Source organism: Phoca vitulina, unplaced genomic scaffold (genome assembly GCF_004348235.1).
Source record: "Phoca vitulina isolate PV1807 unplaced genomic scaffold, GSC_HSeal_1.0 scaffold10, whole genome shotgun sequence".
NCBI lineage: Eukaryota > Metazoa > Chordata > Mammalia > Carnivora > Phocidae > Phoca > Phoca vitulina.
In genome coordinates, this window is record NW_022589713.1 from 7,617,648 (window position 1) to 7,680,768 (window position 63,121).

The 63,121-nt window shown below is 44.0% G+C and overlaps 1 protein-coding gene across 1 annotated transcript; it reads left to right on the forward strand.

The window, feature by feature from the left end:
- The first annotated feature begins 13,297 nt into the window (after positions 1-13,297).
- Positions 13,298-48,624, forward strand: CLRN1 (clarin 1). Its single transcript, XM_032408335.1, has 3 exons — positions 13,298-13,550; positions 35,585-35,764; positions 48,359-48,624. The coding sequence occupies exons 1-3, from the start codon at positions 13,298-13,300 to the stop codon at positions 48,622-48,624; spliced, it is 699 nt and encodes a 232-aa protein (XP_032264226.1).
- The last annotated feature ends 14,497 nt before the right edge of the window (positions 48,625-63,121 follow it).

Sequence of the window (63,121 nt, forward strand, 5' to 3'; positions counted from 1 at the left end):
GGGGAGTCCAAACTTAGCAATGTTACCCTTTTGCATCTAGGACTGGTGGTTGCCAGGACAGGGTGTCCAATAAGGAGGCAGAGGAGAACTGCTTCTAGATCTGGGATTAGGGAGAGAATGTGTACATCCTGGGAAGGTGTAGGTGGCTGTGGCTATGTGCGTGGATAGGGCTTTTATCATTTAATTTTATAAACTATTCGTATGTTTTACTATTTCAGATAGGATAGATGGTAGATGGATGGATAGATAAATATTGATAGTCATCAGGATTTCTTACATTTGCTCTTTACATCCATTTTCCACTCTTTTCCACCCTGCCCTATGCCCTGAGAGGCTAGCCTTTGGTTTCTAGTTGGTTTTAGCCAATGGGAGCATCAGGAGCAGATCAGAGGAGAGTCAGGTCAAGGTAATTATTGTCTCATCTTTTTTCCTGTGGGATCATGGCAGATTCCAGAAGTCAGCAAAAGAGCACAGGTGCTGTCAGGTGGCCCTCTGCACATGGCCTTCCCTAGCTGTAGATTCTGAAAACTGTGCCCTCCCCAGTCCCTTTCAGTTCTCATAGAGGATGGCATCATCCCATGTAATTGCCCTAAACCCTGCCCATAATAAATTGCCCCTTTATTAAATTCTCCTGCTCAGATGACTATATTTGAGTGAGCCAAAGATTCCTTCTGGGACCCTAAGAAACAGAGAGATGATGATGATTAGATAGATAGATAGATGATAGATAGATAGATTAGATAGATAGATAGATAGATAGATAGATAGATAGATGATAGGAAGAAAGGGTAGGGAGGGAGCAGGGGAGGGAGAAAGAGTCATATCATGAAGAAAATAAATGTGAAAGGCGGTAGTCCAGAGCTGTTACTTCACCAGGGCACTACATTCCAGAGTCGGACCCTCAGCACTGCAGATACATTAGCTGGATTTTGCTAGGGCTTTGAGGATGGAAGTAGACTCCCACTAAGGTCACACAAGACTGAAGAATAAAATCAGCACAACAGTTTCCTTATTTAAAGCAAAAAGACTAGAACTTCCAAAGGGACCAGCCAATCACTTGTGCTGGTCAGCACCTTCGACTCAACAGAAAAATCCACACAGAAACTCGATTACAACTGGGAGCAAACTGTGGTCAGAGCAATGGGGTTCACTTAGTCTCTTGTTTAAGGGATGTAGCCATCCATAAAGCCAGACATCGCTGAGTCAGGTTTAAAAGGTTTAAAGACCAAAAGCTACCTCTCCCAGGAGCTGAAGGTACATTGCTATTTTCTCTCTGACAGCCTCTTAAATTTTCTTTGCTGATTCTTCTGATTGATACATATTCTCTTTAGACATGTTAATGCCATTTATTCTACAAAGGCTTTAGACAGACTATTTCAGCCAGACTTTGCTTGCTCTTCCCACTTCTGATCTGGAGAAACATTTTGTCTTTAGGGCTCAGTTTGCATACACACATTCATTTATTCTGGCAGTTAATGGAATTTATTGATATTGAGGGTCCACCCCATGTCAGGAGGTATCTGTTCCCTGCCAGGCAGCTATACCGGGGAATAAGAAAAGTTCCCTGTTGTCACAGAACTCACATTTTAGTGGGAAAAACAGACAATAGTCAAGTTGACCAACAAATAAATCATATAATACAACTTTAGGTGGCAACATGAAGAAAATAAAACAGAGCAATGGGATAGAGAGTGGCTGGTCAAGGTGTGCTGTTTAGGCAGGGTGGTCCAGGAAGGACCCCTAAGAAGGTCATATTTGAGTTGAATTCTGCACAGAGAGGAGGGACCAACTATTGGAAGGTCTGGGTGGTAATCATTCCTAACAGAGGGAAGGGCAAGGACAAAGTCCCTGAGGCTGACACAAGCACTGAGTGTCCCAAAACAGAAAGCAGGCTTGTGTGCTGAGCCTAAGGAGAGAGTGATAAGAGGAGATGTCTTGGGTAGATAGGCTGGGCCATACAGGGGTTTGTAGGCCACAGTAGAGTCCCGATTGTACTACGAGGGCAATGGGAAGTCACCGGAATGCATCCACCAGGAGTGTGGTGAGATCTGATTTACACTTACATTTATAAAGGATCACTGTGTCTCTTGAGTTGAGAATGAATTGCACGAGAGAGAGAAGTTAAGAGGCAACTGCAAGAGGCCAGGCCAGAGACAATAGCGACCAACACGAGTGTGATAGCAGGGGAGACAGTAACACATTGTCAGCATCAGGATACATTTTGGAGGTGGCACTGAAAGAAGGTATTGATAGATTGAATATGGCAGAGGAGGGGGTGGTAGCAAAAATCAAGAACAACTCTTTGAGTTTTGGCCTAATCTGAGGGGAGACAGGGGTGCCATAAATGAGAAGGGAAAGGCTCAGGATTGAGCAGATGAAAGCTCTTTCCAATGACAGTGTTCCTTATTTGCTCCCATACAGACAGAGAAAAGGTTAAGAAGTATGAATCATGTTGGAGTGCTTGGGTGGCTCAGTCAGTTAAGGGTCTGCCTTGGGTGCAGGTCATGAGCCCAGGGTACTGGGATCGAGCCCCACGTCAGGTTCCCTGCTCAGTGGGGAGTCTGCTTCTCCCTCTCCTTCTGTCCTCCCCCCCTGCTCATTCTTTCTCTCCCAAATAAATAAATAAAATCTTTAAAAAAAAAAAGAAGAAGAAGAATGAATCACATCAAATCTACTTGTGGGAAGTAGAAAAAAAATAAACACCCAGGAGGAAAGCTACTTGCCCATGGTCACTGGGTGAGTTAGTCACAGGACATACATAGTCCAACCCAGGTCTTCTGACTGGGCCAGGTCTGCCAAAACACACTGAATATTTATAGTAGAACAAAGAAAGATTTCTTGAATTATAATTCTTTTGGAAGCAGTGATTCCTGTACGTAGTAGTATATACAATAACTCTGTTAAGCAAAATATGAAGTTGACTAGTATATCTTGTTTTTCTATTCTAAGAAAGAGGTTAATTCATGTTTAACTTCTTGCATGAGAAAATATCTGGAGAGCTATATGCTGAGTGTTGGCATTCTAAGATATTCAAATTGTGTTCCCTTTTTAGGGTTTAATTTACATGTAGTGGAATTCTCCCTTTTGAGGTATACAGTTCCAGAAATTTTAACAGAAGTTTTCAGGCATGTTACCCCACCATGATCATCATCCCACAAAGTTCCCTCCTGCCCCTTAAGAGTCAACATCTTCCCCTCTTTTCCAGCCCGTGATTTTATTATTTTTTTTAAGATTTTATTTATTTATTTGAGAAAGAGAAAGAGAGCACAAGCGGGGGGAGGGCGGAGGAGCAGAGGCAGAGGGAGAGGGAGAGGGGGAAGAAGGCTCCCCACTGAGCAAGGAGCCCAATGCAGGGCTTGATCCCAGAACCCCGGGATCATGACCTGAACCGAAGGCAGATGCTAATGGACTGAACCACCCAGGCGCCTGCAGCCCCTGATAATTATTGATAAAATTTTTGTCCCAATAGTTTTGCTTTTCCAGATGTCATATAAATGAAGTCATACAGTTGAGTCTCTCTTCTTTCACTTGGCAAAAAACATCTGATATTCACCCATTTTGGTGCATGTGTCAGTAGTTTGTTCCTTTTGATTCCTGAGTAGTATTCTGTGGTACGGATGTACCGCAGCTTGTTGATCCATTCACACTTGGTGCACATTTGTGTTATTTCCATTTGGGGGCAATTATAAATACAACCACTATAAACATTTGTGTGTAAGTTTTTACGCAGCCATATGCTTTCAGTTCTCTTTGGTAAATATCTGGAGTAGGATTATTGGGTTATATTACAAGTATATGTTTACATTTTTAAGGAACTGCTAAAACTCTTTCCCAAAGCGGCCGTGCCATTTTGCAATCCCATCAACACACATAAGAGTTCCAGTTGTTTTGCATTCTTGTCAGGACTTGGTGTTGTCAGGTTGTTATTGTTTTCTAATTTAAATCATCTTAATAAGTGGGTTGTGATATTCTATTGTGGTTTTATTTTGACTAATGATATTGAGCATCTTTTCATGGGATTGTCACCTATATGTCTTCTTTGATGAAGTGTCTATTAAAATATTTTGTTCACTTTTTAAACATTGGAGTGTTTGTTTTCTGAGTTTTGAGGTTCTTTTTTGTATATATTCTGTACACAAATATTTTATTAGATATGTATCTTTTATGTATTTTATCCCAGTCTATGGCTTACTTTTTCATTTTTTTTAGTGCTTTTCAAAGAGCAGAAAATTTTATCAATTTGTTCTTAACTTTATTGTTCATACTCTTTTTGTCTAAGAACTCTTCACCTAACTGAAGGTCACAAAGATTTTCTCTTATGTTTTTATCTAGAAGTTTTATATTTTAGGCTTTACGTTTAGATCTATACTAAATTTCTAATTTTTCAACATAGTGTGGTTGTTCTTTTTCTTTTCTTTTAATTTTTTTTTTTGAGATTTATTTATTTGAGAGAGAGAGAGAAAGAGTGAAGGAGAGCCAGGGGCGGGACAGAGGGAGTGGGAGAGAGAGAATCCTTAAGCAGACTCCCCGATGAGCGTGGAGCCTGACCTGGGGCTCAATCCCAGGACACTGAGATCATGACCTGAGCCAAAATCAAGAGCGCAGTTTAACAAAGGAAGCCACCCAGGCTCCCCTACAGTGTGGTTTTTCTTTTTTAAATATCTTTGTTAAAATAATCTTTTACATAACAATAAAACATCTCTGTGCCATTAATATAAAGCAGTCACTGGCTAGCCTAGGTTTCATTCCAATAGAAGTGAAGGCGAGGAGGGCAGCTTGGTTTTTCTTCCTAAAGATCCCAGACTCATTCAATGTTCCTCTATCCTTAGTAGTGCCCATGGCTCAGAACCCAGGCATTTTCCATCATTTAAAGACACAGTGTCATGTCTGATTTGGCTTACTGGTGATTTTCAGCACATGACAAGTCAAAGAGTTTTGGCTCCCAAGTATGGTAATTCCTCAGGGTATTCCCAGTCCACCTTGGGTTTCCCAGCACTCACCACCCCTTAACCCATCTGTGGTTGCCATCTTGGAAAGACACTTTTTAATTAATTAATTAATTAATTAATGAGAGAGCGAGGGGGGAGGGGCAGAGGGAGAGAGAATCTTAAGCAGCTTCCATGCTCAGTGAAGAGCCTGTCGTGGGGCTCATCTCACAACCCTGAGATCATGACCTGAGCTGAAATCAAGAGTTGGATGCTTAACAGACTGAGCCACCCAGGCACCCCTGGAAAGAGACTTTAAAGATAAGGCATTCATAGCCCTCTAGGTTGCTTTGTCTACAGTCTGCCTTTATTATTTTTTCAAATAAGGACCATGCACAGAGAATATACAGAGGAATCAGCAAATTAATAAAGATCTTACATTCATTTCAATCTGAATTTCCTAGAAAGGAAATTTTAATCTTGAAATTTTGCCTTGCTTTATAAGCACTTAATGAAATGTCTTGACCACCAGGTTTAAAATGTTTTGTTTTAACACTTCATGCCCTAGTGACTAGCCTAAAAAACAGTATTGTTTTTCTAAGGTGCATAAATACGCACTTCATTCAGAGTCTTCTCATGGATGGATGAAATATTTACTTTTGCTAATTAAACCGAAGAAGAAAGAGAGAAAGAGAGAGAGGGAGAATATGAGTAGCTGTGGTAGAAGGAAAGATATTTGGAGGATCAATTCATGTGCGCTCTTCCCTGAGTGGGGGCAGAAAGAGTCAGATCTGAGTAGGGCACGCATACCCCTTGCAGATTTGCTAAGGGACACTGTAGTCTGGGAAAGCGAAGAAGAAGGAGGGACACGATACTCAGGAGAGGCTGTACTGGGAGCATCAGCTGGAGCTAGAGCCCAGACGGAAGTCAAGTCCCATAATCACACTGTTCCGCAGTGCTTCTCATGGCACGCTGCCAGAAGTAGATCCACAGGATCTCGCCAGTCTGTGCTCCAGAACTCTGCTCCTCTCCTTGAAGTCAATCCCAGGAAGTTCAGCGATCCAGATTCTTGTGATTCCTCTAGGGCTGGAGGGTGAGGCCCTGGGCGCCTGTGAGGTAGTGACTGCAAGAAAGGGCAGTGCCCATCCCTGACAGAGGAGGGGCTGGACAAGACCAGCCTGCATGGAGGCTCCCCACAGAGCAGGGGCAGTGGTAGACACAGAGGCCCCGAGCCTGGCGACGGGGGGCGCTAACACGCATGTGCTCACACACCACATGTGGGGTCCGAGGCAGCTACCACACGTCCTTCACTCAGGTGACTGGCCAGCCAGTCTCACCTGGGCACCACACCCACAACCGGTCAGTACTTCAGAAAACAGACAGGTAAGAGAGTAAGAACGCTTTGAAAGCAGAGCCCTACATTTGACTTCTAGGAAGGAGAAGGGTGACAGCTGGTAAAAAAAGCAAGCAGGCAGCTTGGGAAGAGACAGCAATTCAAGGCCTTCTTTATAGGAAGAGACGCTGCCTCCTTCTCTCTGCAGACTGGCCTCCCATGCTTTGACCTTGTGTCTCTCAGGACCACTTCTCAGCCTTCAGGAGATGGATTCTGACATCTATTCCTAACCAAAGTAGGCTGGAAAGCATGAGCTACAGTGCAAAGGTGGCTGCCAGAGAGTTTTTATCCGAGGGTATGGAAGGAATTTCACCAAGAAAGGATCCAGGGCTGGGCAATCACCCCAAAGGCAGATGTCTCCCTGTAGTAACACTTGGCAATTGTCACCTCACACTGTTGGCTCCTGTCGAGCTCATTGTCTAGCTAATTGTCTTCTCACAGGAAGGCCTGCCAACCCAGATTCCCCCAGGCAATTACAATTTTAAAAATCTGAAGATATCTTGTTGCTTTGATCCTTAGGAATATTAAGATAATCTTGGATCTCCTTTTGATCATCAATTACTTTTAGCTGTCTCTGCCCATAGTAAGGGCTCAAAGAAAGGTTTGATAGGAAGCTAAATTTTTGGATGAGATACAGTCTCTGTTTTATGTGAGTCATGGATAATAATGTATGGGTGAATCAGTCTAAAGATCTCTCTAGCTAGCATAGCTCCGTAAGTCAACACTCCTCGTTTCCAGAGATTTGATAAGATATAAATCTGCCTAATTGTGCTATTATTCAGTTCTTCATCACGAGAATATATCTGGAGATTCTGTAATCTCTCTGACTAAAAATTAAGCTATCCTACTGCCTGGAACATCTTAACAGAGGAGGGGCAGGAAACCTAATAATTGCCCCAGTGTGTCTGAAAAGAAATGAGTTGGTACATGGAAACCACACAGATAGAGTAAACCCCGATAGGTATTAATGTTTTTGTTACTATTAATATTGCTACTATTATTTTGATGTAAATCATCAGAGAAATTATCAGTGTTTTAAGTGTCACACACCCACACAAAAGAAAACATTTATACAATGATAGTAACGACAGAACCAAACTGCTCCAAAGTTTACCATTGCAACACATCTCCCCCACGTTATATCACTGAGGAAAATTATTGTCGATTTCCCTCTACAAGGAATCTGGTCCATCGATTATTGTTCAAGGAGGCGTCTCAAATTGTGCCTTCTTTCTCTGCTTCTTTAGGTAACTTTTCCCTCCTTCCTGTAATAGGTCAGGATTCTGGTAAATTGAAGTTTAGGTATCAGATAGCCTCTGAGATACCAACAAGAAACTTAGACAAATCAGAGGGTGTCACATGTCTTCTTTGACAGGGATGACGACTTTCTTCCACCTCAGTTCTCTCTGTAGCTGCTCTGTCACGGAAGCCCAGCTCTTGCACTTACTTTAAATGTCCTCACAATCATCACCAACCCTGAAAATCCCTGCACTGAATTCACCCTCTCACTGTGGCTTCATCTGTATTCCAAAAGAATTTTGTTTTCTTTTTCTTCTTCCCTCAACCCTTTTAATCCTGTAGTTCAAGCAATTAGCTCTACAAATATTAGCTGCAATCAAGGTCTAGCACATGTGGTAATTTTCCCCCTAATAAATCAATCAATTCTTTCTGTGGAGTGTTTTTTTTTTACCCCTTACAGTCATTAGAGAATTACAATGCTACTTGAGGATCACCAGCAACTTGAATTAGTCAAGAAACGTCAATCAAATTTGCCAGATTTTGCTTTAAAGATGAGAAAAATGGGATAGATTCACAAAGGCCCCTTGTCTTAGAATAGGAAGCCTGATAAACCCTTGTTGAATCCCTCTTAGGAGGCCTTGGGAGTATAATGATCCATTTGGAAGAAAATCAAAATCAGTATTACCGGTGACAAATTGGACAAAAACCCAGAAACTCTCATTAAAAAATCTAAAAATTAATAATTGGAATAATCAACCATCTAGTGTCTCTAAGCACTACAATATTCTATAATAGCTCATAGGTTAGTATAGCAAAGAAAAAAAGAGAAATAATCTAGCAAATGGACGAATTTGAATCCTATAACTTGCAAAAAAAATTTTAGTTAAAGGATCATGGGGCCCATGCTTATCATTGTGCATCTCAGAGCTGACTTTTGGGCTGCAAGTGGGGGCTCTTAGGGAAAAAGGGTTAGGGTTAGGGGATCCCATGGCAGAGCTCCTTAATCCCCACTCCTTCCAGTATAGAGCTCAATTTTTATCTCTTATTCCACCCAAAAGTTCAGTTGAGCAAATGGTTTCTCTGGTTAAAAATAATTTAAGAATCACCTATGTAGCCAAGACCTCTCTTTTCATAAATGAGTAAAATGAATGCCAGAGAAATTAGGGAATTCTTAATTTAGTGTTGGATCTGGAACCAGACCCTGGATCACATCTTTCTCCCCAGTGCTCTTCCCTCATGGCGCCATGCTCTTACTCTCAGGGAGCGAATCAGGTGAGAATTCCCATACTTTTGGATTTGGGCTGTTTTTTTTGTTTTTTGTTTTTGTTTTTTGCTTTTGTTTTTGAACAACCATAAGGGAAAAAACTAAGGAAGCCAAATTAGTATGAGAAGAGGCATAAAAGCTACATTGAAAGTAAAAGCATAGTCTGCAATTGTATTCCTTTGTCTATATTGTTTCCAGTCACACTGAAGAATTATATCATCAGCCAGCACCTGAAAGGGGTCATGAGGGAGGGTAGAAAGGCCTAGTTCCATTTTCTTATGTCACCAAATGTATTCCTATTAAGATTGAGAGAAGTAAAGATTTCAGTAGGATACTTGGTGAAAACTTGCTGACATTAATGACTCAAATTCTCAGAGAGACTGCAAGGAAAATGGTGTCATCACTGTCATTCAAGACATTTAAGATGAAATTTCAAAAGGAGGCTGTCAAGCATAATGACTGCCAGGTTCTATTATATCATTCTCAGAGGGTGGATCACACACACTACTATGCAGGCTGTGGGTGGTTGATACTGAAGTTTGAAAGGAAGCTGCAGAGAGGAGGTGGGGTGGGCGTAGGACCCAAGAGGCGCTGCTTCACAAGCAGGACACATCACCGTTGACATTCTCATGGTGACTTGGGGTAAATCTATGATCCAGGGCCTAGTCTTTAGTCTTGGATATGCTGAAACCTGACCCATCAGGATATTGTGACAAGATTGTGCTCTTGGTGCTGAACAAAATTCAGGAAATTTGAGCTATAAATGGTGGTACCCGTTTATTAATTTACAATAGGAATATTCCTCTCTAGTGACTGGATGTTCATGTTTGCATGCACAAAGCCTAGTTAGTAATTAGAAGGCAGCTGTATGAGAAGAGCCCCCGTTTTCAACTGTCCATTGAAATCACCTAAGGTGCTTTAACACTAAGGCCGTACTCTAAAATCAAATAAATCTGAATCTCAAGGATTAGGATGCAGACATTTGTATTTTTAAAATCTCCTCAAGTGATTCCGATGAGCACCCAAGGCTGAGAACCACTGGATTAGAGTAGAGGCCTTCCACCCAGTTGCTGTGAGCCCGAGGACTCATTCTTTCCACCCAGAGGTCCATGCTTTTGCATATCCTAGACCAGTGAGTTGGTTGGTCATTCAAACTTGGAACAGATAGAGGTTTGCCAATTTTTTAATTTGCCAAGTAAGGATATTAAAAATCCAACTATCATTATTTCATTAAAGAAGGGAAATTTTAAGAACACAAAAATTAAGGACACAATTTTACAATAAAAGAACTCACTCTCTTCTATTTTTTTTTCTCATGTTTCTCCAGATCAGGGAAAACTTCACTATAGACTAATACACACGTAAGAACCAGTGTGATCTAACCACTCTCTATGTCCAGAGTCAGGACTTTAATTCTTGGACCACTTTCCATACACGTGGCTGGGTTTGGTTCATTAAACCACTGTCCAACGCCAACTACTCCTCCTTACCATATCCTTCCTGTAGATGTATTAATAGTATTGATTAAGGTAGGTAATTTCTACTCCCAGGCTTGGAAATGTTCTGTCTCTTCCAATTACAGAATATATTGATTTAATTAGCATAGCTCTTCTTAGACATCTTTTTTTTTTTTTTATGCAAAAAGGTGGTTTTATTAAAGCACGGGGACAGGCCCTGTGGGCAGAAAGAGTGGCCAGCTCTTAGACATCTTAAACTAGGGTTTCTGGAGTGGGCGCAGCACATGTGCCCCCAGATAACCACTTATTGGGGCCATTGCTGCACCCTTGTTTTGCTAGTGGACAATGATGGCAATTATTCTAAATCCAATGGAGAATTCATTGGGAGGGCAAATAACCTATGGCGAGTTGCTTATTGTGTGTGTCAAGTTACATGAAATAAAAAAAACCTTACCTATATTGTAAACCTAATTTTGAGTGCCTCTGAGGAATCTAGGGTGTGTCCCGTTCTTCTGTGGGCATGGTTTATGTTGCCCCCTTCCTCCCTTGAAGGGATATTGGCATTTTGGGATCAGTTCTATACTTAGTTGTCTATCTTTAACAAGACAGCCTCTAGCAGCTACTAAGAGAGGGTAGCTGTGCCAGGAAGTCCAAGACTGTACCTCAAAGTCTCCCTCAAAGTGCATATAACCTAGAGACTCATTTATGCTGACAAAGGCATAAAATACATCTTCCTTTATTAATTTCTCTTAAGCTAACAGGCTTAAAGGTAGATCAAGAGAACAGAAACTAGCATAAATATGTGCTTTTGACCAGCTGGGAAAGTTCTGTTTGCAGATGTCTGTGTTCTCCAAGCACCCAAGATATGCAATGAATAATGAGCTACTCTGCCCTTATTACTCCCAGCCCAACACAATCCAAAATGAAGAGCTTGTCTTCTCTTCAAGGCCAAGGGCTTTGCTTAGGATAGCGTATAAACCTCAAAATTAGAAAACCAGATTTGAGGGGCTCCCGGGTCACTCAGTCAGTTAAGCCTCCAACTCTTATTTTCAGGTCAGGTCCTGATCTCAGGGTTGTGAGATCAAGCCCCACATCAGGCTCCAGGCTCAGCTCAGCACAGAGTCTGCCTGAGAGTCTTTCCCCTCCCTCTCCCTCCTCCTCTCCCTCCCTTTCTGCTCCTCCCTCCACTTTTGCTCTTTCTCTCTCACTCTCTCTCTAAAATAAATAAATCTTAAAAAAAAAAAAAAGGAGATCCGGATTTGAATCCCAGCTCCACTACTCTTGGGCAAGTTGCTTGATCTCTCTGAGCCTCAGTTTCCTTATCTATAAAATGGAGAGATCATTTCTATCACCTTCTTCATCATCACTTTATATGGTAATTATGAGGACTAAATAAGATAATTTAGGTAAAATACTTAACAATGTACCATATATACTAAGTTCTCACTAAAAGTTAACTTTGTAGGTCAGAGCCTAGCACAAAATGTGGCATACGATAGATATTCAGCAAAACTTAACACACACACACACACACACACACTCATGACCTGTATCTTGTTTGCAGGAACAGGAAAAATCTCTTTGGGAATGCTGAGTTAAAAAGCTGTTACAGGACACCTGGGTGACTCAGTTGGTTGAGCATTGACTCCTGATTTCACTCAGGTCATGATCTCAGGGTTGTGAGATTGAGCCACATGTAGGGCTCCATGCTCAGGGGGGAGTCTCCTTGAGACCCTCCCCCCACCTCTCTCTAAATAAGTAAATAAAATCTTAAAAAAAAAAAAAAAGCTGTTACTAAATTCTGAACTTTAGTTTTCAGATCTTGACAATGTAACTGGACTCATTTTGCTATTTAATCTTGCTCATGACTTTGTCTCTTGTCTCCCTAACTGATGACTTCTGCTGGACCCTTGCTTTTCTATGGTGAATTCATAGAGCCGGCTATCTGAGCACAATCTCTTCTTTCCATGACAATGCTCTTGTCTTCTTTATAGATTCTGATACTTCTCAGACCCAGAACCTCATTTCCTTGCTATAGTCCTGAAGCAGCCAAGCGTTTTGAACGAAAACTTTTAGAAATCTAGATATTTGTACCTGTGTGCCAGTAAAAACTGGAATCCACTTCTCTATTGACACACTGATTCTAAATCATGGATCTGGGGGAAGAGAAGTTAGGATGACAAGCCCTGATGGTTGGTCTAGGGCACCCAACTCCGTTCAATATTTTATCCTGTTATGATTAACATTTTTTTAAAAAGATTATTTATTTATTTATTTATTTATGAGAGAAAGAGAGCATGAGAGAGAGCGAGAGCATAAGCAGGGGATAGGGGTAGAGGGAGAAGCAGACTCCCGGCTGAGCAGGGAACCTGACCTGAGACTCGATCCCAGGACCCCAGGATCATGACCTGAGCCAAAGGCAGACACTTAACCAACTGAGCCACCAAGGCTCCCCCAATTAACATTTTCCAAAATCAGTTAATTACCACTAAATATACACGTGTTCTTCCTCTGTCCAAACTCCTCTTCAACTCCCACCAAAAACAAAAACACAACAATACATGAGCTTCTCCAGTTGCTGAAAATTTACATAGGAGCCAAGCCTGTTTCTGAAAGTTTCAACTCACCCAATCAGATGAAAGACTGGGGGAAAGGGAAGGCATTTATCAAGTTACACGGAGGGCTCCATCTGTTATCTTAGACCTTTGTTACCCAAGGGACACGAGAGGAGATACTCGAAGGCAGTGTGAAAGAGTTTTATTTTACAGATTCTTAGTCCAAAGATTTCAAATTTGAGAGAAGCAGCAGCAGAAAAGGAGAAAAGTCAAGTAGGTGTGATGAAGAAGCTTCCATCCTGGCATTCTACCGACAAGAACCAGCGTCGAGAGTGAAGGTGCCTCTTCGGCCGGGATCTGTCCGTTCAGCCACTATAATAAATGCAGCCAAAGGGGCAGTCACTTCTCGTCAGTCGCAAAGGTCTCGTTTTTGAACCTCACCCTCACAAAAGCCATTTCTCATCATGCCAAACCAACAAAAGAAAGTCATTTTTTGCATGGCTGGGGTGTTAAGCTTCGTGTGCGCCCTCGGAGTGGTGACAGCCCTGGGAACACCGTTGTGGATCAAAGCCACCTTCCTCTGCAAAACGGGGGCTCTGCTCGTCAATGCCTCTGGGCAGGAACTGGACAAGTTCATGGGCGAAATGCAGTACGGGCTTTTCCACGGAGAGGGCGTGAGGCAGTGCGGGCTGGGAGCGAGGCCCTTTCGGTTCTCACGTAAGTAACAATTGCATTTCAATTATTTAATACTTTAGGCATACTCTTTCAACTGTTGCAAGGGATTATTTTTAAGAGCCTTGCCCTATTACAGGCCTTTTAAAACAGATGTGAACCCTTTGAAATAAGTCGGTCTTTTCCGAGAGACTTCTTCTTCCTAGTTTTTATTATTTTGTTTTTATTAATTATTTCATTCTGTTTTTATTATGACAACATATAGTTAATGAGCTGCGATGGAATTAAACTTTGAAAGGATGAGCAATTAAATTCTTAAATATTAATATTTATGCTAGAAATTTCGGTATCTTTTTAAAAGGGGAGGGGCGACCTGGAGAAATAGAAAGCTGTAAGAGAGGATCTTCATTGTGTTCTTTAAAAAACAACAACAACAAAAAGGGATCAGTGTCATGGGTTCCTTAACCAACTCTAGCTGCTTTTCCACCTTGCTCCTGACTTTGTACACTGTCTACCCCTGTATTATCCCTGCTAGGACCTTTCCTGCTGCTAATATTCTTTTTTTTTTTTTTTTTTTTTTTTTCCTTTTTTAACCAATTTGAATCACTTGGCTAGAGAAATTTAAAATGATCTGCTATGCTAACTGGGAAAGAAATAGATGCCTATTTAGTATAGAAAATCTGCAACTGATTCACCTTCAAATCATGTAGAGAATATGAGACAGATTTTCCTGTTCGATTTTTGTGAAATGGAAATGTTACCCGCAGTATTTATAACCTGTTTATCTTAAGAAGGGAATTTTTAAAAAATTACCATGTGAATAGGCAACTCATTAAATGAAAATTAATAAGAAGTCATTTGTTATATCTCTCACAACACACATTCAGAAATTATTATTATTTCAAAAGGGCTGGTTTGGAACAATCTTATGAAGAAACCACCAGTAAATTACTGCATAAATCACTCTTCAGGAAAGGAGGTTACCAATTGAGGCATTTAAAATGAATTATTATTTTGCCTGGGTATTTTTTTTCTCTAGCATAGGTAGAAAGCTAAATTAATTGAATTTATTATTAACCTATGCAGTGTCTAATTAAATTTCAGTGTTGGCCTATTTATATTTCTGCAACATTCCTTATATCTTCTTAGCAGTCATTGGACACCAGCCTTCACTCACATAGGTTATTAGGTGATATGAATTGTCACAGGGCTCCAAAAAATCCCCACGAATTAGTCTTTAGCTTTTCAAAAAATTATCATCACTAGATTTGATGAAGTGAATACCAACTCTTTTCACTGAATGGCTTTAGTTCATTAAGGTAATGGGGCTGTTAGAGTTGCTTAGCTTTCCTTAGGGGGGAAAGAGAACAAAGCAGAATATCACATGATTTGCAACTGTATTAAAAAATAAAAAAGGAAAAAAGATGAGTGAAATGATTTAACCATGAGTCATTGGCAGCTAAAGCGTGAGTAAAGCTTCTCACAAACGAATTTAGACAAAAGCAGGGAACATACAGTGAATTTTCTGGAGCCTTTGCATTTTGTACAGTGAAATAAACTTTACTCATACCACAAGACAGGTTTCAAAATAATATGTTCTCTGAATACTTACTAGACACTAAGCATATTTTGTCTTATTTAATCCTCACACAACTACATTCCTCGGTGGTTTGATGCACGGTTTTTTTATGGCTGTGTTCTCTGCCGGCCCCGTCTGTGATGCGGTTGTTCTAATCACCTGTCCCTCCCTCCTTTGGCTTTTATGAGGACTCAGAGTCAGTGGGGTTTAAACCATACCTTCATCTGTCACAGAATTGCATTCGTCCCCATGATACTCTGAACAATTCCCCCAGCCTTGTGAAGAAAATCTGACATTTGTTTGTTCTGTGGTGACAGCCTCTCTACAGAACCTCTCTAGATGCTAGACCTGTTAAAACCTCATTTATTTCCATGAGACTCAGCAAAGTAGACTTACAGTATCACTTTTTCTGCCTAAGCATATAAATATCTCTTTCAGTGGAAGCTGAAAGAAAGTTGGGAAAACTGAATACCTCCAATGGATTCCCTAAAAAGCATAATTCTCATTTAAATGAACAGCTCTCTTGGTGATAAAATCTTCCTAACCAATGTGCCTTTAGAACACACTGCACCCTCTAAGTTTACACTCCTGTTGCAAGATAGCTTCATGGTCCATATCACCCTGCCAGTGATGTTCTAACCACGTATTCTGGAAGGAAGAGAGCCCTCTGATATTCTTCCTAAGAGAAAAGTATAGCCCCATTAATGTAAGAGAATGAGAGGCCTAAACCTGTCTTCTCAATAATGGCAAACTTCGAGCAAAATCCAGAACCCCCAAAGAGCTCGGGGTAGATGATTTTCTGTTTCTTCCAGAGCCCAACTTATGATTAGGGCACAATTCCTTTCCCAGAACTTCCACCTTTCTCATTTTCCCTTTAGAAAGTTATTAAGCAAACATATGGATTTTAAGAAACTTTCCAGTGTAGAAGGAATGGAAAAGGCAACTCATCGAAGTATCAGTCACTTCTTGACCAGTTTTCTTCACGTTGTTGTGTTATCATCAGTTAATATGAATTTACATTTCAAATCTGTGGGATTGCTAAATGCTTCTTTGCTTAGCAAACTTTTTCATTTAGATCAGTATTGGTCAACGGAAATACAATGCGGACCATAAACGCAAGCCACATTTGAAACTTTAAATGTTCTAGGAGCCATATTGGAAAAAAGAGTAAAGGAACCACACGAAATTAATTTTAAGGATAATTTTCTTTAACCCAAGATATCCAGAATACTGTCATTTTAACATGTAGTCAATATAAGATAGGAGATATTTTACTTTTTTTTTCCAGTGCTTAGTCTTTGAAATCCAGGGTGCATTTTACACTTATAGCCCATCTCAACCCAAACTAGCCACATTTCAAATGCTCACTCGCCATTTCAGTGTGGCTAATAGCTATCACAACGGGACAGTGCTAATTTAGCTAGAGATTTACTCTGAGTAAACTCAGCATTGACAGTGTCCATATCCATATTCTAAATGACTTTTTGCTTGGTTCTGCTGTACAAGTTGATGTGTTATTTTTATGGGCAATGCACGTGTCACTTTTAAAACACAGACACATAGTATAACATGAGGATAAAGAATGGACTAGAAAAATATTAGGCACTGTTGTCATGTTTTTTCCTATTAAATGTTCCCTGTTGACCACTCTATCTCTTTTAATTATAACAAGCATCTTCCCTGCCAGCATGCACAGTTATGCTGGGAAAACTTCTGCCTCGTTTACTCTGGCTGATTCTCATCCATTTAGGGGTCAGTGCTTCATTTTCTAGAGGTCACTAGCATTCATACCTAGCACACAATTTCATTCATTATAATGAAGGACTGTTTCCCTTTCAAGGAAACACAACTGGTGGGCTTAATTTTTCCTGATATGTCACCTGTAAAATTTTAATGATGCTGTTTAAATTCTAACTGTAGCCATCAAGAGAAAAACTGCCAGTTTTGAGCTTAGTATGTGTGGGTGGGTTTCTGTTTTGGTGGTTTGAAACACTGCAGAGCATCATCAAATACGATACCCAAGAATCATATGGTATCAATCATTCCTAGATATGCTGATCTATTTATTGCCAAGATAGTTCAATGAGCTGGTAAAAACATATGGAGGGTTTTTTTTTTTTTTTTTTGAAATGTGAAAAATAGTATCTAACCAATCGTGTATCACAGCATGCAACTTCAGTCATACTTTTAAAGCATTTTAATTGAGACCTTATGATTGAAAATTTGTTAAAAATCTTAACAGAGATTTAGCCTACTTCATATTTTTAAAAAGCAGACTTTCTTTACCAAATGAGGTACGTCACCCAGATTACAGAGAGGATGTTGAAGCTATTTGTGTCAGCAAGCAGGTGGCTTCTCAAATAGATTTTGGGGTACAACAGTTGGGACTCGGGGTCTCTGCCACCATTGCCGAGAGTCGTCACTGTACCTCCATGGTCTCCTGCGAGCGTGACTCCCCCACCTGCCCCCGATGCTCTACTACTCACCATCCTGCACATCCTGCTTCTCTCCTATCACCCTGCCTGCCCATGGCAGAGCTGCAAAGGTCTTTATGTACCCCTTCTGAGAACACTGCCTGTCCCTCCTCCCTTCCTTAATGGATGGTCTGGTGGGATAGAAACCTGTGGAGTTCACCAGGGAAGACGCCCTAGTGGGAAGAAAGGGGGAAGACAGTTGTACCATTTCACCTCACTAGTGTGGGTCCTCCTGCCTGTTAGCTCAGGACCCTCTTGTCTGGTCTCACCCATTCCAACAGTCCAGCAAATAGAGATTTTGTTTTCCTTCCATTGGAAAAAAAAAAGTGATTGTGGGATGGAAGATAGTAATGGTTGAGAAGCACTAGTGTAAAAGGAAAATCTTCAACTTTTCTTGGCCAAATAATTGTTTCCTGCTTTGTCCTTCCCAGACCTTGATGTTCACTCTATTATTTCAAATCACCTTGGATTATAAGTCTTTGAGAATGTGTATATCTCTGCAAGGAGATCCTGAGCCATCAGAAGGCAGGGGCTGGGTATTCTTCATCCCCAAACTCCCTCAAGCAGGACCTAGCACAGTGCAGGTCACAGAAAGGTGCTTGATAAATGTTTGGTAAAGAGACACGATTGAGATTAAGTAACCTGAGTTTGAGGCAGGTCTGTGTCACTCACTGGGGATTAGATTGGAGCAAATCACATTTCATTGGTTTTCAGTTCTTGCATCTGTAAAATGGGAGATGAAACTGGGTGATTTCTAACATCTCTTCTAGTTCAGACGCTTTATGATCTATGTAATGAGGGGCTGGCTGTTCTAGACAAGGTCCTTCCAGCTTTAAAATTGCTTGACCCTTCTACTCTGTCACTTAGAGCCTCCGCTGACAGATTCCAGCCACTATCGTCAGAAGTGGGGATTTTGTGTGCCTTTACTCTTTGGTCCTCAGAGCCCATGATTTTTAAAGTATTCTGAAATACCTACCATTTATCAGGACCCAAATGAATTTTGTTATCACAGTGAATGCTTCTCTTCCTCCCCGTCAAAATCTTTTACTATTTGTGTGGGAAATGGCAGGTTAAAGGAGGAGAAAATGAAGAATGGGATGCTAGGGAAAGAGAAAGAGCAGCTATTAACACCCACACGGTCTAATGGCATTATTGAGGAAGCCTAAAGGAAGGTCAAAATACAGTGAGAGGCTGACCTCCCACTTCCTCCAACTTTTCCCGGAAACTTCTCTTCCATCTTCACTGGAAAAACTCCTCTTTCCTGCATTTGATTTCCTCATAATGGCAAGACATTAGGAATGAGCAGTATGTTTAACACTCTCAGGGTTTTCTTCACCCAAAGGACGAACTGAGCAGACATCGTTCTCAAATTCGTAAGAAATATCAGCCAGGAAAAGACAGATCTTCTTCCCTAACAACTGCTTCCAGTACCCTTACCAGGAAGAATCCCTCACAGAATCAGCCTCGTTTGACGATTACAGTTTTGCATACACGTGTGCACACATGCATGTGCACGCACACACATACACACTCAAGCACACACCTTCCTTTCCTTGAAATCACTCTTCACCCTAATGGTCAGTAAAGTCACTGACCTGGGCTCACCAGAGACATGAAGTTTGGGGCTTCTGGAACTTAACCCTGATGTGTATCAACTTCACCTGTTGGAGGAGGACTCCAAATCATTCTTACAATTTGTCGCTGTGCTTTCTCTTCTAATCTCCGAGGATAACTTATCTTCCCCGAGGATGTTCGGACACCTCCGAAGAAAAAATACTTATTTCAGCCGCCCATTTCCTGGGCGCCTCCGAGGCGCCAGGCGCGGGGCATAGGTCATCTCCAGCCCTTATGTGGGAGGTGTTATGATGCTATTCCTCCTGAACTAAAATGGAAAATGTAAACTCAGAGAGGTCACAAATTTCTCAAAGTCACAGATCGAGTAGGTAGCCAGCCTGAGACTGAAATTCAGATGCATAGGATATTGGCCACATCTGTCTCCTTACCACAAGCGAAAAGGACACAAAAAAATGAAGAAAATATAAGAGTGCACTTCAGTTTCACACGCCAGTTAAACAATGATGTCGGTACTTCACAACAACTGGATCTTGTATACCCGTGTGATGGCACTTGGCCTCAGCACTTGAATTCATTCACTGCCTCTTTGTCTCGTATTTCGGTGGCCCTGATGTCTAAGCCCTAATCTTTGACCTTTGGAAGGTAAAATTGTCAAGTCAAAGCCTGTTTAATAATCTAGGCTGAAAAAAAAAGAATCTAGGTTGAGCAGGTCACATGCTTAGGGCTAATCTTTGGGTTATGTCATCATATCACCTTGATGTTGACAATTTATGCCGAAAGAGGAGATAACTGATTGCGCATGCGGCTAGCTGATGTAAGCTCACTGCCAATGAACATCTTCATGGTATGATCTTCAAAGTTAGTGACTTGGACTGCAACCATTATTTCGCCACAGCAATGACCAAAATGGCAGGTTCTTTCCTGTGGTGTCATGAACGGTTTCAAAACAGGCAGGGACAAAAAGAAAAGCAGGTACACAGCATTTGCTTCACTTTAAAATCTGGCGTTTTATGAGGAGCCAATGGGTTAGAATTAGAGTGTAAGTTAAAAATCTCATTTTGTTTGTTTGTTTGTTTATTTATTTATTTATTTTTAGGTTTTATTTATTATTTACTTGACAGAGAAATAGCGAGAGCAGGAACACAAGCAGGGGGAGAGGGAGAAGCAGGCTTCCCGCGGAGCAGGGGGCCCGATGCAGGGCTTGATCCCAGGACCCCGGGATCATGACCTGAGCCGAAGGCAGATGCTTAACGACTGAGCCACCCAGGAGCCCCCCATTTAAAAAAAAACGAAAAGTAAAAGCTAATTTTTATCTCTGAAGTAGATCGGGGTTTCATAAAGACTTTAAAAAAAAAAAACCTTATTTAAATTAAACCATGAGAAATTCGCCTTTCAATCCAGTCATGCACCGAACTACCCAGACTGGCTGTGAGATGATACACTTTTTATTCCAGGTATGATAGAGCTGACTAATAGCGAACGGTACCTGGCAGACTAATTTATGCAGGATTCGTATTTCGCTCCCTCTCAGCATGTTATAACTGTAGCAAAGCCATTCTCGGGAGTTATCACCCCAACCTAATCATACCCTGTGGATTTGGAGCAGTTAAATGGGTTCTGTTATCAGAGACACATATGCGCCAGAGCAGCGTCGTCCCTCAGCCACCATGGGTGATTAAGACTCACCGGTGGGGCTGCCTCTGAATTGGGTTGAGTCAGGTAAATGCACTTCAGCTGAGAGAAATTCAGGCAAGGTACTGAAAAATGGTATTTTAAATGGTTCTATCCTACCGTCAGGTCTCTTCCTCTGAAGTGCTGGGGTCATGGATTTCCTTCTCCCTGACCATGCGGCCATCTGAAAGAAGCCCGGCTCAATACCTGGGTGTTGATGGCGGCTATTAAAGGAGGTGAACTCACTGAGCTTATGTCAGGGAATAGCTTTCCCTGGATTTTCATAATGACTGGCTGCAGATGGGCTGAGGGCAAAGTCAGATCAAGAGCATTTCTGTAAGAAGAAAGAAATTTTCCCTCTTGTTCCCTTTCAAGAAAATGAATCGCTGAGCACCAAGGGGCCAAATGTAACTTCTCTTTTTACACACCTTTTATGTGGAGAAGGACGAGTTGAGAAGGAAAACAGGACCTCTGCAGCCACCATATGGCTTTAATCTAGTAAGAAGTTGCGGCAGCACTGCTGGCATCATTATCGGAGGCCGTCTTCATTCTGAGGGCTTCACAGATGGTGTTACCTGCATTTTACATCTGGCCAGAGGAAGACGAGAGGGTTGATGAGACCTACACCATCAGGTCAGCGGTCCACAACCCTGGCTGCACCTTAGAATCACTTGGAGAATCTTTAAAACGATGGATGCCAAGGCTGCATCCCAGGCCAGTCGAACCAGACTCTTTGGAGGTGAGGCCTGAGGATTGGAATGGTTTAGAAGCTCCCAGGGAGATTCTAATGTATATCCAAGGCTAAGAACTACGGAGGCGGATGGTGGCCAAGACAGGCGGGAGCAGGTGAGAAGTCCAGAGCCCTCCACATTAGGGAAGAGAAAGACCACCAGAAGGAGGGCAGAGAGGAACAGTGGTATTTAGCACTGTTTCCATGCAGGTGGGAGGTTTGGGGATCCTTAGCTTCTACTCCTTGAGCTGCATATTTCCATGAAGGGTCTCACACTTTCCCTACACCCTCCTGGCCTCAGAGGGAATGAGAGATCGGATTGAGGAATCTGAGTAAGAAACAGCATACTCGGCTCTCAGCCCTAGAGCCTTCCCCTCTTTCCAAGTCTGCCCACCAGGGATAGGAGCCTGCTCTCCACCTGGTCAGGATCAGGGAGCCAGGACTGCCCCGGACTGGGAGGCTTTCAGCTGTCCAGCCCCGCCTGTCACTGGGTGGGTGAGGCTGCCTAATTCAACAGAACTTGGTGGAAGATCTAAGCCACATCCTCCAGCACTTTATCAGAAATAAAACTAACATTTTGACCTTCACCTGCCTGCCTCCTGTGGAAGGGCTCTGCTCCTTCCAAAGAAACTATCAGGGGTCCCTTTAGAGGTGTGCCATCAGCCTAAAAGTCATTTAAGATAAGTCATTATACAGAGAATGTCCAAGAAATTGCACAAGGGAAATAGAAATGAGGATGAGAGCAATATATCAGATGCTGAGGAAAGTGTGTGACAGGTACCAAAGAAGTAATTAGCTATAAATCTAAGGTTCCTGGATTATTTACAGGAATAGTCACCCACCTGGTCAGGGAGGGAAAAAAAGGTAAAAGTTTGAGCTACCAGATAGACAGTTTGCCTGAATTCCATGTATCTAGCGACTCCTATGGGGGGCAGGGAGTCTTTGGTCTCAATGTACAGATAAGTGCTCTGACCACCTGTGAGCCAAAGAGTTCCCTCCCACCCCCAATGACTGATCATGAGATTTGAAAATGCAGACACTCTCACAGCATTGGGTTCTTCTATCTCCCACTCCTCTTGGTGAAAATACAACTGCCCTGCCATTCTCATCATGTTAGAAAAATATTTAAAGTTACTTACAATGTACATAGAGCATCCACATAAATGATTCCACTTGTCTCCCTTGAAAATTCTGTGACTTATTTCTGTCACTACTCACATTTACACATAAGAGACTTGAGGTATACAGAGGCCCACGTGAGCAGTAAATGGCAAAATCAGATTAATCCCCAACTTTCCTAACTCCAAAAGCTATGCTTTTTTCAACCTGCCATGCTGCCTTTCAGTTAATGCCTGGCTATTTGTCTCTCTTCCCACCAGCTCCTCCGTCCTTCTTGCTTTGGTGTTGCATGATATTCTAACTACCTAATACTCTTGGTTAATGCCTCAATACAGGTTTAGATTGGATTTACTAAATTCCTGTTGAAGAGCTGTAGGATAAAAGATAGGATTGTTAGACTGGAATCAGTAATGGCTAAAAAGGAGAACAAAGTTTCAGGATAAAATATATCAGAGGAACCCAGCAGATAGAAATAAATTCTAAGGCAACTGAAATGAAAGCCATACATTTAGAGATCTCAAATAAAACATGGATTAACGGCAAGTAATAAAGGAACATACTTAGTTTGTAAGAACAAATGGTTCTTTATCTTATTCTTATTACTCTCCAATGATCTATTGAAAACAGCATGACTTTACATGTAAGACACAAATTCTTTGTAAGTTAGACTATATGTGCCCTCAACCCCCACACCCCCCGGGACGGGGGGAAAAATCATTGGGGCCTATTATGTGCCTAAGCATTCTAGACTCGGGAGCTATGAAGGGAAAGGAGAGAGGATGCTTGTTCACAATGAAGAATCTGGCCAAAGTGTTTTTAACTGATTGACAATTTGTAAAAGCACACAGGCACATCAGTCAAGACGGACTACATTATGTTTTAGTAACAAGTACGTTCATACCGCTCAGCTGAATCAGCAAAGATTGATCTCTTGCTCACAGTACATGGTCGTCAGAAATCAGCTGGAGGTCTGTTCCAGGACGCAGCCACCATCTGGAATGTCACCAGTTATTAGAACAGAGGGCAAGAATTGTGGAGGCTCTTATTCTAGCAACTAAATCCTCTGACCCGGAACAGACACGTGCCACTTCCATTTATACTTTATTGTTCCACAGCCGTGTCTAACTTCAAAGGGGCCAGGATGTGCAATCCTATCAGGAGCCCAGAATGGGGAAGAACCAGAATTGTAGATGGCTGGAGAGTACTAATTACTATCACAATTATTGTTTTTATCCAGAAAGCTCCAACAAGGAGAATTGCTCTTGGTCAGGGTAAGGCACAGGGGAATTGGAAGAAAGTTCTTAAGAACTAGATTTCACTAGATTGAAGAAGCCATTCTGAACAAAGGAATAGCATGAGCAAAGTTATGAAGAGCCTAATGTGGCCAGAGTACAGAAGACGTTAGAGAAAGGAGCAGAAAGGTCAGGCTAGGGAGGAAGGCAGTGATCAGAATGGGAGAGACTTTGCTGTCACGAGGCAGTGAATTTCATCTTGTAGGCAATGGGAAGCCACTGGAGGGTGTCAAGTGGGTTGGTGACAAGGCAGAAGATGGATTGGAGGACGACCAAAAGAGAGGTGAAGAGGCCAGTCAAGAGGCTCCTCCATCCAGTAGTTGGTGGCCCAAACCAGAGCATTGCCAGAGGGCTGCAAAGGAGGGGAAATATTTCCAAAATAATCAGATGCAAAAAACCAACAGAACTTAGTGACGTGAGGTAAACCCCAGGTTTCTGCAGGACAGAGAGCTGTAGCAATTCACAGAGATAAATACAGACAGAGAAAGTTTAGAGGGAAGATGAAATTCTTTTTGGTCATGTTTAGTGAGGTCCCCTTATAGGCCAGCAACAAGTGACATCCATCAGTTGCACAAACTTGGAGGTCATGGGAGCGGCCTAGAGTCAAGGTAGAGAAGAGAGCTCAGCAGATTAGAGGTGGTACTGGGACCTACAGTGGAAGGAGAGGTTCCACAGGGAGGGGAATCAAATGAGAAGGTGAACAAAGTGGGTTCTAGAAAACACCAATACTTACGGGTTGAGGAAGAGGGACTGGCAAAGCAGGCTGAGAAGGGAGGGTCAGTGAGCTGTAGGGGAACCAGCAGAGGGGAAACCAAGGGAGGAGAAACTTTCAAAAGGAAGTAATGGTCAGCAGTCCCAAACACCACAGAGGTGTCAAATAAGAGAAAGTGAAAATAGTCCTTTGAATTTTAACACCACAAGGTCACGGGGGACATTTTCTAAGGCAGTCCTGATAGAGTGGTGGGGAAGAGAGGTCCTCGTAGGAGCTGAGGAGGGAATGGAAGGCCAGGACTCAGAGCAAGGCTGTGGTCAGGCTCCTAGAGGAGCGCCATGGCCAGGCATATATGTGCACATGCCTCTGTGTGTGTGTGTGTGTGTGTACACGCGTATGTGTGCGTCCGTGGGTATGTTCACAATGGGAGGGTCTGGAGTGTGATTCTCTCCTGAGAGGATAAAGCAGTAGGGAGGAAAATGCTGAGGACAGACCAAAGAGGTAGGTAATGGATTGAGAAGGGACCCTGTGAGGTAGAAAAGGATGAGTGTGACAGCACAGGCAGAAGGCCAGACAGTGGACAGAAAGGAAAAAATTTCACTAAGATTAGAGGGAAGGTTGGGCACGAACCAAAGACAGCATGGCAATGGGGAAGTGCAAGGTGAAGGAATTCCCTTGATGGCCTCTGTTTTCTCTTTGAAATGGAAGAGTTCCATTCACTGGGTGTTTTCAGGCCTTCTGTAAGCTAGGCACACAAACTGAGGGAAATGGAGGCAGGGGTGTGATAGGTGCTTAAGAATGGGGGAGGACTGGAATATCTGACAAGGGACAGAAGAGGGAAAGCCTGGAGAAGACTTGGCAGAATGGCTGGGGGTTGCGGTAGACCACAGATCAGAGGCCCAAGTTGGAATGGGGGCACAGAGGCAAGGGACAGAGCCCAAAGGATAGAACCCCCCCACCAAATGATGGCGGGAGGGTAAATTTCCTACGGAGAGTTCCCCTGGGACTGCATTTGCACTCTGAGCCATTCAGTTATGCCTTACTCAGCTGTGTTTTGTAATAGCCGACTGCAGTAATGAGGGTCTGACCGCCTTTCTCCGTACACTGGGCTAGTTATGCAATGTGGATTTCCTGTCCCCCCGCCCCATCTCCTGTGACAGGTGCCTTCTATTCTGCTATTAGGAGAGTGACCTCAATGACTAGTTTCTTCTAGCTTTCTGTTTCTGATTAGATATCTTGTCAGAAATCTCTGCTTGCAGACTGCAGGGAAGAGAAATTGAGCTTTGAACCAGTAGTTTAATATGTATGTTACAAAATATAACTCACCCTCTTTAGGTTACACTGTATCAACACATGTACAGCATCCTTCTAGAAAGCACTCTGATCCAAGTAACTCTGTTCCTGGAAGTTCATCCAGAAAAGCTAGTCCTGCTCATCATCTACCCCCATAATAAGAAAGAAGGAATGTGCCTGAAGATGTTCGTTACAGCATCAGCCAGAATACTGAAGCCATGAAAGACAACCTGACAGACAGCAGTGCATCAGTTTGATGGAAAATCCATATTGTTACCTACATGAATTAGGAAGGCAACATGGAAAATGCTTATATTCTGAATGAGAAGTACAGAATATGACCTCAAAACCGCATTATTATTATAATATAGGAAATAAATATTAAGATGGACACAGATTTGAAACAAATAAAAATAAAGGAAAATCTTGTTTTTATATTGGTAGGATTGTGGGTGAAATTTTTATCTTAATTTCCATTTCATTGTTATAATGTTCATTTATTTTTAAAAATTCCTCTATGAACAGTTGAACACTTGAACAGAAACACAGTGAGGAGCAAGCCCATCTTCTCCTAATCCTCCTGCCCTGCTAACAAAAAAGAGCTTTGTCATGTTCAGGGTAGAGATGAATTCTTTTACAAATCCCAAACTTTAAACCCAGTTATTAAACAGCCATCAGTTTCCATGTAACAGGTTGACAATCCCCCAAATATGTTGGATTAAAATTTTTCTTTTAATAAAGAGATTTGAAATTCTATTCTGGTTACCAACCAGGTCTTTCAGCTTCTTAAAAAAAAAAGTTTCCTATTATCCCTCTGGTGATCTACTCTATTTTATCTCCATTGCCCCAGATTCTCTCCAAAAACTCTCTCAATCCAGTTTCTATTACCATCAGCAGCTTACATCAAGGTCAACAGCAACTGCTGGACTCTGTGGACAAGTTCAGGTTCTTAACCAAAAAATTCCCATCAGACTTAAAGCTGCCAAGCCCCCTCTTTTTCTCCCCTGGCCCTGGGCTCACCAAATGGACTGTCCACTCCTCTTCCTTCCCTTTTTGCCTTTGTGGTCCTAATTCCCTTAGTATAAACCACTGACTTCTACCAAGAAATCCTAGACCTGCTGACCACATCAGGCTCCCTCCCCGCATCCTACTCCAAGCAAAATGTATCCATCCAACATATATGTATCCCACAGCTACATCATGCATCCTCAATGGCTGCCATAATCCCCCTAAGGGAGTGAAAATTGGTTCTTGGCAGGGGGAGAAAAAAAAACAAAAACCTTATTCTTTAAAAAGTGTGTATGTGTATAAAGCACAGATATAAATACAATACAGAAATCAATACACAATATACCTGTGGTATTAAAATTTCATTGGGAAAGGGTGATTAGAAGTGTCTAAAAAGACTCCTGAGGCAAGGAGCAATAATGAAAAAAAAAGTTGAGAAAGACTGATCCACACTGTGCCAGGCATTCTTAGGTGCTAGGAATACAGCAGTGAATAAAACAGACCAAGAAACAAGTCATGAGAGAGACAAGTAAAAATATAGACTTGGTCAGGTGGTAATAACTGCTAAGGAGAAAAGTAAAAGCAAGGAAAGGGGTTGGAGAGGTGACTGGGCAGGGGGTGACAACTTGAAATAAAGTGGTTAAAGAAGGTCCCCCTGACAAAGTGGCATTTAAGTCAAGCCATGGAGGTGAGGGAGCAAGCCATGAGGATATCAGAGGAACATCCAGGCGAGGGAACACTATGTGCAAAGGCCCTGAGGTAGAAACACTCCAGGCATGATTGAAGTACAGTAAGGAGGCCAGTGGCTAGAGCACACTGTTCAAGGAAATGGGTAGCAGATGAAGTCAGAGGTCTGACAAGGAGTCCAAACACATAGGTCCATTGTAATGAGTTGGCTTATACTCTGAGTGAGAGTAGAATCCACTGGAAGGGTTTAAGCAAGGGATTGACATACACCAATTCATTGATTAAAGATCCCTCTGGCTGCTGGGCTGAGAGTAGATTGTAAGAAGGAGGGGTGGAAGCAGAGAGACCAGTTAGGAAGCCCTTGCTGTCCTCTGAATGAGAGATGACGGTGGCTTAGACTGGGATGGAGCAGAGGAGACGGAGAGAAGTGGTCAGATTCTGAAGGTCATGCCAACAGGTTTTCCTGATGGATTCAACATGAAATAGGAGAGTAAAAATCAAGGATGAGGCCAGGGAAGAATGGAGCTGCCAGCAACTGAGGTGAAGAAGGCTGAAGGAAGCAAGTGTGAGGAAGGGAAGACTATAGGTGCGGTTTGGGACACCATGAGATGCCTATTTCATATCCCAGGCAACATGTTCAGTAGGAAGTTGAGGACTTACAAGTGTGGGATTTAAGGGGAAATCCAGGCTGGAGATAGCGCTTTGTAAGTGTTTCTAGTAAAAGCCATGCTACTGGATAGAGCACCAAGGAAGGGAGTGAAGAGGGAGAAGAGAAGAGGTCCAAGAATGCAGTCATCCCTAGAGAAGTCCAGAGAGGAAGATGAATCAACAAAGCAGATCAAGATCGTAGCCAGTGAGGTAGCAGAAGCCGGAGAGTGTCATGTTGGGGAGCCGGGGGAAGGAAGCGTTTCCAGGAGGAGGCAGTGAGCCATTGTGCCAAATGTAGCCCAGGGAAGATGGGGACAAAGATTGACTGTTGGGTTTGGCAGCTTGAAGCTCTTTGGTGCCTTGGGAAATGTAGTTATCAGTGCAAGTGCGTTCAAGAGAGAAAGTGGAGGGAGGGAGGAGACTCGAGAATACAGCCAACTCCCGGAGGGGTTTTGCTCTAAAGGAAATAGAAAAAAAAGGAATAATAGCTAGAGGGCTTAAGTGAGGTGTTTTTTTTTAATATTTTATTTATTTATGTTTAGAGAGAGTGTGAGAGAGCGCACATGAGCTGGGGGAGGAGCAGAGGGAGAGGGACAAGCAGACTCCGTGCTGAGCAGGGAGCTGGATGCAGGGCTCGATCTCACCACCCTGAGATCATGACCTGAGCCGAAATCAAGAGTCGGACATTTAACCGACTGAGCCACCCAGGCGCCCTGATATATATATATATATAATTATTTTTTTTAAGTTGAGAAAATGACAGCATGTTACTTGTGTGCTGATGGGACTGATCCAAAGAGAGGGGGAAATGGACCTGGCAGAGAGAGAACTCCTCAGCAGTGTCTCTGAGGAGGTGAGAAGGGGTGGCCATGAACAGTGGTGGAAATGGCCCTTGGAAGGGGCACACCATAGAGACTTCTACTGAGCACCTACCCTGTGCTAAGTACTCCATATGCTGAGGTCATGCAGTCCTCACACATTTGAGAGAAAGGTAGAATTTCCTTTTCAGATAAGGAAGTCAAGGTTTAGGGAGTTCGCAGACTTAGAAAAGGAGCTGCAGTGTGAATCTCCTCTGATTTCAGAAGCCCGGTCCCTTCCCAGGCTGCCCCAAGGAAAACCTTCATTTTACAGAGAGAAACAGGGACCCTTTGACCTGCTCCAGGGCACACGGTGGATTAGAGCCTGGCGCTTGATTCTTGGCCCTCTGCTCCATTCTTCTCTCTTACGGAGCTCATCCTCCTCCATGCCAAATGGTCACTTTGGCTGAGGGTCTTGTTCATGTCTGGAAGAGCCTCCTCAGTCCAGACCTTATCCTCCCACTCTTTTTTGGTTTTAGTCAGGTTTATTGCAGTATAATTACATACAGTAAAATTCACCATTTTTAAGTGTACAGGTCTATAAAATTTTGACTAATACATAAAGCATGGAAATACCACCACAATCAAGGTACAGAATACTTCCATCACCCTCAAAATTTCCCCCGTGCCCCTTTTGTGGTCTATCTCCTCCCTCCCTGCCAACCTGGGGCAAAAACTGATCTGTTTTCTGTCATTATTTTCCAGATGCCATGTGGATGGAATCCTACAACATGCAACCTTGTGAGTGTAGTTCACTTCAGTTAGCATAATGCATTTCAGATCCATCCACATTATTGTATGCACCAATGGTCTGTTCCTTTTTATTACTGAGAAGTATGTTATCTTATGGGCGGGCCAAAGCTTGTTTATCCATTCACCAGTTGATGGATACTTAAGATGTCTCCAGTTTTTGGCAAATATGAATAAAGCCACTGTAAACATTTGCATACAGATTTTTGTGGACATATGTTTTTAATTCTCTTAGGTAAATACCTAGAAATGGAGTTGCTGGGTCATATGTTAAGTCTATGTTCAGTTTTTTTAAGCACGGAAACAACTGGATATCCATATGCAAAAACAAAAATTAACCTTGGCCATATAAAAAAAATAAATCAAAATGGATCACGAACTTAAATGTGAACCTAAAACTAAAAAATGCCTAGAAGAAAAACATAGGCAAAAATATCTGTGACCTTGCATGAGGCAAAGACTTCTTAGATTTGACATCCACAACATGATACATAAAAGAAAAACAACTGATAAACTAGAATTCATAAAAATAAGAACTACTCTTCAAAAGGCACTGATAAGAGAATGAACAGACAAGCCACATACTTGGAGAAAATATTTGTGAATTACTTATCTGATAAAGGGCTCATATCCAGCATGCATAAAGAATTCTCAGAACTCAATAAGAAACAATCCAATAAAAAATGCACATAGATATCAACACACTTCACCAAAAAAGATATGTAGAAAGCAAATAAACTCACAAAATGATGCTCAATATCATTAGTCATTTGGAAAATGCCAAGTAAAACATTGTACAATGAGGTAAACTACACACCTATTTAAATGGCTACAATTTTAAAAAGCTGCCAAGTGCAAGAATGCGGAAGGACTGGGACTCTACGCTGCCCGGTGGGAAGGTGAAATGGCACAGACACCCTGGAAAACAGTTTGCAGTTTCTTACAATGTTACCCATGCAGGAGCTGGGGGTTGGGGGCAGGGGGCAGGTGGACAGCAAAGGGGAACCCAGAAGTTTTTGGAACAATGAAATTGTCCTATATATTGATTGAGGTCGTAGTTACATGACTGAGTGTCAAAATTCACAGAAAATAAAAAGGGAGAATTCTTTACGATGTTAATTTTACTTTAATCTTAAAAACGGGGGCGGGGAGGGCATAAAAAGCAAAGACAGCAATACCCCTGTGTGACTAGGCAATTTGACTTCTCTGTGCTTCCGGGTTTTTTGTTTTGTTTTGTTTTTTTAAATCTATACATTGAGGATAAAATAGTCCTGTCTTTATATTGTCGTAAGAATGAAAAGATTTAAATCTCTCATTTATATTTCAATTTATGTTGTAAAGATTAAAACACGTAAGTCTCTCATTTATGCAATATAGGTAAAGACCTGGAACATAGCAAATGCTATATCATTTCTGGCTGTTATTTTTAGTCCTGTTATTATTACTCATGTATTGCTCTTTGAGGAAGTTTGGTGATGAAAGAGCAGAGAAAAGGGCACTCGGGCTGGGGTGGTCTGAAGATGGGGAGAGCGAGGCACATTGACTCACGCAGAGTGGAGGAAATCCATGAGAAGAGAATGAAAGACAAGGAGTCATTCTCAACGCACAGACCAATCCTGTCCTACTAAGGTGGCATCAGCCCTGCTTTAATAAATAACTCCCTTTCACTTGTCAACAGCTAATTAAGTAATTTCTGGAGGCCAGAAGTGACTTGCTGGATTTAATGACAGGCCCTCTGCAGCTCAAAATGTTCAAATCCTTTCTCTGTGTTATAATCCCAAACCTAAAAGAACGGAAAGACCAAACCAACCTACCTCCTCGCTACACCACATCCGATACGGTTAAAGTGACACCTCCCTATATTTATTTGAATGGTCTGCTCTCAGCTTCAGCCAAGCAAAAGTCACGTGAATGTTGGTCGGAAAATGGAGGGCTGTTACCAGAGTTCTGGCCGGTCATGACAGACTCAGGGAATTTTCATCAAAAACAGAAACCAGAGAAAATGTAAGTAACTGTATAACTCTCAGGGATTAGTGCCTTGCTGGGTCACTTTCTCAACAGAGTGGAAATTGTTAGAGACTTCATAAGAATTAGAATGCTCCATGTGACAATTTATTTTAGCTCCTAGCTTTTCTTTCTAGGAGGCAAATCAGTGCAACTTCTTTCTGCCTCGATTTTCAGACAGGCTTCACCTAGCTACCCTATCAGAGACGCTGAGGTTGCCACTTCTTTTAACAGGTGGGGAGATAGATGGAAGTGGGTTTTTGGATAACTGCTAGTAAAAACCAAATCAACAGCTGATAGAGCTAAGAATAGCAGGTTGGGTAGATGGTACGGTCTCAGCAGTTGGAAGCTCAGGAGGCCAGGGCATCGAGGAATAAGATTAGCTGCTTCACTCTGTGCCCCCAGAACACAGGGCGGGGGGCACAGAGGCTTAGCACCCACAACTTGAACGTCCACATTGCCACCCTGCCATTCCTCCAAGCAGCTGAGGAATTTCCTTATTTTATCTTTCAGCCCACCCATCCACATCATTTCTAATTGATAAGGACTTTTAAAAGTACATAACCACAATACCATTAATATAACCAAGGAAATCAATAATAGTCATGTAATATCATATAATACCCAGTCCATGTTCAATTTTCTCTGGTTATCTCAAAAATGACTTTTATAGAGCATTTGTTCAAATCACAAACAGTATCCATACATTTCATCTAGTAATAAATCTCTGAAACCTCTAATCTAGACGAGTCACAGGAGTTTTTGGTCTTCATTTATCCATTTATTATTTTTTTAGGTATTTATGTATTCATTGAATAGAGAATGCTTCCAAGGTGGTAAAAAAAAAAAAAAATCCAAAAGGTACATAATGACATATCTCTCAGTCTCCTTCTCCAGAAGCAATGCTACAAATTTTGTGTGTAGCCTCTAGAAACGGTGTCTGCCCGGATAAGCATGCCTGTCCCTGAGACTGCTCTAGCATGCTGGTTAAGAGCGAGGACAGGAGTTCAAATCTCCATCACTTACTAAGTACAAATCTGGGGTATGTTACCTCACCCCCTGAGCCCCAGTTTTTCCTGTAGTAGGTGGGTTGTTGAGAGAATGAAATCAGGTAAGTACTTAATTATGTGTTATTATATATATTCCCCTCTGGCTTTTTCCAAATGCACATTTCTATTAGTTTGGTTTTTGTTTTTGTTTTTTCACCTCACATATTTTGATGATCATTTCATACCTGTTCTTATAGATTCACATCATTGTTCGGAACGTTTTCTTCCCTTGGCTTCTTTGCTCTCCCACCCGTGGATTTGTTCCTAACTCACAAGCTCCTTGGCTGGTTTCTCTTCTCTCCTGTACAGGTCAATCCCCAGGGCTCTTCTCTCCTCTAGCTCCAGTTTCTCCACAGGTGATAGCCATTCCTCTGGCTTTACATACCAAGATGAGGCCATGGAGGCCCTTAGGTCATAAAATTTAAGGAGACATTCATGCTTGAGCTCGTGCAAGAGGGGGTTGATCCCAGAGAGTGATTGTCCCTGTAAGCTGCATGCCCTAGGCACCTTGCTGGCCTCACCCTAGTTTCCCCTCCCTAAAAACCTCCACCTTCTCCCTGGACCTGTGGACACATAAATCCTATTTGGCACCTCTACTCGCATTTCTTAGGCGCAACTCAAACTTCAAATGTCTAAAACAGAACTCCTGCCTCACTTCCCGTTCCCATGTCCAAACCCACACCTTCTACTTGTCTATGTCAGTTAATAGCATTACCATTTATTCGGTTGCTTATCCTTGATTCCTTTCTTTCAACAAGTCCTATCTTCTATCTCCAGGATAGATTCCAAATCTGATAACCGCTCACGACCTCTACTGCTGCACCTTAGGTCGGGTCTCCGTCTCTTGCCACTGTGAATACTCCCTGCCTCTGGGTCTCCCTGCTTCCACACCTGCCCTCCTCCCTCCCCTCACCCCCTTATTCCTGCTCTTCAGCAGCCAGAGTGATCTTTTCACATCATGAAGGAGACTGTGTCCCTCTCTTACTTAACACTCCCCAGTGGCTTCCCAGGGAATTTAGAATTAAAAGCCAACTCCTTACCATGGTCAGTTGACCAGGACCCAGTGGGTGCAACAGCCTGATCCCAGTCTCGCAATCCCACTTCACCTCCCCTCACTCACCAGGCTCACGGGCTCGCTGCTGCCCCAGCTGTGTTCCTTTTCCCGGGAATGCTCTTCCCCAGATATTTATACAGCCACTTCCTTCCCGGCATTCAGGTACCAGCTTAGGTGTAACTGCTGACCACCCATATCCATTCACTCAATCACTCAAAATTCCATTGCCCTGTTTCGTTTCTCCATAGCAGCGCACTCTGTGAAAGTGCTTTTTGTTACCATTGCATAATAGCCCTCCAAAGGTCAGGGGCTTAACACAAAAATTTATTAGTTCAACTGCCTAGGTCTTGATGGGGTTGCAGTTAAACAGCAGCTGGGGTTGGAGTCACCCAGAGGCTTTTCTGGGCTGTATGTCCAAGACTCTTCCCTCCGGTGCCTGGTGCTCCTCTGGGTGGCCTTTTTCTCCAGCAGAGTAACTTGGACTTCCCGAATGATTGCTCAAGCCTCCAAGAGAAAAGACGTAGGAACGGCTGATCTTCTTAGATCATTCAGGTGGCCAAAGCAGTCACAAACCAGCCCAGGTTCCAGGGGACTGAGGAATAAATTCCTCTAAAGGGGAAGTGCCATGTGTGTAGAAGGAGGGAAGGAATTGATGGCGGCCATCTTTGGAGATAAGCTATGAAATTTACTGGTTTACTTGTTGTCTACTTACTCCCTTTAGGTTATAATCTCCACGAGACAACAGGAGCCTTGTCTATCTTGTATCCAGCACCTAGAACGATGCCTGGCACATACCAGGTGCTCAGTAAATACGTTAAGGAGCACTTGATAAATGTTCAGGAAACTGAAATGGCCTGAATTAAACTTGCCCAGATTGGTCTTGCCAGGTTTGCTGATGCTAAGCCTGCTGATGCCTCACCAGATAAGAGAGACCCTACATTATAAAGGACTTCATTTCCTCTGCAAACAAGAAAAACTTGCCCTGAACACAAAATCTAGAAATAGATTTGGCATGTTTTCTAAGTGGAAAATATTTCTCGTATCACCAGAAATTATTTTCCCACAGCTTGTGCGACATCAAAATATTGAAATTGACTGAAAATACCCCATTTTTTAAATCTTGGTGTGGACTAGAAACAATTTTTTTCTTTTTTGGAGCAAAGGAAACAGAAATAGTTCCTGATGTTTGAACTCCCTCAGATATCCCCAAACTGAAAATGTCATTTCAAGACAGATTAAAAAAAAAAAAATACTACTGAGAAATGTCATTAAAAGTTTGGTCATCAACATGTACAGTTTTTGGTTATGAAGCCAGTACTTGTTTATTTAAGTAATTACATATGACCAAGGGCAGAAAAAATTCCCTCAAATCTCCTCTTTGTTGGTCTTTACTGGTGAGTTCTACAGAATAATCCTGTGTTTAAACCTTTTCCTAAATCCCTTGTAAATTAGTAAGTGAGAATGTATTCACCTGAAGGATTTTAGTGATTTTTGAAGTTAAAAAGGATTTAATTTTTGAAATTACATTCACAGACTACCACTGATGAAATTTCTTCTAATCTTTGTTTTATCTTTAGTTTTCCCAGATTTGCTCCAAGTGATCCCTGTGAGCATCCACGTCAATGTCATCCTCTTCTCCACAATCCTGGTCGTTCTAACCATGGTGGGAACAGCCTTCTTCATGTACAATGCTTTTGGCAAGCCCTTTGAAACCCTGCATGGTCCACTAGGGTTGTATCTTTTGAGCTTCATTTCAGGTGAGTACAAAATTCTACTTCTACTTCAAAGTACTTCTACTCTGACACAAAGACAAATGTGCTTTCCAAGGTGTCAAAAGACAGGTCTACCTAAATATAAAGTGACAGTACATAGACATGGATGTCCATTGTAGCATTATATATGATCGCCGAAGTGGAGAAAAACAGAATTATCCAACAATAAGGAATTCGAGATACACATTGTGATAGTCTATATGGATAAATGCTGGCATTAAATTATATCTTTGAAGATGTAATCAAAAGGATGCATGCTTGTATCAAAAAGTTAAGTGAATAAAACTGTGTATAAGATTTTATAAATATAAGATTTATAATCATAAGATTTTATGAACCAAATTTGATTATATATAAATATAGACAACATATATAAATATTTATATTGTACATATGCTCTTTCTAGCCTCCATATAGATACACACACACACACACACATATATATATATATAGAGAGAGAGAGAGCTCATCTATTCTGTTCGTGGTAGTTACTTCTGAGCAGTGAACTTATAGGTGATTTTCTTTTTCTTATACTTTTTAATATTTCCAAATGTTCAATAATGTGCATGTATTTATTCACAATCAGGAAAATAAATAAAAATTATCCAAAAAAAAATTATCCACTGGCTCCATAAAGAGCCAGTGTTCTGCCCACATGAGTTGTCATATTCAGGCCTATAGGTACTTTGTGTAGCCTAATGATAGGTGTATCTGAGAAAAAATAAACTCTAAACTCAGAAATGGGTTCATCAGTAACATGTCCTACTCAATAACCAAGGCTGATGGAAAAGAATAGAAACTCCAGATAATGCCACAGGGTGCTTAGGATATTTTTACCGGGAGAAAAGAAACATGGGAAAATCAAAACTGTACGTGTAACTTGCATGTAGCCATTCTTGTATTGGAGGTCTCTGATTTCACCCCACTTCAAACTTACAAAACAACTTAGTACTTTGTCATATTCCCAGGAAGCTTCCGCAGCGCTCTTAAGGATTCCATGGGGAGACGAGAGAGATTACAACTCACACCAGCAAACAGTAGATTGAAAATCCCTATTAGTCTGTTTCCTTCCCCGCTGACATTGCCCTTTGGCTGCCCCCGGGGCCCCAGGCCCTTGTGTGTCTGGCCACTGCTCCCTTTCCCCAGCACAACTCAACGCCAGCCACAAGCTTGCCGAGCTCCCTCTCTAGAAAACAGAGCCTTGGGTCAACAGGGGCTCCCTCAGCTCGCAGCGCGAGACAGCCTTCACCCATTCAGCCTTGAGCACACTTCCTCAAGTCTTACCTCTTCCACATCTTGCCAATCAAATAATTCACTTCACCAAAGCAGTTCTCTGTCCAGTGGGAGTTCTGTCTCTCACAAGCAGATAACACAGTTTCCAATCGTGCAGAAATGGTGACTCTGGGAGGGCAGAGTCTGTCTTTCTCATCTTTGTATCTCCAGCATGAGCATCCGGCATGAGGCTCCGCATGCAGTGAGCAATTCAATACGTGTTTGCGCACTTGAGAAAGCAAACCCAGAAGGAGATGTTCACTTGGGCACTCAGTACAGTTTAGAGAAATCAGAATTCCAATGGGATGGGATGAGCAGAGCGGGCCCATGGAGGTGGTAGGACAAGAGCCGGAGAGGGGTGGAATGAAAGCTGTGAAGGAAGGCTGAGGGCTTTGAGATTAGGGCAGAGGAGCTAGAACACAGGTACAGGGTGTGGACAGACAGACTGAGATAGTGATTCAATGTCATGGGTAGGTCCAGGTGAGAAGTGGACATTGGCATTACCTCCCCGCCCCCCCAACATACCAAACCAAACCGGTAGACCTGGGCGGCGTGCTATTTTAGTGAAGGCCATTAAAGCAATCAGAGGCCAGCCAGAAAACAGAATACACGCTATTTTGACCAGGGGAATATAAGGTTCAGCAGTGGTTATTTAAGTGGGGTCCCCCAGACCAGCAGCAGCATTTGCCTCACTGGGGAACTTGATAGAAAAGCAAATTCTCCGGCCCCACCCCAGACCTGCTACTGCCTCAGAAATTTGGGTAGGGTGGGGGGTGGGGGGGGTGGGGCAGCAATGTGTTCAACAAGCCTGATTCCAATGCAAGCTCAGGTTCGAGGACCAGGGCTATCAGGAACTGATGAAACAGGTGTTAGAGGACTGGCGACACGAAATGGAGACCCTAGGCTGACTCAGAGATGATAATCTCAGAAAGCAGCTACCATTCCCAGGGCTGGAGTCAGTAGCCCCCACGTGCTTGAGAGAGGCCAGGGCGCTGGGTGTCAGACCTTTGAGGAGGTGACACTGTCGCGTGACACCAGCGGCGGCTGGGAGGGGGGAAGGAAGGGCTTAGGAAGCCCCCCAGGGCTGTATCCCGCTCGTCCTCCCCCCCCCCCCCCCAGGGCTGTGTATTGACAACAGAACGGGAAGCAGCTGACAAGGCAGAACTAGAGTCGGGGTAGTCTTGACCCAACATCACAAAGCACAGGGAAAAAGCACTGGTTCGAAGCTGAGCTACAAGAGCTTATTAACTGGCACAACCATCTCGCACTCCAGCTTCTGAATGAAATTCAGAAGAGCAGCCCATTTGGAAGACAAATTATTTGACAGTTCTAACGGAGGACCGAAATACCAGTATTTGAAAAGCAAGATGACTCAGAAAATGCAGAATTTAATCCAAGTCCCAGATCTTATCTCAGCCCTTGGCCAGGTCTAATGAAAAGAAAACCTGAGCACAGAAATATATGCGGGAACACACAGACCCTGTGCTTACATTATATCTTATTTATCTTTGAACTTTTTGCAAAAGCAGGTCCTCAATAAAGGTTTGTGGATGAGGAAGGAAGAGAAGGGTCGGAAAAGAAGGAGCCAGGTCCAGATCCATCTTGCAGAAGAAAAAGGCATAGTATTTGTAGCTTATCTGCTTTTTTAAGCCCCAAATCCTTATTTTTAAAAGACCAAAAATTTCAGCAACTTTTAAAAAACTGTGCACAAGAACAAAACATGTTTAAGGGTCAAATGGCCTGATGGTTGGTGACCTTTGGGGGTAAACAGATCACTCTTGAATCACAGACTACCTCCTTCTGCTTCAGTCAACATACAGTAACCAGAAGGCCCTGGCATTTTGGAAGTGTTTATCTGAAGTTGTAAAGTTCACGGAGATCCCAGCTCTACACCCTAATTGTGGACGGATGAGGATTTACAGCCTTATCACAAACACTGTAACTCTGAGCCAGTAGATTCACACACAAAGAAGGGAGGGCTGTATTAGGAAGTCCTTTTGTTCCCGCGTGAGTCACACTCCACTGGAGACCCCCTTACTGGCCCACGGCGGCGGGGGGGGGGGGGGGGAGGTGTGGGGGTGGGCAGCCCTCTTTCACTGAGTCTCCTCCCCTGTTTCTCTGCCCAGGTGGCCTTCCTCACAGTCCGCAGGGAAAACTCCTTCCTCCTTGGACCTCCTTTCTCTTCTTCTCTCACTCACCCCTGGGTTCCCCAAGACTCCCCCTTTCCTTGTGCTGATATCATTCAGGTCTACTGTCTACCCCCTTGCTGGATGGGGACCCAAGGCTTGGCATCCTGAAGCATGAAGATGGGGGAGAAGGAAAGGGAAGGGGTCTTCCTTCCACACGGCCGGAGTCACAGTGCTCTGAGCATCCCCTTCTGTGTTCCAATGTGCACGCCAGACCCTGGAGACAAAGACGGAAAGGGAATAGACCTGCAGATGAGGCCACTAAAGGTTTCATTGCCACAGTGGGCTCATGCTATGGCCTGATAACATGTTGCTCTCCTGGACCAGATGTTGCTGCCGCTTCTCACGGCTTCCAGTTTGGTCCATCACATTCCTCAGCCTTCTTCGTGCTGCATTTCTGTCCAATGTCAATGTTCACAAGACCCATGCAACTCAGTCCATTTGCTCTTTCTCATGTTGCCAATTATAAACTAGATTTGAGGAATTTTTCCCCAAGTTAGGATTTTAGTAATACCTTAATGGTCCCCCTTAGTTCATTTTGGGCAGTGATTCTCTTTCTGGACTACACACTAGGATCCCTTGAAGAACTTTCTAAAAATGCTGACACCAGGCCCCATGCTATGCTAATTAAATTGGAGTCTCTGGGGGTGGAGTCTGGGTACAGGTGTTTTTTTAAGCTCTCTCGGTAATTCTAACGTGTGACCAGTGCTGAGAACTGTTGGCTGAGGTGAATATATTTCCCTTATTCAACAAATCCTGACGAGGGTTTGAGAGGCCACTGTGTGCCCACCATTATGATAGGCGCTGGTGCTAGATACCACACCTGCTTCATGGACTCTACAGTCTGGTGGGAGAGTCAAACAAAAGCATTCATAAGTAATGAAAGATGACAATCATTTCAATAAGGTGATAAACGTGCAGTTAGAATAGAGAATGAAGGGAAAGGGGGATGGGGCTTTGATGCGGTGGTCAGTAAGTAGTTCCAAAGATACAAAGGAGTTGAGGAACCCCAGAGACTTTCCCAAGGAGAGGAGAAAGCACACATGAACAGACTAGGGAAAGAGGTCGGCTTGCCGTAGGAATGGAAAGAAGGCCCATGTGCCTTGGAGTAGGTAATGAGGGAGAAATGGCCAGGAAAAAAAAAAAAAATCATTAGCAAACCTGTTGATGCCAGTTAATGTCATACCCCATGGTAAATCTTTTAGAATTGATTCTAATTGCATTGAGAAGCTTGCAAAAGATTTTTACGAAGATGTCGGAGAGCTGATTTACCTTGTAAGAAATGTCTGGTGAAAAGACTAGGCTATCGCCTTGGACATGGAGAGAGATGAAAGGATTCTAAAAACATTTTGAGAGTAAATCTAAAACCTTTTGCAGGTGGCTTAAGCAAGTAGACAGTGGTGGCATTAACCAAGATGAACAAGACAAGGGGAAGAACAGACTTAGAGTTTCGGGCAAGAAAGAGCTGGAAGGAGGAGCTTAGCACTAGAAATCAATGTTCTCTTCGTGCTGTGTCAAGTTTAAGACCCTAGGAGGTATCCGAGTAGAGATAGCAAGTAGCCAGTGGGATATATGAGTCTGGAGCTCAGAGAAGAGGTCTAGACAAAAGACATAAATTTAGGAGTTGTCAGGATATAGATATTATTTAAAGCAATGGAAATGGATGAGATCATCTAGAGAGAGACTGTAGATAGAGAAAAATTGGCGTGGGACCGATCCCTGAAGAACACCGTCAGTTCATTTTTGGGTTGAGGAGGAAGGAGGGGCCGGCAAAGACACTGACTAGGTGTGTCCAGAGAGGAGGAAGGAAAACGAAGAAGCCATGTTGTTCCTGAGGCTCTAAGACGGGGATGTTTCAAGAGTATGGCTGAATGGCGAGCGTTTCGAAAGCATAAATGGGAGAGGAAATGGGAGGGGAAATGGGAGGGGAAGGCAGAATGGGGCAAACAGGGTGGACAACACTTCCCTCAAGGTTTATAATACAGCAGGAGAGAGAGAGAGAGATGTATACAAATTAAGAAAGTAGAGAAAGAGAGAGGGACCCAGAGAAGAAGCAGCTGAGCATAGAAACAACTGGATCTATAGTTTCACAATGGCACATGGATATATGAGTGTCTGCCTTTCTATATTCCATTCTAGAAGTTTCCCAGTTGATGGTGGAGTCCCAGATTTGCAAGGAAAAGAGAGAAGGCTAGGTAGAAGACTTGCTGTGGATCAATCACAGAACATCCTAGATAGTTCAGTGAATACTCTCTGAAAATGATATGAAAGGTATTGACTCGGGCCTCTTAGAGGTGATGAAAACCTCCAAAATGCAGACTTAATGCAAATTGTATTTATTGTGTCTTCTCTTAAACAGAGGATCGTGTTATGAGTTATACCTAGCAAGGCAAACAAATACAATGACTGCCTTCTTTTAAAAGGGAGATGTTCCTGGGGAGCCTGGGTAGCGCAGTCAGTTAAGCATCTGACTTGATTTCGGCTGAGGTCATCATCTCAGGGTCATGAGACGGAGCCCTCCATTAGGCTCCATCCTGAGCGTGAAGTCTGCTTAAGATTCTCTCTCTCCTTCTCCCTCTGCTCCTCCCCCCTGCTCTCTCTCTCTCTCTCTCAAATAAATAAATAAATCTTTAAAAAATAAATAAGAGGGGGATGTTCTAATACAAGCCTAATTAATTATGATCATTACAACTGTGGCATAGAACATAAATAAGCACAGTCACACATGAAACACATAGACAGGAAAATAAAGAGCAGGACAAAAATAGAAGGAGGCTTACATTATACATCAGGTTTAGTACCCCTAATATCCCGGCCTCTGTACCATGTCTAGGGTATATTATTCTGCAACTGGTGGTCATAGACTATCTGGGTCTCGTTTCCACTTCCGTCCCTATGGAGGAGCTGCTACCCAAAGTCCAAGAAGCCGATACAGGGATGTCCAGGCATCAGCGTCACCAGACCTGAGGAAGGACAGGAGTGGTGCCTTTTCTGAAAGGCAGTTCAAATTAGAGAAAGACTGATTTTTTAGATCATCTCTTCTTTGCACAAACCACCGCTCTCACTGAAATGAAAATATTCTACAAGTTTCTCAATGAAAACATTCTACGAGTTTCTCGGCATAGACTCTAGAAAGGAGGCCCCAGAAGGAGAGAAGTAATACTAGCCAGCCCGTGATGGCAAAGGACCAGGGCTCCTGTTCTGAGGCGGAGGTGGCAGCAGGGTAGGAAGAGGATGGTGCTCCAGGTTACTCACGTTGAGGGGGCCAGAAAAGAACTGTCTGACTCACTGTGCCCCGTACCCGGCCATGACCCTGGGCCAGGAGATGCTCAATCTTGTTCCATAACAATGGCAAACAGACTCCCGTCTGATTCAAAATGTGCACGTGTGTCTTCCTTTCTGTTTGATCTAGAGGCAAAGCCCAAGTCCTTGCTAGGACCTCCAAAGCACCACCTGACGTGCCCACCCCATCACCACCCACCCCCACAGCTCACCTCTTACTCCTCTCTGCCTGGCTCTCTGCCTCTCTCTTGGCCCAGACCACCTACCTGGGGCCTCACACAGGCTTTTCCCTCACCCGGAAAAGCTATTCCCCTCAGATAGCTACTTTCTCATTCCCTGACTTCCTCCAAGAGGTGCTAAAATATCACGTTCTCCCTGAGGCACCCCCGGCCACCCCCTTCCCTGCTTTATTTATTCTCCTTCGTGCATGTCACACTTGATAAACACTAGAACATCCTTGCTTCTCTTGTTATTTATTGCCACTTTTCCACTGTCCCCACCACTGACAGCTCCCCGAGGACAGGGATTTCTGCGGGCGCATCCGGGGCTGTATCCCGGCACCCGCAACAGTGCGGTAGACCCCCGATGAATATTTGTTGAAGAAATGAGTAAAGCAGAAGCAGCTCTGGGCCTTTCCTGGCAACAAAGGGTAGCCTCCTTTTCTGAAAGGCAGTTCAAATTAGAGAAAGACTGATTTTTTAGATCATTTCTTCTTTGCACAAACCACCGCTCTCACTGACGGGACATTTGTAAAACCTAAGTCAGATGTGGGCTTTTCCACTCTGCAGTCCCGAAGACGAAGAGAAAAAGCTGGACCCAGCTGGTGGTGTTCCTTCGTCCACACCTACTCTTCGGAAACGCGTGACCAAATCGCTCCTCTTCACGATCTCAAAATCTACTCTTAGATATTGACTTGCTTTGCTTGTCCCTCTGCCCCTCTTCTAGATGGCAGCCAATGGTCTCCATACCACAGTGGAGCCAGAACTGCTCTCATTTGCGGACAAAATTATTGCTGGAGACCTCACCTTCACTAGCTGGCTCTCTACTGAGATTGCACGATTTCACAGAAAATTAGTACCTACACCTGCAAAGCCCTGGCTTTCCCACCCCCATTTATCATCTTTCAAGACTCCTTAAAGAAGGAAATTATCAATTTATCATTCTGTAGAGGAAATGGAATGCCTCTAATATTTGTCATCTATAAGAGAGTTTAAAGATGACGTGCTAGCTTTCTGGAAATGTTGGCCATCGTTTTAAATGGAATTGAAATTCTAATTTATTATTTCCCCAAAATACAATCTTAGTGATTAGTAGGAGAATGTATCCGAGCTGTTTTTTCACCCTTGAGGACACATTTTCGCTGAAACCCCTGGTCCCTGGACTCCCACGGATCCTGGCAGGATGTTCCCACCCCTGAAGGCATAGTCAGCTTCAGGGTCAGCCAGGGATGAAGAGGCAGCTTTCTTGTTGGCTGTGACCTTTGTTCCCTATATTGTAAGGGCTGGAGGAGAGAGGCATCCACTTCTGCAGCCCCAGACAGCCGCCAGAGGACAGTCATGAGTGCGCAGTGTCTAGCACATTACAAATGTTTGTTAATTGACTGGTAATTCATTGTGTGACAGCCGTATAACTCAGCTATCCTTTTCAGTCGGGGATTAACTCGGTAATCAGTCATTAAAGGGGGAAAAATATTACAGTACCAGCCAGATGGCAGGGCAATCAAACACATAAAGGAAAATGGCTGGTCTTTCAGTAAGATGCAAGGCAGCAAAACCTGGGTCCTGCGCCTGGTTTTGTTCCCAATTCTAGCTGGAGCAAGTCTTGGCAGGCTTTCCTACGTCTAATGTACTCTAACCTTTCTTACGAGCAGGAGCAGTGTTGGTCAGACGAACAGGTGAGGCAACTGTCCCAATGGCCCCCGCTGAGTTTAGACTCCTGGTATGCCTGGATCCCCGGGAAAAGGAAGAAGGAAGCATGCAGGCCTGATCCTAACATTTGTGAGGCCTTGAGCAAGGGTGTTAATGACAGCCCACCTACCCCATGTCCAAACATTTAAAAAATTAAAAGCTAATAAACTATTTAGTGAGACATGTTTTATCCTTCTGCCTTGACAAACATCTCTCCATAAGGACCCGGAAGGCCAGATTCAGATTTAGAACTCTGAACCCAAGTGTGGTGATGGAGGCCAGCTGGCCCCTGTCTGTCCACCTCCCTCCCCTCGCTTGGATCCACCCGCACTGTAATGGTATACACGTGTGGACATTCCCCTGAGTGCCCAAGCTCTGACCACGCCCTCGAAATAGCTGTTCCTTGGCCATCCTCAGGCCTCAGGGCTCTGCAACACCAGCCGAAAAGTCTGCCCTTGGGAGGACTGACCCAAGGAAGAGTAGATGCCCATGCAGTCCTGGAAATGTGCTCAGAGCTGTTTGGGGAGAAAATTCCCAGGTCCCGGGAGTCCGGTCTAGAGTGTGGGTCAGGAATGGGCTCATCCCATTGACTTCAAGGATTCCTCTCCTTGTGGGAAGGGGTCTTTCTAGGAGAGAGAGAGAGAGCAGCACCCTCCAAATGTGGGAGCCATAGCAGGAGCCCCCTTGCTGGGGACTAAAGGTCATTTTAGAAAAGTGCCAAGCCCTACTTGCACCATCACCTCCATCCCTTACACACCTCTCTCCATGTGCCTAGTAGCCAGGCCACAAAGAGAAGATACACTTCGTATGTATCTTTTGGTCTGAAAGTTGTAGTTATCCTTGGTCCCACATATCCTTGGTCCCACATGTCTTTTAGAGCTGTGGACAGAGGGAAGCAAAGACAGCCTAATGTCACAGTGAGTCGTTTCCCTGTGTGTCTCTTCATAGTCATGAGGGTGGCAGAAACTCAAGCTAGGTCGCTAAGCTCCGTCTCTGAAATGACAAGGGTGACCTCATGGTCAAACTCGCAGAATCCCAGACCATCCTCTCAACTACTGGACCGTGCACTCTGTTTTGGAGCTCGCATGCTTGGATGATTAGCTGTGGAGAAAGGCTGTGAGTCTGAAGATAGCCCAAGCAACCTTTACTTTAGGAATTTGAAATACAGTCTCACTATGACGCTGTCTCCTTCACAAAGTAGTACCTTTAAAATATTTAACAACTTGAAAAGGAAACCGAGCTTGAATTTTCCTTTCAAGCACGAAGGCAATACAGTGTTTCGCTTCTGTCTGAAATTCACCATCTCCTAGACAAAGAAGGCTCTTCTGGTAAAAGCAATGGCATTTTCTCCCCAATTTTCAAATAAAAGATAAAGAGAAAACAGCATTGCAGCCTTTTTGTTGGATCTAACAAGAAAGGAATAGTACGGTTTTGCCAAGGGAGAGCCCTGGTTTGAAGTTCAGAACACAAAAATAGGCTGACAAATTTTACAAAGGAATATTCTCAACTACTGCTCTAAGGCTGGCGAGAGTGAAGTTTCAAGAAAACGAGATCATTTGATTATTTGGGGGGATATATTAGGAGGATGATCAAGCTGATGGGTCAGTCCTATGCAAAATTCTAAAATAGAGGACGTGTGATTTCTCCTTCCCTGCTCACCCCACCCCTCACCCCTTACCCTCACACGATCAATTCTCTCCCTCTATCCCGGCCCAAACCCGGGCTTTGGGAAAAGAATGGGGCCACCATTTGCATTACAGCTCTTCATGTCCAGACCACTCTCCCCACACAGTCCAGCCTCCATTTGCTCGGCTGACTTTTCCTACAGCTACTTCCAAAGAACCTTCCATGTTGCTGCCCACCCTCTCAGTAACAGCCACCTATACCTCCCTCGCTGTTACACTCACTGCGATTGGTTTATAATTGTCTTACCCTGTCCGATCATACTCTCTGTTAGAGGAGAAACCACATGAATTTTCTTTAACGTTTAAATCTCCACCACTGTCCCGGTGCTCGGCACATAACAAGTCAAATGGAATAAATGAACAAGCCACTATGTTGCTGTTCCCAGGGTGTTTGAATTAACTGTAATTGAAGAGCAAAAAGCACTTACCCCTCCCAAAGGGGTTGTAAACCAATGGGAGAGTATTTGGAGGAATAAGGCACTGTGATGCATTCTTTTGGGTGGCCTATCTGATATAGTCAGGTTTTTTTTGGTGTGCGGTGGGGCGGGGTAAGGGATTATGGTAAGGACTTCCAAGATGAAAGGAATACATTAAATTCATAGGAAGAGCTACCAATTAGTAAGCATTTATATGTGTCAATTCTCGATGACAAATGTTAATCGGGCATCATCTTTATTATCCACATTTTATAGATGAGAAAATTGAGACTTGGAGATTAAAATTGCCTAATTTCACAGAGTAAGTGGAAGAATTAGGGTCTGAATCCAAATCGGTTTGACCTAAGTCAGAAGACCACCTAGCAAGTCTCCTATTAACCGGAACCCCAATGGCTTGGGATGCAACACTAGAGGTAGAAGTTCCTGGCATCCTGGCTATCCACTGTGCTCCCGATCTTGCTGCCTGCTTCTGCCCCCTGTGTCATCCACCCATCTGGGGGTCTCCCATTCTCCATCCTCAGTGGGAGAGGGCCTATCAGAATTTCCAGGCACCACTCAGTATGGAGTGCCCCTGTCCTGCAGAGAGCTCACCCCAGACCTCAGCTGCACCAGTTAAGATTAGATTAGGCTACCAATGAGTGGTAAATGGGGGGGAAATAATAATAGTGGACTAAACAAAATAGAGATTTATTTTTCCTTCCCATAAAAACCTAGAGTTTGAAATCCAGGGTTGGTCTAGTAGCTCCAGGTATCTGGGATCCAGACTCCTCCTTTCTTGTTTTTCTACAGTACATGGCTTGCATTTCTGAGGCCACCTGCTCCGAAATGTCTGCTGGAGCTCCAGCCATTGCATCCATATTTCAACTACAGGAAGGAGGAAGGGGGAAAAGAAAGGGCAGGCCTCTGATAGGTGCAGACTTCAAGGAAACGTTCCTGCCCCTACGTAGATCCCACCCCTCCTCAACCAAACAATGTAGCCTTTATTCAAGGCAGCCACACACCCAAGTAAAAATCCTGCGTTCTGTTAGAAACATGGAGCACAAATAACTGTTTGCCTCAACACCTTACCTATGGCTCCTTTTGCCCAGGGTCTCCTGTGGGCAGCTGTGGCTAGGTGGGAGCTGGAGGAGAGGGGAAGGCAAGTAGCCCTTCTGAAGGAAGCCCTAGGCCCTTTCATGAGGGGCCTGTATGACTGACGTTTTTCGTATGAGGCCTGTGAAGTATAGAGAAATTTGTTCTCTAAAAGCCCCATCATAGCCGTGGCTGCTTTGTAGCCTCATTCCGCCATTGTGCTCTTTTTTTTTTTTTTTTAAGATTTTATTTATTTATTTGACAGAGAGAGAGACAGCGAGAGAGGGGGAGTGGGAGAGGGAGAAGCAGGCTTCCCACCGAGCAGGGAGCCCGATGCGGGGCTCGATCCCAGGACCCTGGGATCATGACCTGAGCCGAAGGCAGACGCTTAACGACTGAGCCACCCAGGCGCCCCTCCACCATTGTGCTCTTAAAGTGCCCAGCAATCCAGCCTTCTCATCAGGCAGAGAGGAACATCTCCCAATCTTGGTGAGATCGGCCGGATTCTACCCTCCCCACCCCCACCAAGTCGTCTTCACTCAGAGACATAGCCCAGGCCCTTCCACCCATCAGTTGGAGAATCAGGCTCATGATTACCAATTTGAAATTATATATTTTTTGCAGAAGAATGCAAATGAGGATGATGGTAAAGGCTTTCTTTAGTTTGCTGACCCTCTTCCCCGTCTCTTACAATCAGGAAATACTTGTGCCAACACGTTGTTTGTTCCTTCTGTTGCAGGCTCCTGCGGCTGCCTTGTCATGATACTGTTCGCCTCGGAAGTGAAAATCCACCACCTCTCAGAAAAAATTGCAAATTATAAAGAAGGGACTTATGCCTACAAAACGCAAAGTGAAAAATACACCACTTCGTTCTGGGTTGTTTTCATTTGCTTTTTTGTTCACTTTTTGAATGGGCTCCTAATACGACTTGCTGGATTTCAGTTTCCTTTTGCAAAATCTAAAGACACAGAGACAACTAATGGAGCTGCAGATCTAATGTACTGAAGGGCAAATACTTCTGTAATCTTCCAAGTAAGGGAGCAGACTTGCTTTGGTCACTTGGAAATGGTTAATTTTGTCCATCCTTTCAGATGCACAAATTAAAGCACCCAAACCCTCCGTGGCAATGTTTACAAATGATGTACTAAGGGTACAGGCTGCAAAGGAAGGAGAGCAGAAGGAAGGTTTTGGAAGGTTGTTTTACCTGGTGGGAACTGGGTTCTTTTTTTTTTTCTTTTAAGATTTTATTTATTTATTTATTTATTTGCGAGAGAAAGAGAGAGTGTGTGTAAGCGCCTGCACTTGAGTGCGGGGGGGGGGGGGGGGGGGGACAGAGGGAGAAAGAATCCCAAACAGAGTGAGGAACCCTAGGAGGTGGGGAGGGGTTCAATCTCAGGACCCTGAGATCAGGACCTGAGCTGGTGGTGCTCAACCGACTGAGCCACCCAGGAGCCCCGGGAACTGGGTTTTTAAGGCAGTTGACTAGAATGGACAAATTGTTCCACTATCTGCATTTCAAGTGTAAAATGCCTGCTCCATCGGGGAGGAATCAAAAGGCATGAGGAATATATTTTTATACAAACAAATACTATTTCTGATATATCCACACATTTGTTGCCAGAGATACCAAGAAACAGAGCTGGAATCACTTTCCTAAAATGATAGTACATTAAATGAGCATTGATAAAAAGTACCAACATACTTTTCTTAAGTTTGTTTAAAGCACAGTCTTTTTTTTTTTTTTTTAAGATTTTATTTATTTTTTGACAGAGAGGGAGAGACAGCGAGAGAGGGAACACAAGCAGGGGGAGTGGGAGAGGGAGAAGCAGGCTTCCCGCTGAGCAGGGAGCCCGATGCGGGGCTCGATCCCAGGACCCTGGGACCATGACCTGAGCCGAAGGCAGGCGCTTAACGACTGAGCCACCCAGGCGCCCTAAAGCAGTCTTATTATCCATTCCCGTCAGTCAAAATTTGCAAACCTCTAAAAGGAATAAAAAGGAAACGCAGTACTTTCAACAGACATAATTGCCGGGACCACATGAAAAATGATTCTTCCTAGTAAACTTAATGCAAAATGACTCATTGGGGCTGTTGGTTCTAACTTTAGTGTCTTTAAGCACTAATTCTCAATTATGAAAATTACATTACATTCTGGGGTTATGATGGTATCATTGTGTCTTGGTTTTTGGTCTGGCTGTCACAAAGCATGACCCAAGTCCATTTTCTTTTTCCTGAATTATCCATGAAATTTATCTGCAGCTGACCAAAGACCACATCTGAGCCTGGAACGGACTCTTCTTCTACCCCCCACCTGCTACCCTCAAGAAAGCACTCAGGAAGAAGCAGGGAGTGACAGAACACACCACCGGGCCCCTCACCACAGCCGTTGGGTACTTAGGCCCCATATGAGAGGTCCTGAAAGTGCTCATTTAAAAAAAAAAAAAACAACTTTTTCCCTTTTGGAGCAATTTATAAGAAACAAATGACTATTTGTATCCCTGGTGAGTAACTTGCTCTGATGGTGATCTGCGGTCCACAGGCTGACGTCAGAACACACCGGTAGTTTCCAGATGCCTGTCCCTACACCTTCATTCAGGAAATATACCTGGAGAATTTTTTTAAACATATTTATTTATTTATTTTTCGTGGGGGGAGGGGCAAAGGGAGAGGGAGAGACAGAATCTCAAGCAGACTCCGTACTCAGTGCAGAGCCCGATGCACGGCTCAATCTCACGACCCTGAGATCATGACCTGAGCTGAAACCAAGAGTCGGATGCGTAACTGACTGAGCCACGCAGGCGCCCCATACCTGGAAAATTTCTAGAAGACCACAAGTCAGTCTAGCGATGAAAGGGATGTTTATTTTAGCACAGGCCAGGGGAGCCTGGCACTGGAAGTCTTCACGCAACAGTTAAACACAGAAGCACTGGTAGCTAGGAGCGGGCAGGGAGGCGTAAGGACCTTCTCTGCGTGGATAATTGGCCTGAGATCCCGGAAGGCCAGGTCCCCGCATTCTCATTTGACCTCCCTCTCTTCTCAGAGGTTTGAAAACCTTCTAACACCAAGCTTTCTTCTTTAGGAAACAAGTCCCCGGTTGTTCTCTATTCTGTAAAAGAGAAATCTCGGAGCAGCAGCTGAAAATCTAATGAGAACCTAATAGGCCAACTAACAATAGTCCCTGGACAGAAAGTAGAGGCAGGGCTGCTGGTCTCTGCAAATCGCGCGTGCACACACACACACACACACACACACACACACCATACAATCTGGGCCCTCAGAAGGGCGCACTCTCACTGTCTCTCACACACACACACACACACACACACACACACACAATCCGGGCCCTCGGAAGGGCACACTCACGCTGTCTCCCTCTCCTCGCTCAGAAGGAATGTGTGGTCGCAGTGGCCTGTGTAACCTTTAGAAGAGGGACCTGGACAGGACTTCTTTTGTGGCTCTGTGAGGATCAAAGGCGCCAGGGAATGACACTCATTATGCGGTGTCGGACCTCTCTCCCCAGGTGGCAGCCAGCAGTCTCCCATTCTCCCGGGGATGCGGGGCCCCCTGCTGGCTCCGGGGCGGCAAACGCATCTCGACGGCCAGCAGCGGCTCCTTCCCACGTGCGGGCGGTCGCCCTCAGCTCAAACAGTGCCAGTGCTCATCACGCTGGGGGAAAGGATGGAAGGGGCTAGGAAAGCCGTGCCAAGTCCTTCGGGGTACGCCCTGCACTGAACGTACGAGACGCGTTCACTGCCGTGGGAGGAAGCTTCCAGACTAAGTGCAGACAGGGCGGGCTGCAAGGTGGAGGAGGGCGCCTCACCTCTGTCACTTTGCGGCCGCCAGTGGTCTTTGGCTCTCTTGGTCCCGTCTGCTCCTGCAGGGCACCTGCTCACAATCACTTTGCAAGCATCCAAGGCTGATCAGTCTGGCTGGGGGCTTACACATGACACAGTCTTAGGGTCGCTGCTCTCCCCTCCCTCTGCCCAGTTTTTGGGACAGGCTGGGTGGGCGGGAGCTGCCCCCTCCCAACCCTGGTGGGGGAGGCTGAGTTTGCCCTGGCAGCAGTGCGGTGCGCCAGCTTCGAGGCAAGCATGACCTGCCATTAAGGGGGACATTGGTCCGGACCATTTACTGATGGAAACCTGAACAAGAGGCAAGGGAGACACTCTGGGGGGTGGAGAGCAGGGAGCTTTAACCTCTCTCTCAGTTGTCCTCAACCTCTCCCCTTCCAGTAAGATCCTGTACAGGTAAAAGTGTGGTTGTTTTAGAAATGCTTCTTCAAGACCAGTCCCAAGCCATCTGCCCTGTTTTTCTAACTGCCTTGCTGTCCCTGATCCCTTCTGTTTAGATGTTTAGAGCCTGCACCGTCCAGGTGCGCAGTGTGTGATTTGGTGGCACCCAAGTTCTGAACCCCTTTCAACGTGGCAGTCATTCCTGGCTCAGGGCTGATGGCTGGTTCGGCAGATAAGCTGCCTCCTCCAAGTGACAAGGGACAAAGCGATGCGGATCAGTTTAGAGAAACAGGCACCTGCTCCTTAAAACTAGAGAGAGAAAGACTGGGCAGGCACGGGGCCCTGGCTTCTGGGACGAAATTCCCCCTCAGGAAACACCCTGAGATAAAATGCTCCTAAAAATGCTACTGTAAATTTAATAAATTTATACTCTGATTTATAGACATTGTGACACCCCCCCCCAATCCCCGAGATAACCAGATACACCTGCAGTGTCACATCCAGAGCTGGGACTCACTGGCCCTATTAGGAAAGTGTGAATGAGTCTGAGGCTGCATGGGGATGACCCAAGTCAGAAATCTCCAGAGTGCTTCCTGCAGAGCCTAAAGGACAGTATCAGACAATGGTTGTAGAGACCCCGTGGGAATAGCTATGTTGTTGTGAAAATCAGCCAACAATTAAAAGGCAAGTGTCTTAAAGGATTATGTTTCTTTGCTAGAATCTTGATGTGAGGGGTTTCGATCTGCTCTCAGAGTGAATAGAATGGTAGATGTGTCCTCCCCAGTGGACCATGAATCTAATTCTGGAGGAGACCTGGGGGCTCCCACTAGCCTCTGTCCCCTCTGTCCTCCAGTCGGCTTTGTAAGCAGGTGCTCGAAGAGCTGGCCTGGGCCCCTCAAGTAGTCTGAGCGCATGCCCTACAGAAACACGCAGTCTCGGTGCACACAGGCTCCTCCCCACCCGCCACCCCGCGCCTGCCTTCTCCTCGGGTTTGGATTTGCCGTGGACTGTACCTATGCAAAAAAGCATATTGTATCTAATTCACAGGCATGGATTCCAGGATGCCACAGCTCACCGATTTGCACTTAAATTGCCATCCTTCCATTTAGCCAAGTATAACGAAGGATGGTGTGTGCTGCACATCCCAGGCCAGAAAACCCAAGAGAAGCTGGTGCATACACTTTCCTGCTACAGAGGGGCTCTCTTTGCCCCACTTCTCTGCTGTCACCCTTTCCCCCTGACTCTCTGTAGCAGACAAATGCTATGTGTTCTCCACCATTCTTCTTAGGCACACGGCCGAACCACATTTCCCAGCCTCCTTTGCGGTTGGGGTCATGTAAGAGTGTCTGGACAGATGGGACACAGGCTGAAGTGACTCATGCCACTTGTAATCCTGGCACTGAAGAACATCCTCTACAACCTCCAGCTCTGTCCTTGCCTGGTACTGCAGCTTCGGGGCTCATGGGATCCAGATGGCGAGCCTACAAAGCAGAGGCAGGTTTCATGACCTGCACTGGAGTGTGACAGGAGTGCTAACTAAACTTTCTGTAAAGCCACTGAGTTTGGGTGGTTTTTTTGTTGCTGCAGCTTAGCTTAACTTAGCCTGGCCAACAGGGCCCTCTTTTCTAGCAAGGCTCTTTTCATTTATGCCAATGAAACACTTGTCTAGGCCTCTTGAGTGGTAGCCTAAGGCCAGGTGCACCCTCCACCACCACCACCACCGAGCTCTTGTGTGTGTCACTGTCCTTCAGGAAGCTGTGGCCCGTGGCCACATTACCCACCACCCACTGAAATGAAGACCCACTGAAATGAGTGACTCTTCTGCATAAATATCTAAAGAGGAAATGAACACTTTGCTTATGCTGTTATTCTTCAGGATTCTTTCCTAATGACAATTAATAAACCCTTTGTCATCCATTCAAAACCATTTTATCTTGCATCTACAATGGATCTAGCTGTGCATAAGGCACCGAGGATTGTGGGGAGGAAATGTAATAAGAATGAGAAAAAACATTTAAAAAATCTTTTGTTGAGAGCAGAGAAAAATATCCTTCAAGACTCTCCATCCTTATTTTCTTTTTAAGGCTTTAATTTATTATTAAAGACAGAGTTTTTAAGTTTGCCAGTAAAAAACCCAAACTAATCCAGTGACATTCCTTGACTACATTAATTACCAAAAAAATCAACAATTATCCTAGAGTTTCAATTTTCACAAAATGGTAAAGAACTGTCTACTTAATTAAAGAATGCCAAATAAAGTTCTTTAATGTGTCTGAAAGAGCGGGGAGGGCGGTTCCATCACCATGTGGGTTTGGAGGTGTCACCCAGATGGCACTTAGTCAAGCAGCCATTTCCCCCCCATACCACCAGGTCCCCTCAGTCTCTCCCTCCTGAGGGGTCAGGGTATTTGGAGGAGGGATATTCCACAGTTTTGGGTCAGACGAAGCCTCAGTGAAGTCTTGGGGCCCAGAATAGTGTCCCTTCTACAGGTCTGTTGGTGGGAGACCTGCTCCCTGCTGTCATCTTGGGCTTCACCTGGACGGCAATGAGGATGACAACTGCACACGAACTCAGTTTCCCCAATGTTCTCTGGTGCTGGAGAAGATGGTACTTGCTCCAGCATAGATTCTAGCTTTAATCTAGGAGTACCTCCTCTCCCCCTCCCACCCATCCCCAACCCTAGGAATTTTCTAGCTAGTTTGGAGACAAAAGCAAACATATTCCATAGGAATGTCTCAGACTGTTTCACACCTAAACTAGTGACTATCGAACTAACATCACTTTTTAAGTTCACCAGAGTCACCCCCTTTCCCTAAAGTTTATGTGTTGGACTGGGCAGAGGTCTCTGGAGTACAGGTAAAGAAATGAAGTGAGCACAGGGGAGCAGAAAAACACAGCAGACAAACAGTAAAATATCCCTCCACACACATCAGCACTAAACTGGAAGCTCTTTGCTTCAGATTTTTTTTTACTTCTTAGCACACTTCATAGCTGTCCGCCCGCCCCCAATATGCTTGCTATTGCCTTCCTTTTTCTTTCTTTTTTTTTAAGACTTTATTTATTTATTTGACAGAGAGAGACACAGCGAGAGAGGGACCACAAGCAGGGGGAGTGGGAGAGGGAGAAACAGGCTTCCCATTGAGCAGGGAGCCCGATGCGGGGCTCGATCCCAGGACCCTGGGATCATGACCTGAGCCGAAGGCAGACGCTTAATGATTGAGCCACCCAGGCGCCCTATTGTTATTTCCTTTTTCAAATACATAAATATAAAATATATGTATGCTATATCAACTAATCCTCTCTTCTTTACATCAAAGGAGAGAAAATCTTCCTATTTTACTTAGTATCTTGATTGGGGAGCATTTAATACAAGAAACAAAAACCCACTTAAAACATCTTAAGCAAGGGACGCCTGGGTGGCTCAGTCGTTAAGCGTCTGCCTTCGGCTCAGGTCATGACCCCAGGGTCTTGGGATCAAGCCCTGCATTGGGCTCCCTGCTCAGCGGGAAGCCTGCTTCTCCCTCTCCCACTCCCTCTGCTTGTGTTCCTTCTCTCACTGTGTCTCTCTGTCAAATAAATAAATAAAATATTTAAAAAAAAAATCTTAAGCAAGAAGCAAGAGAGTGAGAGCAAGAATGCATGGGGTGACAGGGGTTGGGCGCGGGGAGAGAATGAGATTCAGAACCGTGCAGTCCAGCCCCTCAGGATCCACTCCCTCAAGCAGAGGCCCACCTGTGCTCACACAGCTGAAGTGAGGGAGGGATGAGTCTCAGCTGCTGGAAGAGCAGGGTATGGAGTGCGTGAGTGCGTGCGTGCGTGCATGCATGCGTGTGTGTGTGTGTGTGTCAGGAGAGTTCTAGCAGAAGAGCATGTGAGTTTGGCAGGTACCCCAAAATTACCCACCATGGTTGGTTATGTGATTCTGCATCCTACGTATTAATCTTTACTCCTAGGAGTCTTTTCGTCTAGTTTCTCACTTTATGACTGACCATCAATCCTAAGCCATTTCTCTGTTTTCTAAAATCAGAGAGAGACACATTGAGAGGAAGGTGTGGAGACATAGCTTAACTTTTTTCTGGGTATCTCATTCACAGATATCCCAGTTGACCTAACAGTACTTCCTTTACAAAGCCCTTGATGGTTTTTACTGACTAGGCAAAGCAGTTTCATTGCTAGATTTCTTCATGCTACTCAAACATGACAGAATGTTTCCATCCTTCCTCTGGTCTTCCCTCACTTCACAGACGCCTATGGCCAAACCTACGTGTACAGAAGCAGCTGGGTGAGCAAAATGGCCCAAGCTGAGATTGTTCTGATTATGTTTACAAACACACATTTCTCTGCAAGAAGCTAACGTCAAGCCTTCTTATCTCCCTCCTGCCTTGCTTCCAGCTATTCTGTGAATCACATTAAAGTTCTTTATCTCATGAAACACATGCGAGATCGATAGCCACACCTTTCCCGCGTGTTTAATATCTGCTGAATAAAGCTGCAGGGACTGACTTACCATGGGCATCCTTGCCCCTAGCTATTGCCTGACAAAGACTCAGCCATTCGATTCAAGGTGGCAGCTCTCCTGGCCTCATCAGTGTGGCGTTTTGCTTGTTAAAGTGGTCCCATAGCTCAGCCACAGAATAGTCTGTTTTTGGATGATTCTTAGAGAAACGTCCTTCTGGTCTTAGTATTAGGATTCACTGTGCTTCTCCCAAAGAGCGGTGGTTATTTATTTGTTTCAATGGTATCATTACCCGCTGTAGGTTAGTCACTGAAAAGCCGAACGCCACATCTGTGGCTCACTTGTTGCTGTGTCTAGGATCTCAAGGGTGCTTGTTCTATCCTTATAACTAGCCTTATTTCTGCTGGGCTTTGGCTTCCAATGCTTTTTAAATTTTCTAAAGTTATTATCTCTTCTACTTCCACTTTAATCTTGATGAATTGTATACTACTGGATAAGTTGCTTTAAGTTTTTTAGAACAAGGTGGCATATAAATTTTACAAATCTAAGACTGTTCATCATCCTAGGACTACAAGGCCATTAAGGAGAGATGTAAATAAAATATAACCCCATCCTAGGGGCGCCTGGGTGGCTCAGTCGGTTGAGCGTCCAACTCTTGATTTTGGCTCGGGTCTGAAGGTCATGAGATCAAGCCCCTCATCAGGCTCTGCCCTGGGTGTGGAGCCTGCTTGGGATTCTCTCTCTCCCTTTCCCTCTGCCCCTTCCCCCACCCATGTTCACATGTTTATGTGCATGCACTCTCTCCCTCTCTCTCCCTCAAAAAAAAAAAAAAAATATATATATATATAATATATATATATAATCCCATCCTTAACATGCTTTCACTTTAAATCAATTTTGTGTTGTCCACTGCTGAATCCCTGGTCTGTAGAACAACAATCCCTGACATGTATTAAACACTTGATAAATATTTGTTGAATGACTATGGCCAATTTTCAACCCTCCTTTCTGTTCCAGAAAGCTGACAGCTTCCTTTTTTTTTTTTTTATTTATTTTAGAGAAAGAGAGAGAAACATGGGGAGGGGCAGAAGGAGAGGGAGAGAGAGAATCTCAAGCAGACTCCACACTCAGTGCAGAGCCTGATGCAAGGCTCTGTCTCATGACCCTGAGACCATGACCTGAGCGGAAACCAAGAGTCCAATGCTTAATTGACCGTGCCACCCAGGCAGCCCAAGCTGACTGCTTCTAATCTTTGTTGGAGTCCCTAAACCGAGTCCCCTCCCTACTGTCTTGCATGTACCCCTTCTCGATTTCCATCTAACCATAAATCTACCAGGGCCTTCATGCCTTCATTTTGAAGGGAATGATGCTTTTGAGACATACGGTCGATTACATTGCCACATCTTCCCAATCCTTTGCCAGCAACTGCCCACAACACATAAGAGAAGATACTGTTGTCCGTTCTAAGGAATGAGTCAGATGATTCATGAGATAATGATTAAGCTCTAGCCATGTGCCCTAATGGAAAGAGAAGCACAGTATTGGTCCCTGTTCTTAGAACTTAAATCAGTTTTCAAAAATCACAGAAACAATGCTGCTGCTAAAATACAGATCATTTTCTCAATAAGTGAATTCAAGTTGAGCCAGCTTGTTGAAGTTGGGGAGAGACTTGGTTCGAGCCCAAACTCCTGCTCTCACCAGTTCCACAAGGCTGGAGCCCACCTAACTTTTCCTGACCTTTGTGTGCTTATCTGAAACTAATCTAAAGGTCTGCAGACTTCCCCAGTAGATGAACATAAATATAATCATCCTGGATTTAATTTCTAAATTTTGATGGCTCTTCATAGTCAGCCCCCTGCCAAATAAAGAACCAAGGCATTGCTCCCAGCCCTCTCTGCCACGGCCCTCCCATTTCATTCTGGGAGTGTCTAAGTTCTGTTTCCTCAGGAACAAGTCTGTCCACACCAAGGCAGCTCACAGCCTACCTCCCTCCCAGGCCTCTGTGAGGAGACTATTTTCCCAGAGCAAAGGGACTGTTCCGCAAAGGAACAATGGATCCAGAACGCACTGAGGTCTGTGACAGAGTGGGGGTGGGGGTGGATAAGAGCCCCTCCTCCACTCTGTTACACACGTTGTCATCTGTTTTCGCAACCAGCATTGTTTGTGTCTGGGATGTCACATATCTTCCGAGAAATCTCAAAACCAGACCCACAGGCTGAGCATGACACAAGGGCTTGCCTTCCCTCCTGTCACAAGACCCTTTTCTCTCCTCTCCAGATACCCGACTACAAAATTCTCTTCTCCAACCCAAAAGGAGAAGCCTCATGCGTATTAGCTCTTGTCAGTGTCATATCAATGCATCCAGAAGGGTCCCCAACTCACATTCTTTAGAGTCAGGATTCAGGTCACACAGCATGGAAGATGATCTCTAGGATCCCTCACAGCTAAAACAGCCAATGACTTGAAGGAATCCAGCTCTTCTTGAGGGCACGGTTCTGCCAGGCCGGGCAGCACATCACTGCAAGCACAGACTTCAGGGGCATGAAGGTGAGCAGAGGATACTAGGGCCTGCCATAACCCAGTGGCCCCACATCATGGGCATTTGGGAGTCTGTTCTGTGTGGGGTTCCTCCGTGCAGACCAGAAAGGCAAGAAGGTGGACAGTCAGTATTTAGGCCATCAGTAGCCCTTGCTCATCTAATCTTTGAGGTTTCTTCTTCCCTTGTTTCTCTTCTTCTTTTCTATTAGTACTACTTTCCATTTTTCTTTAAAAGGCTCCCTTTGGAAATTGGAAGTTTCTGTGTAGGGCACCTCCAAATCTGCCCCTTGCTCAGAAAGTTTACAGCTGCATCTTTAGCATTTTGTGAATTGTAACTATTCCAGAATCCAAGTCAAATTAATCACTGCCTTTAGCTGAGGTTTCTTCCACCCACTGAAGGTAAGGAGCATTGTGTTGGTTTAGCAAGCTGAGGTAAGAGCCCGAGAAGGCATGTACAATGCTGATTAGATCTATCTGGTGGCGGCAGTGTGGAGAGTGCTCGGCGTCCGTGGGAGGCCAGCTGCGTAGAGGCGGCATGGGGGAAGCAAGCACAGAGCCCAGGGAGGGTCGTGTGGGCTCTCAGTTCCACCATTGCTGAAGAGAAATGGCACAGTTGGATTTACACTACGGAAGAAACACCTGCTAGGGCCTGTGGAGGAGGGATTGAAACAGAGACTGGTCAACCAGGAACATTTTACAGAAACTCACCCGGGAGAAGAGAGGCTGCCTCAGGCCGTGGAGGGATGCAGACATGTTTATGAGGCAAAGTAAGTCGGGATTCAGTGATTGACCAAATGTGAGGAGTGAGGAACCGGTTGTCTTTGCCGTACTCAGAGTTCAGTTCAGTCTCTTTCCCTAACTGCAATAGCTTGAATAAAATCTCTCCTGTCATTTTTAACAAGTGTCTGGTGAAATGTGTTCTACTGTACTGCCGACGAGCTGCACAAATGTCAGGAGGTGGATGAGGAGCGAGGGGACAGAATGCAGGACTGGAGCCTCAGAGGTGGGGCCCACGGACCAGTGAGGCATGCGAGAAGCCACACAGGAGGTCTAGATGCTTGAGAGGGGCCTCAGAGGGAAGCAGAGATCGCCCGAGAAACACAAGAGGAGCCAGGTCTTCTGTCTTCAAAAGCCAGATAGCTAAGCCTGCCTGTGATCACACAGTGCGGCGTGGGTGTGTGCCAATGTGGGGGTGCACACGGTGCACGTGCACACAAGCAATCTAGGCAGCCACCTGTGCAGTCCGATCTCAGGTAGAGGTGGAGAGGGTTGAAAGATCGTCCCTTCCTCCAGGAAGTCCACCCTCATCTCTTTCCTGATACATCAAATCCTTTTATTGGGGAAAAATATGGGTTTTTTTTTTTAATGTAATTAGAATTAAGGATAACATGGTCACTGGAGGAGAGGTAGACATCCAAAAACTCACATGTTTTCAGTGTCAATGATTGCTGTTGGAGCCTTTTCTAATGGCTAATTTTGACTGGGAAAAAGCATGGCAACAGGAAGAAACCCATAATTTACCTTTCCCTTTGAGAGGTGAAAGGGCACAGATTTTTAAGATGAGGGCACCAAATGTTAAGTTTTGCCAAATTTCCCAATAATCGAATTGTTTAGCTTAAGGTTCTTGTAAGGAAGAGAAACTACTCTAACAAATGTCAGCAAAGAAGCAAAATGTATTGAAGAAATAAGGTATCTCACAGAATACAAAGACTTGCTGACATCCAGGACTCAGAGAAGACTCCAGGACTCCATGGACTCTGGAAAGTCCCTGCAAACCTTGGCCACTAAGAGGACTCTGTCATCATTGGCTGACCCTTGAGTCCAAATGCATGTTTCCAAAAGACACAATCAAGCCAATTTGGGCCAAGATTCTGTGTCCGAATCACCCAGCTGTGACTGGGATGTGGTCCTGTGCAGACAGATGGCTCATAGGGGCTCCCTCTGTGAGAAGGTCAGTGTGATCACATTCAGGGACAGGACAGTGAACCAGGGTTCCCTCCACACATTACTTTCCACGAATGGTGCTTTTTGTTTATAAAAGCCCAGGCACTTCCCTACGACTCTTCACATCCTCACTTATCGCATAAGTAGGTTGAGCAAGGGCTCTTTCCTGTGATGCAGTGATCCTTCTTCCATGTGAGGAAGATGAGGCTTACAAAGCTTAGTTGACCTACATACCTACAAGGTTACATACAGGCTAGATGAAGGAGGCAAGACTAAAAACCCATGCCTCCTGAACTACAAAACCAAATATGTGACTGTGGGTGTGGGTGTGGGTGGGTGGAGGGGCTGGGTGACTGCATGGACAGGAACGCATGCACAATAGGTGAGTGGGTGTCTGGATCAGAACCACCAGACCTGAAAGAATGTGGTCACATGGGATCCCACACCAAACTGTTTACAAGAAGATAGGGAAAAGGGGAGGAGGGGTCAGAATACAGACCTAAGAGAGGGAAAAGCAAAAAAATAAACTTAGATCAAGAGGGAGACTCCTGGAGTTTGCATACAAATATAAATGTAAACATAAATACAAACATCCACGGCAAAGGCTTGTCATTGTGCCCCAACAGCTATTCTCTCCTTACTGTATACTTAAAATATTCCTAGTAGAATGAATGGCTGCCCAGCTAAGGACTATATTTCCAACCTCCCTTCCAATTAGTGGCCACACAATTCTGGCCTGTGAAAGAGAAGCAGAAGTGACACGTGCAAATACTGTATCATGCCCTTAAAGGGCATGTCCTTTACCTTTTTCCCTCTCCTGAACTCTGGAATGCAGAGTTAATGGCAGGAGGTGAAGCAGCCATGTTGGACTATGAGATGCAAGCCAAGCATGAGGATGTCAGAGCCACAAAATGGAGGTGTCTGTGGCCTGAGGCCTGGATGCCTGATGACTGAGAAGCCACTATACTAATCACTGGAGAACCAGATTTATTTTCAAGTCTAAGAAATAATTTTATGACAGCTATATTGAAGAATGGTAAATGTGTCCATGATTGATGCACATGCTAAAAATACAAAAAAAAAAAAAAAAAGTTCATTTGACTAGGGAATTAGTGGTGATTTCTGTGTCTTCTTTATTTATCTACTTTAAACTTTCAAATGATTTTTTACCAATAAAAATTTTATTAATAAAATGTATTCCATCAATTGAAATTTTTAAATGCCTGGAACTTTTAACACAACCATTTTTCCCCGAGGAATTTTTTTTTCTCATAGGAAAACTTGTTTCTAAGTGTTTCTATTATAAACACAGCTACAATGGCTGTAATTATATGCTTTCGGCAGTTGTGTGAAATTTTTCATAGACCCAATTCCTTTTAAGTACAAATTTTTAATCACTGGTTATGAACATTAAATATTTTAAACTTTTCACTACATCAAAAACTAATGATGTAATGGATGGTGATTAACATAACAATAAAAAATTTTAAAAAATGTTTTAAACTTTCATTATGGAAAACTTCAAATATATCTATGATTAGACAAGGTAATATAATGAACTCCTATGAACCTATTACACATTTTCAGCTACCGACTCCTGACCAATTTTTTTTTTTTAAATCTATACATCACCCACTTTCAACCCTACCCAACTGGATTATTTTGAGGCAAATTTTCAGACTATTTCAGATTATTTTGAGGCATCATTTCATTCATTAACATTTTAGTATGGACTTCAAGATAAGGACTTTAAAAAAAAAACACATGATCACAGTACCATTATCACACCTAAAAAATATCAATAATTCTTTATTATTATCAAACATACAGTGCTCAAATTTCCCTAATTATCTCATAATTTTTTTTTTTGTAGGATCCAAATAAATTCTACAGATTGCAATCAGTTGATGTTTTTAATGTATCGGTTCCCTGGACTTTGATGGAAAACCCCAATGAGCTTCTGGTTCGTTGAAGCTGCTATCATTCGGGTTCTCTGTCACAGCAGGAACATCCTAACACCTCACCTCTTCACTAGGCCTGCAGGAGCCTCCATCCAGAACCACTAACTGTCGCCACTCTTAGGGCAAACCTGTGGCTCATGACCCTGGTCCCCAGGCCTGGGCTAACCCAGCATGAGGGCAGGGCCAGAGTCTAGCACCCCATCTTGTCTTGGGCCCAGACATGTCTAGTTTTTTCAGGCCACCACAGGGCAGCAAGCAGGATTCCTTGGAAGTGCTGGATTTCCTGTAAGAGGAGCCCAGGCGTGGTTCACCTGAAGCCTGGAATTTCTTGCCCAGGCTAAGAGGGAGCTGTGCTAAGAATTGGTCAGTTT

Excerpts from the sequence above, each read along its gene's own strand:
- CLRN1 (XM_032408335.1), top strand. The coding sequence starts at position 13,298 with ATGCCAAACCAACAAAAGAAAGTCATTTTTTGCATGGCTGGGGTGTTA. Across the intron at positions 13,551-35,584 it reads GAGGCCCTTTCGGTTCTCAC|TTTTCCCAGATTTGCTCCAA; the intron begins GTAAGTAACAAT and ends TTTTATCTTTAG. Across the intron at positions 35,765-48,358 it reads TCTTTTGAGCTTCATTTCAG|GCTCCTGCGGCTGCCTTGTC; the intron begins GTGAGTACAAAA and ends CTTCTGTTGCAG.